The 72,089-nt window shown below is 33.2% G+C and overlaps 1 pseudogene; it reads left to right on the top strand.

Annotated features, from left to right (window-relative positions):
* Nucleotides 1-23,456: 23,456 nt before the first annotated feature.
* Nucleotides 23,457-41,146, top strand: LOC149537459 (L-type lectin-domain containing receptor kinase IX.1-like; annotated as a pseudogene).
* The last annotated feature ends 30,943 nt before the right edge of the window (nucleotides 41,147-72,089 follow it).

Genomic DNA, 72,089 nt, shown 5'->3' with positions numbered 1-72,089 from the left:
TTTGTAATTATCAAAATAGATAGCTCAAATACAGTGAGCCTACCCACTAGACCTTCAAGAGTTAGATCATTCCTTGGCAAACATCTTAGATCTTGTATTGCGGAAATGCTAATTGCATAGATGGGTAGAATTGCTCTCAAAATATTTTTAGTATAGTATCATCATCTATTATATGAATAGCTCCTCTTACTCCATTAACAACATCATTTATCCTAGAGCAATATTGAGCAGTATTCTCACCTTCTTGCATTCTCATATTATTGAGCTTATCTCTAAGACTTTCAACTTTGGCTCTTAGTTCTACATTCTTGTCACCTCCATAGAGAGTGTTTAGAGCATCCCACATTTTCTTTACACTATCATAGTCCTTGATATCATCAAACTTGACATAGCTTAGGGCAGAGGCAATCTCCACCATTGTCTAGTTGTGTTATTTATTCTTTTTCAGATCTTCTATAGTTAGGGCTCCAAAAGGATCAACATGCTCAATAGTAATGGTATATTGTGCATGATCTCCTAGGTGTAGCTTCATTAGACATTTCCATGTAGTAAAGTTATCTCTATTAAGCTTTGGTACCTCCCTATTTGACATCTTGATCCTTTCTCTTGTAGTAGCTTTAAAATAATCTTGTTAAATAGATGGCTATGATACCAATTGTTGGAATTATTTAGAATAACTTAGGTGGGGAGGGGGGGGGGCGGGTGGTTTGGGGAGTGGGGTGAATCAGTTATCCAAGGTCTAGATACAAATAAAAATTTTCACAACTTAGTGAACCCATATGCATAAAACATTTTCATCATGCATGCATCCATTAGATTATGCAAACACTTAAACTTGGCTGGAATGTGCTGAACTCTTAGGGTAGTTGGTGTAACATCATATTGGCTTAATATCTCAAAGGTTTCTTTTCTTGTCAATTCCCTTGGACATAGACTCACCCCTAGGGGTCCAAGATCCAGAACAATGTTGTTAATACCTGGAAGATCCTAAGAAAAGGGTGTCATTGCATTTTAGGGAATGATAATTTTATTGACTTATGGGAGGACCAATGGATTCAAGATAACCCCCTCATGAAAACTAAGTTCTTACCTCTATGGGAGGCATGTACTAAATTTTATGGCCCCTAGACCCCAAACTTTATCACCCCTAACAAATAATGGATTACCTTCCACAACCTTGAACCTAGTGATTTGGGCCTTGCTAATGAGTTGTAGGACCTCCTGTGTAACTACATGATTCCTTTCACCCCTATGGAGGACTCCTTAGTCTAGAAAATTGCACTATTGGGGGAGTTCACAGTTAAATCTTCTTACCTCTATGATATAGGGTGGAAGTGGATCAATCCAACTAGTGAAAAGCCTATCACCCTTGGATACTACGTAAGATTAACTTCTTTTGCTAGAAGTCCTTGCATGGGTCAATCCTCACTATTTATAACCTCCAGCATAGAGGGTGCAAACTCACTAATTGCTACATTTTATGTCTCCATGAAGTTCAATCTATTACACACTTTCTTATTTACTAGCCCTTTACCATTAAGGTTTGGAGGGAGGTTCTTACTTTATGGGAGATTCAATGGTGTATGGATAGAGATATGAAACAATTCATTCACTAGGACAACCTCGTTGACCTCCCATACCTCAAAAAATTATGGTTGATTCTCCCCCCATATGTTCCATGGAATATTTGGAAGGAGAGGAACAACAAGACTTTTAGGGACCAAGCCACTACCATCCAAGGGGTGATCCAACTAACTATCAAGATTCTAAAAGAATACAATGGGATCTAGAATTGGAAGCCCCCCTTGAACCCCCCAGAAGAGCTTGATATGAAATGTGCTTTGGCTTGGAATGTTGGCTCAATAGTGGCTCAATTCAAAAATTCAAAAGTCTTGGCTAGAAAAAAGATGATGTGGCATCTCCCCCTGACTCCTAGATCAAGCTAAACATTGATGTTTGAGTTGTGATGAGTAGCACCACGGCGATGTTGGAAATAATCAAGACTAGCTAGATTACTAAGAGGGAAGGGGTGAATTAGTAACCTCAAAAATTTTGTCAAATTCAACACTTAATAAAATAATTTATTCACCATTCATTGATCTAATCTACTACATGAATGAGAAACTAAAAGATAAACATTCATGGCATATGAACACAATATTTGGTGACCCAAAAACCTTCAAAATAGAAAGTAAAATTGGGGTGAGGATTATACCCACAAAACTTCAATACTGTAGTATAAAGTTGGCCTGTTAAAGCTTAGAATGATGACTTCTGATGATTTTCCCTGTAAGGAATAATTAGGATTGCTAGGTCCACCTTGTTAGAGGTTGTACAAACATAAAATGAACTATGCACTTGGTTAAGAGATTTAAAGAAAAACTATTAAGTCTACCCTGTTAAAGGATTTGATTCTAATTCACCTGTTAGGATGAAACAATAGATCTGACTTACAACTAAATTTTTGATTAAGATCCTTGAAGTATAGATCACCTCTTTGTGATAGATAAAACTTGACTGCTCTTGATTTGACCTTGTTCTATACCTTTCTCTACTATTGATTCAGATTTGCATTCACTCTTCTCAAAAAATTACTTCATATATAATTGAGTATGATACAATACATTACATATATACCATCCCAATTCTCACAATTACAAGATTGGCTAAATCACAAGATAACTCCAATATTATTCAGTTGGCCCAAAGGTAAAAACTTGGGTTTTGAAAGCTAACTATGTGAACTTTTGGTGCTTGGCATCCACTAAATTACTTAGCATCATCATGCATTTGACAAAAGTAGAGGCTTGGTCCATTCTAATCACTCAACATAGCTTTGAACTTGGTGAACATTGGAGACTCAGTAGATATAGTGTCACTTGGTAGAAACTGAATACTGTGTTTACCTTTCTTACACTTGGTAAACACTACTCACCCCATCACTCAGTTAACACTAGCTTCACATCACAAGAACTAATGGCTCAATAGACACTACGAAAGCTCGGTAACCACTGACTACTCAGTTTGAACTAATGGTCTTCACACTGCCTTGAATTTGCTTGGTAACCACTGGAGTGCTCGGTATGAACTATGAGACTTGGTAACCACTGAATTTCTTGGCAAGCACTAGAGACTAAATGATGAAATCAGTAACCATACAAAATCTGAATAAGTGTTGTCACTAATAAAAAACATGACTTAGTGCTAACAATCTCCCCCTTTGTCATTAGTGACAAAAACACTTATTAGCCAAAACTTATGTACAGTGTCATGCTGATTTTGATTTTTCAAAATTTGTCTTTGTAATTATGCTGTATATATCTCCCCCATACAATGTACATATCATATTAGGCATAATATCATACTGAGTATATATACAAATATCTCTCCTTCTTAATTTCTCCTTCTTTATTAGTATGCACAAGTCTCTTCCCCCTATTATTCTATACATATGTCTCTCCCCCTTTTTGATAGTAATGCCAAACATTTATATAAAACATACTTATACAGAGACACTAAAATGTGAGAGAAACTCATAATGTACCTTAAGAATAAGAGCTAATGTCATATCCCAATTTTCTTGCAAAATTTTGCAGGTTTGAAGTGCAACTTGTACTTCTACTAAGAGTTCAATGATATGATCTACAATTGAAAATTTGTTATCATGGATCAATGTTTTTGAATAAGCAATGTGCTTCTGCATTGTATCCATGATAGGAAGGATCATGTTCTAGATGTCTATTAGTGTAGACAGGATCCTTGCTTCCTCTCTCAATAGTTCTGCCTACATGTCTGATAGGAATTTGACCCTTATGTGATGTACAAAGCTTGAACTGGGGTCAAGCTACAACGTTTGAGCACTGGCCTTCAGATCCTCATCAATTTTACTTAATTTTACCTTTATTTCCTTTGTATACTCAGTAACATCACATAACTTAGAAAAAAGAGATGTTACATTTGTGAAAGAATTTTCAAGATTAGCCAAAATTGTAGAAAGTTCTACCTGCTTAATAGTTATTTGCTGACCAATGTGGTCAAGCACTTTACTGTCAAACTTTTTCGCTTCCTTCTCTATCAACTTATCTTGGCTAGTAGAATCCTCATTGAATTTATTTACTACTTCTAACTATAAGAAAATATGTTGAGAGGAATCAACATCGAAACCTATAGCCTCTGTCAAAATATTCTTAGCACACTCAACGATTCTGAATTCTATTTCCTTTTTTTCTCTTAACTGCTTTTGATTGGCCTTCTGTTCAAGAAGTTGGCTGAACAATCTCATTTGTTCAATAGTAGCATTATCAAAATCTAGCTTAGTTATTTCAATTTCTTTGTCCAAATCTATATCTTCATCAATTTTTTTCCCACTAATCAGAAGTTTAAGTGGTGTCTTCGGTTCAACTTCTAACATTACTATTTTGGACTTAGAAATAGAAACAATGATAGAAATAATAGGGCTTGGAGTAGAAACTTGAATGGTGCCTACTGATGGAACGCTAACTAGAGCACTACAAAAATCCAAAATTGATGTAATTACATGTGGAATACTAATAGAAGTACATAAAATTGGAGCACTTATAGGAGCATACAAAACTGAAGTATACAAGATTGTAGAACTGGATGTCCTAGACTCAAGAGTTGAAGCAAAGGAGGGTTGTAGCTCAGTATATGAGGTGGTAGACACTTCCATTTGTGATACCTAGAGCTGAGAGGGAGAAAAGAGTGATTGGGAAGATGATGCATCTGTTGTGGTTACAATCACACTTGTTGAAGTTGTCTCCATGCCTGATGATGTTGTAGATTTTTGTGGAGAGTGAGGAAGGGAGGCTATGACTTCTATAGCTATCCTAACTGGATAACTTTCTTCTTCTCCTTCTTCTTCACTATCTTCCTCCTCGGCTTCATCCTCTTTTCCTTCTTCATCATCCTTCATCAATTCCTGATAATCTTCAGCAACTATAGTGACACAAGGTGTATTGTCTTTTTCATTATCCTCATTCTTGTCACTATCATCATCATCATTGATTTCCATTGGATTCTCACTTTGTTTATGCATATGATAAACTTTTTCCACATGGATGTAGCATCCTCGACTACATGCTCAATATATTTTATCAAAATTAAATAAGTATGAAATTTTATTGTTATCTTATCTTCATTCTTCTTCATTGCTTCCTTTACCTTTGCATTGGTAAGACTCGATAACAATTGTCTCAAAGATTGTTCATATATGTCCTTTGTAGTTTGGATAGCTGATTCTCATCTAGGCTTTAACCTTGCTAAAAATTCATTGGAAATCTGAGAAGTAATTTGATCAAGGGAATATTTCCATTTTCCCATCTTTATCAAAACCAACTCCTCAATCTACATCTTTTCTGCATCTTTTCTAGTTTCAAATTTCAATGCTTTGAAATTTGTAATACCAGCACCTTATTCCATTTGCTTCAATAGTTCCTAGAAGGTGAGAGGGGGCTTACTAAATACAACTTCACTAGCTCCTTTCTTCTTGGATCTTCTAGTAAACATAGTTGTAGAGGCCTTGGGTGGCTTGGTGATCATCACCTTTCCTTTCTTTCTCACATGCTCTTCTTCTTTTTCTCATTCTTTTTCTTCATTCTTAGATGCCTCTTCCTCTTCACCTTTTCCCTTGGTAAGCATAAGAGGGGCACTTGCTATTTCTAGTTTGGATAACCTCCTCTTAGCTTTATTTGCTGCCTATGGAAGTTTAATCCCAAGCTCTATTCTAGCTTTTTCTTCATCATATGTTCTAAAGATAGGTACCTTTGGATCTATAGGCTCATTCACCAGGGCTTCAATTATCTCCTTTGTTTCATCAATATTAACCTCATATGGAAGAGGTTTCACCCATACTATTCTAGGCCTAACTACCTGAATGTACACTCTATCACAATCAACCATGAAATAGACATCATCCTTGTAGTCTTCAACCAATTTTTGAGGAATTTGAAACTATTGTTCATCTTTTCCTTGAATGCTTCAAAATAGTTATCCATTATACTGTCAAAATTATCACCCACTTTTGCAATAAACTCATTAATCTAATACAAAATTGGAGTGTCCTTTCTCCATACCAGTGATCCTTTTGAAGGGAAGAACTTTTGAACATAAAAGAACAAATGAGTTAACAAAGAACCGAATTTACATGGATTATTCTTTGAGGTTCTGATGCTTTCCATGTTCTTATTCAATTGTTTCCACATTAAATTTGCTAACTCAAATTCCAAATTCATCTTAACAAATTTTTATGCTAGGTCCATAGCCTCACACGGCACACTATTCGGTCAACTAGAGCTATATATCTTATGCACAATAATATGAATGCCAAACTTGAGTTCCACATTAGATACATTGCTGATTTTCAGTCCTCTACCATCCCACTTAGCTAGGGTTTTCTTATGAAGCTCATCCTGACCTAGGGTTTTTGTAACTTTAACCTTATTGAGCATAGGGAGACCTATAATTCTATGAATCATCTTCTTCATTATCAAGACTGGCTACTCTAACCAAAACTGACCATTATGGACTTGGCTCAAGATATATCTAATCCATTTTATCTGAAAGTTTATTGGTAGCTGTAAGATATGGGTTAAGCATTTCTCCTTTAGATGTTTATGCTTGGGCTTAAGAGTTCCATCTACACACAACTCACTTAGGGCACTATCCATTTCTAGGGTTTTGATTTCTTTCACAACACATTTGAAATGAGTATGAATATCATTAATAATGAGTACCTTTGGTGGAATTTTCAAGTGAGCTCCATTAGTGTCAAGTGATTTTGCAATTGCTGGCACTAATTTGAAATTTGGGGCTTTCCATTCAATGCCTTGCACTAACATCTTCGAACCTTTGTTCACCTTGCTGCTGCTACTGGTGGATGCCATGATCACTCAGTAAATTGAGAAAATTCCTCAAAAAACTTTGCTACAAATTATGCTCAAGATCTCTTGAATGCTTTGTAAATTGCTTGCTTTGGATATACTAAATTCATGGTGGAAATGAAGTTGAAATTCTTCCTTTTGATGAAAATTTTCCATTAATGCTCAATATGATGAGAGCCATAATGACATAGTACGTGATAGACTGTCATCCACTATCTGTGTAGATTACTCAGTAGAAACTTGTAACTTGGTGATCAAACAAAATATTTTTACTCCCAACCTCGCTTGGTATGACCTAACATCTTTTAGTAAATACTGATGCTAAACTTTGTGATCCCTTTATACCTAGAATACTAATTTGGATCTTTTTCTTACTTCCATTCGAACTGCTTGAGATGTGACCTTGAAAATAAAGTTCCAGTTTGACCTTAAGAACTTAATTAGGAATGGTGCAGTCACCTACTTCTTGAGTGACATGATCATCATCACTTGAACTAGCTTGTTCAATAGATTTGGGAACCCACTACTATCTCATCTGCTTCCTGATGTTATCAACCTTTTCTTTCTTTTCATCTTTAAATCTACCTATATTCATGCAATTCTTAGCTATATGACCAAGTTCAGTACATTTGTAGCATCTTATTGTAGTATCATTTCTTCTCAAGTGATGCCTAGCACAATTTATGCCAATCTATTTATATTCTCCATAGTAATGACATCTACACCAAGTATTGTAGTCCCAACCAAATATTTCCTACACAAATTGTTTAGCTAGATTGAATGGTTTAGATCTACATTTAGATGCCTTGTGACCTTGTTTCTTGCATTTTTGACATTTTCCTTCAAACTTTGGTTTCTCCTTGCATTCATTAGCTTTATGACCATGCTGACTGCAATTGTAGCATTTTCCATTGAATTTTGCCTTTCCATTACTCCAACATTTGTTTGATGTATGACCTATCTTACCATAGTGATTGCAAGTAGGTTTTTTATTCCTTTGAGCACCTTGTTTGGAGGATTCACCTTCTTCTTTGTATCCAAGTCATGCTTTACCTTTTTGCCTATAAAAATTCTACTCATTTTGCTAATTAAATTGATCCATGTCTACTTGGCATTTCAAGATTCTTTCATTGAGTTGCTTCTCAGAATTTAGATCAACTTTCAACCTTTCATTGATTTTCCTTTCAATGCTTAAATCATTCCTTAACCTTTCATTTTTAGATCTTAGACTCATGATTTTGTCATTTGCATTGGAGAGCTGATTGATGAGACTTCCTTGCTGAAGGGATTGATTTTTAGTTTCATTGTTCCTAGTCTCCAAGTCTTCATTTGCCTTATTTCTCTATTCCAAAATTTCACATAATCTTATTGACTAGTTTTCTTATTCTCTTTTCAATTTTCTTACCTCTTCTTACAGGGAGCCATTCTTTTCTAGGAGTTCTTTAATTGCCCCATTTGCTTCATCTAAACTACTTGAAGGGAAAAAAATCTTGAATCGTCTCTTCAACATACTAGTGGTCATTCATTTGTTCTACAATTTCCTTCCTTCTTTTTAGGGATTGGGAAAGATCCTCTTTTGCTTCCTCGAGTTGAGCTATGGCCATCTCTAGATCTAGCTTCTCATTGTCAATAGCTTTGTCAAGTTTGAATATCTCCATTATCCTTGATCTTTTCTCAACCTATCAAACTTTATCTTGAGAACCACAAAGCTCTGATACCAATTATTGGAAATAATCAAGACTAGCTAGGTTACTGAGAGGGGAGGGGTGAATTAGTAACCTTAAAACTTTTGACAAATTGAGCACTTAATAACATAATCCATTCACCATTAATTAATCTAATCTACTGCATGCATGAGAAATTGAAAGATAAACATCCATGGCACATGAACACAATATTTGGTGACCCGAAAACCTTCTAAATAGAAAGTAAAACTAGGGTGGGGATGATACCCACAAAACTTCACAATGATCACTTCTGATGATTTGCCCTGTTAGGAGCAATTATGACTACTAGGTCTACCTTGTTAAAGGTTTTAAAGACATATAATGAAGTATGCACTAGTTTAAGTGATTTAAAGAAAAGACTATTAAGTCTACCCTATTAAAGAATTTGATTCTAATTCACCTATTAGGATGAAATAGTAGATCTAACTTACAACTGAATTGTTGATTAAGATCCTTGAAGTACAAATCACATCTTTGTGATAGATAAAACTTGACTACTAATTTGACCTTGTTGTATACCTTTCTCCACTGCTGATTCACATTCACATTCATTCTTCTGAAAACATTACTTCATATATAATTGAGTATGATACAGTAAATTACATATATACCATCCCAATTCTCATAATTACAAGGTCAGCTAAATCACAAGATAACACCAATATTACTAAGTCAGGCCAAATGTAGAAACTCGGGTTCTGAAAGCTAACTAGGTGAACTTTTGATACTCAGTGTCCACTACATTACTCAGCATTGTCATGCATTCAGTAGAAGTAGAGGCTTGTTCCATACTAATCACTCAACATAGCTTCAAACTTGGTGAACATTGGAGACTCGGTAGATATAGTGTCACTAGATAGAAACTTAATACTACGTTTACCTTGCTTGCAGTCACTAAACACTACTCATCCCATCACTTGGTTAACACTGGCTTCACATCACAAGAACTAATGACTTGGTAGGCAATGGGAAAGCTCGGTAACCACTAACTGCTCAGTCTGAATTGCTAGTCTTCACACTACCTTAAATTCACTTGGTAACCACTAGAGTGCTCAGTATGAACTATGAGACTTGGTAACCACTAAATTGCTCGACATGCACTTGAGACTAAATGATGAAATCAATAACCATACAAAATCTGAATGAGTGATGTCACTAATAAAAAACATTACTTAATGCCAACAGGTGAGAGGTATCCTCTATAATAGTATGGGAAATATGGTTGTTGCTCACACAGGTAACTATGGAAGGGGCTCTAACAATGAAGTTGAAGTACTAGCCCTATTTTGGGGGCTGAGAATTGTGAGAGCATAGGGAGTCAATAAGTTGGCAATTGAGGGAGACTCAATGTTAATCATTAAGGCTACTAAGGGTGAAGGCAGAAGCAACTAGTCGATGAAAGTTATAATCAATGATATTTGAAGGTTAAGAGAAGATTTCCAAGAGATCTATGTTGCTCATATATATTGTGAAGGAAATGTCATGGCAGATGGGGTGGCTAAATTTGGAAACAATATCATGTGCCTTGTGGAATGGGATGATGTTAGATTGTTGCTATCATCAATTCAAGTTGTGATGGAAAGGGAGTGTACCTTTATAAATACCATATGAATAATCAAAACAGGTGGCAAGCCTTCTTTTCTCCATTTGGGTATGTGAACAAGACATTTCATAAAGGGATTTTTTTTGCATGATTGCTTACTAATTTTTATTGTGGTTTTGGTTGTCGTGAGCATTAATAAGTGCGATAAAAGAACATAGAGGGTGGATTCAGCAAGATGTAGTGAATGATCTAGTAATGAAAAAAATGAGATGTTAATGAATTCTTGCACAAGATACAAAACACTCACATGTGTCATGAAGAGTGGTTTTTTGTTTTTCAAGAAACATGACAGACTTATGATGGTCATGCAATGCCTTTTCATTTTATTTTCTAAGCTTCTTCAATTTATATCCAGTAGCCTTAGAACCTACAATAAGGCTATGTTGTCTAAAGAATTAGTGGTTGATCTGGGTGATGACATGGGTAATAGTGATCATATTGAACTGGTGGGTGTGGAAGATAGCAATCATAGAAGTGAGGTGGCCTGTTACTGTATATGGAGGGTATGGTGAAGCACAATGAGATTATATCGATGCAGTTCTTCAAGACTTGAAAGTATAGGAAGGTGACTATCAATGGCATGATTTTTGATATTTTGGAGGAAACCAATATGAGGGCTAGTGAATTTTCTATAGAAGGAAAGAACTCACGGAGGCAGGCCAAGGTTAATAAGGAAGCTAGCCTAGAAAAAATCTTTAAAGGCAAGGAGGAACTAGAGAGAATGCATGGAGGGTTTTTATGGGCGATCCTTTCTAAGCCCTGGGACATCATATGCTATGCTATCATGTGGTTTATCACCTTGGAGTACCATTTTCAAGTGCTATACTACTACCATTTCCCATCCTAAATCATTTTAGGAACCTGGACCACATCTCCTTCCCATTCTATTATTGCATTCACTAGAAGATTGTATTTTTAAGGCCAGGAGGGGAAAACATTCTACCTCATCCACTAGGGGCTAATAGATAAATTTTTTATCTAGTATATTACCCTAAACCTACTTCTTTTGGTTAACCCTCTTGCCTCTATCACCCCCAAGCCTCCCTTGACCCTGTCCCTAGCCACCAGAAGTTCAAGAAAACCCCTACCCTAGATGTCAAAATTAACCCAAAGCTTAAAATTATCCTAATAGAGTCAAATTTAAACACTAGGAAGGATAAGAAAAGTGTTAGGAGGTCCAACAAACATCTCCAAATGGAAATATTCAAGTTCCCCCCCATGCATGATTCCAACTCTGACTCCTCTGAAAATGATGCCAAACTTGCTAAAAAGAAGAGAATGCCTTGAGACAAAAACCTACCACTAGCCTTATAAGCCCCTCCCATGTCTTTGACACCCTTGACATTACCTTGACTAGAAGTAGGGGGAATTATATTACTTCCTTAGTGAAAGAAACCCCCAAAGGCATTGGGAAGAAATGCAAGCATATTGATAGCAAGGTGAGACTAGAAAGGGTGGAGAAATTCATGAGGGACCTTGTTGATAACCAAACAGTTATCTGCCAAAGGTTCGAAACCCTAGTGGAGTTATTCACCAAGGTCATGCACTCTATGGCCACCGCCCTCTATTTTTTTTAGGTGAACAAAGAGGAGAAGGACCTGGGCAAAGTCACTAAGACCACTAGATCCAATTATGGGTTCCTGGATTGGTTAATGACCATCTTGGAAAAATCGATTAAAGTGGAGGTGTAGGATGTGGACAAGGATGTACCTAAGAAGGATGATAGCCATGGGCTAGAAGATGATAGCTATCCCTGCTTCTTTTGTTTATTGTTGTTGTGTTTATGATTACACCTATGAACTTGATGTTTATGTCGATTAAGGGGACTTATAGTAGTAATTTTAATAAGGGCTACTATTTTATTATACAGTCTGTTATGCATATTAGTTTAAAGATTGATAGTACTATTAAGTTGACTATGGACATATATTTTTTTTGAAGTTTAATGTTGGTATTGGTTAGTTGACTGGGAGGTTACCTCCATTTGATTTATCATCCTTTTTGTACTTTGGGTTCAGCCCCCCATCTTTTTGGCTACTATCAATTACTTGAAAAACCATAAACTAAATACATATATAATATGTCTAATCATAAATTGAACCAATCATGTCCATGTTTAACCATAAACTAAATAGATATATCAAATGGACTATGAACTAGAAACATGTATAGCACATTTCTAATCATAAATTGATCCAATCATGTACATATAACCATAAATGAAATACATATATCATAGGGATCATAAACTAGAAATATATATCATATGTGTAATCATAAATTATACCAATCACACGTCTAATAAAATTGAATCATAAATACACATGTGCATAGATCAATACGTATATATAAATGTCAACTCGTAAATGTATATGTCTCGATAAGATCAATGATAAATTAAACATGTAAAAGTGTCCTAGACACTAGAGAGTTATCCATAAACATACAAATAGAGTGACCCTCTGATCAAGACTCATGAGGATCATGTGTCTATGGAATATCAATTGAGCAATGCAAATTAAAATACAACAATTGTTAGACATGTACTTATATATATACATGGGAAATAGTTTAAAATATTTGTACAAATTTAAATGCATTAATGCAAGTGTACATGCATCTAGTATTGAATTAATTTAAATCTCTATTTAAAAATCACCTGAGTACTAGTGGGTGTCACATTCGTCATATTTGTACCCCCACAAGTAGTAGGTGCCACATTGATAACATCTCTCCTCCCACTATGATCAAAGCCCACATAGGAAGAAACGTGCTCTACTACATGTGGCTACAAAAATATAAATCATTTGAAAATATGAGTATATAATTATATACTTGTGAATAGAAATTTGTTATTGTAAAAATAAAACTTAAAAGAGGTATAACTAGGTCTAAGGATCAAGAAAGTCATCAGTGACACATACTAAGGTGTCATCAACAAAAAATCCATCTCCAATAGTCTCAATCCTCCATAATAGTAAGGAGTGCAAGGAGTAACAAGTTGGGATGAAAGTGGTGCAGAGTTAGTAGACTAAAATAACATGCCCATGTATGATCCTATCTCAACTAGTGGGAACACAAATCTAACTCAAATCTCGTAACTATTGATCAATCACATCAATTCCATCAATAGGAATAGAAATATCTCGACCAACTCCTAAGGTCCCCTCAAGTGTAGCTAAAATAGACTATTGTGCATTTGAGTGCCAAGTGCTAGAGTGTTGTGTACAGTGCTCAATGCCAAAGTCCTATGAAAATATTGTGTACTCTAGTGTGCATGACCTAATGGCATGTCACGGGTTGCTTGAAATACAGGCCTCTGTAAAATTGTCTTTGTGACAGTATGTAAAATCATCCCCTATGTATCTGTGATGCACAAATATGTCTATAAAAGATCATATAGAAGATACAAGGCCATCTCCATATGTATGTGCTCTCTAGTGAGGCCACATATATGATTTCATCAGTGGGCAATGTAGTACTTGATGATGCTTCAGAAAATGATCTACAGTAAGTGATTCTACACAAAAGATATCTTCCTAGAGTGTCAAATGTAATCCTCCTAGTTGTAGATGTAATGCGTCCTATCTGATGGACTACTTCCCTTTGAGAAGCAATGGCAACTCTATCTGCAATAGCAATAATCAATGGAATCACTATTGGAGTCTTATATCCAAGCAATGAATGATGATGAGGAACAACATAAGTCAACTCACAATATGCATAATGATGACAAACTTTACCATGTCCTTGACCATAATATCTTAGAATATCCAAATAGTTGACATGGTTCCCAAAACGGTCTCTGTGTACAACTACTAGGAAAAATATAATGGACCTTGGTCATTATTAGGATAACGACCATGTGCTACTAGGAATCAAGGGTATATCATACAAACAATCTATGGCACAACACATCTAGTGACCTGATATGCCTTGACCTTGGTCTTTCCCTCATAAAATGGGAAGATCGCTTGTTTGATAATCTCATTAGAAACCAAGCTCTGAACCTACTCTAAGGATAAATCAACTAAGATCTATTCTCTAAGCTCACAAAAAATCCTATCTACAGACTGTCCTACAAATGTAGTCTTTGATTTAAGTCTATTAGTAAGCTCCTCAAGACTAGTCAAGTTCCACTGACATATACCTCTATGTAGATGATCCTGAGTTCTCTCAATAGCTAACCAAAGTCTAGCATTCTCTATGATCAAAAACTAGAATATAGTCATCATATCAGGAATGCGATGATGGATAGGTGGTACATCAACATGTGGTCATTGTCCCTGATCATGTTCATGTCCCTAACCCTCTCCTTGTCCCTAATCCTAAGGCTGAGGTTGAGGCTGATTATGGGATGATATCTATAGGTACAACATGTGAAAACTAAATCTTCACTTAATATTACAAGAACATAAGGGGTTAATAAGGGGATTGATAGGCCAACACTAGGGAAAATAATAATAAATAATTAATAGTTTATAATGAAGTTCATCTGGTCTATACGTGTCAATCCTAAAGCGTTAGCTTGCAAAAGACATCCAAGCAATATGCTATCAATGGATGATAGTTGTGAGATGAGGATTTATGAATGCAGCTAAAACACTCAAAACTAAATCTACAAGAAATCAAAATGATTGTAGCAATAGGAACTGCCACTTCTTGACAGTATAAAGATTAGAAACAAAACTATCTTCCTAAGATAAAAATAATAATGACAATAATATATAGATAAAATAGTAATGAAATCATTTCTATATTATATTCTAATTATTGATCTAAAAATCACTAATTGATACAAACACAAAACTATGTTGTGATGATAATCTAAGAAAGAAATATGAATTCATACAAAATAGAATAATAGACTATGTTTCACCATGGAGCGGGCCCTTACCCCTGGCTTGCATTGTGGATAGAAAAAAAATTGTTTCTACACTATTCTAATTATGCAGAGCATCCTTTTATTCATTAAATATAATGGTAGCATCTTCCTTCACAATATTCTTCATTTTTACAAGACCGCACACCCCCTACATTATATTGCTAGCTGGTTATATAGATGTAGCTTTAGAAAATGCAATAACTATGATGATATATACTCCACACAAAGAATAGAAAAAATTTGATATGTGCAAATAACAGGTATTTTGTTGTTACTGTATAAATAGATTATTATTGTCCTTAGATTGATTATTTTGCATTCTTGTTTTGGCCAATAACCAATAAGTAATAAGAAGCAATTCAGTTGTAATAGAATGATTAAAACCATAGGTTTTTCAGCATATATCTACATAATTCTCCCTACTGTCATCTTCACATATTCACATAGGTTTTTCATTTCATTTTTGTCCCATTTTTGGTGAATGATATCTGCAGCAAGTATATCTATTTCAAAGTGGATGGAGCTTTGTATTGGTGAAAGAGCTACAAGAAGATGCATAGAGGGTGATAGGAAGAATCATCATGTTAGATAAATATAATTTCATCTATTTATTCACATATTATATCTAACAACTAGATTTAATATTACTCACAAATATTAGATCATATGCAACATAGAAGGATAAAATAGAATATTAAAATGGGTTTTGAAATGAGCATGAGGGCTTATATGAAAGCTAAAAGATGACATAAATTGCTCTCATCAGGGATCCAATATAATAAAAGAACATTTATTTGATAAGGGGTCAAGATAGGTTCTATCATTAATCTAAGGTCATAAAGGGTCATATTAAGTCTTGTATGTTTTTCTGAGGTCTTATGAGGTCATCTATAAGGTCCTATTAAGTCTTATTAGTAATCTAAGGCACATTCATAAGTCATAGTAGGTGTTAATCATAATAAATTAAATGTTGGAGAGATAAATTGAAGAGTGAGTAAGGAGAGACAGTGAGAAGAGAAAAACATAGGAAAGATAAAGTGAGGAGAGAGAAAGTATGAAGAGGGAAAGTGAGAAGAGAGAAGATGATGCAAGAGCATCCAGAGGTGTAAGGGCAATCTTGTTTCAACCAAAAAAATGTACTTAGACTTATTTTCTGTTTCATGTGTTTTCATTTCTGGATACCTATTTGGGTCAAATAAAGGTTCCAACTCTCATAGTTCCATTATCAGTGTTCTAGGATAGAGTATTTGAACACCTTGGGATACATGTAAATGCCAAAAAAATAGGAGTATGTAAATGAGCCATCATTGTGGTGAACTAGAAGGTGTAAATTGGTCAAATGAATGTAATTGAAACTTAGAGCATTTCAGAAAAAGAATCAGGTCAAAAGGCCCCATGGTTTGAAAGTTATTGCAGTTTTTCAATTTTTGGAGACCTCCTAAGATTGCTTCAAATTCAGGTTAGGGGCATTAAATGACCTCAAAAAAAGCCAAAAAATGGGGGATGAGCAAAGCTGGTCCATAGGGCTATAGAGTGCTTTGAGAGCTTTCTAGAAATGTAAACTGTTTGTCAATTGGAGCTACGGTTCAAAAGTTATTCCTCCCAAAAGTTTGGTTACCATTTTTGGATTCTTCTAGATTTGCACCAACTTCTAATGCGGTTTTGGAGCCTTCTACTTGGTCGGTGGATGCCTACTAGCACTTTCTAGAATGTATTCCTAATCCTTAACCCTCTGGGGTCTATTTAAGGACATTTCTGGCATTGTAAAACGCAGTTTAGAGTGGAGTTTGAGAGGAGCTACTGAAAGGAGAAATTATCTCTAGATTTATCTATTGTAAGCCCATAGGGCATGTTTTGAAGTCTATTTTCTCTATACTGAATGTATTAGCTTATTTACATAGTTAATAAAATTTTCCTTTCCTGTTGTGTCCATTCTATGCTTGGGTTGTGTCCCCATCAGAAGAGGTAAGGAGAGAGAAAGTGAGGAGAGAGAAAGTGAGGATAGATAAAGTAACAAGAGGGAGAGAAAGTGAGGAGAGGGAAATAGATGAGGGAGTGAGGAGAGATAAAGTGAGAAGAGACAAAAGGGATAGAAAGAGAGTAAGGAGATAGAAAGTAAGTAGAGAGAAAGTGAGAACAGAGCAACAACAAGTAGAGAGAGAGTGAGGAGAGAGAAAGTAAGGAGAAAAAGTGAAAAGAGAAAGTAAGGAGAGAGAAAGTGAGAGGAGAGAGACAAAGTACAGAGAGAGAAAGTGAGAAGAGAGAAAAAGGAAGGAGCAAAAAAGTAAGGAGAAAAGTGAGGAGGGAGAGAGAGAGAGAGAGAGAGAGAGAGAGAGAGATGAAATGAGGAGAGATAAAGTAACAAGAGAAAGTGAGAAGAGAAAGTAAAGGGAGAAAAAGTGAGAAGAGAGAAAAAGTAAGGAGAGGAAAAGTGAGGAGAGAGAAAGTAGAGAGAGAGAGAGAGAGAGAGAGAATTAAAGAGAGAAAGTAAGATGAGGGAGAGAGAGAAAGTGTGAGGATAGAGAAAGAAATGGGAGAGTGAGGAGAGATAAAGTGAGAAGAGAGAATGTAAGAAGAGGAAGAGAAAGTAAGGATAGAGAAAAAGTACAAGGAGAGAGAAAGTGTGATAAGAGAAAGAGTTTGGAGAGAGAAAGTGAGAGGATAGAGAAAGTGATGAGAGAGAAAGAAAGAAGAGGGAGAGAAAGTGAGGAGAGAGATATAGAGAGAGATGAGAGAGTGAGGAGAGATAAAGTGAGAAGAGAGAAAGGAGAGAAAATGAGAAGAGAGAGATAGTGAGATGAGAGGGTGAGGAGAGAGAAATTGAGAAGAAAGAGAAAGTAAGGAGAGAGAGAGAGAGAAAGTGAGAGGAGAGAGTGAGAGTGAGAGAGTGAGTGAGGAGAGAGAAAGTGAGATGATAGAGAAAGTAAGAAGAGGGTGAGAGGGTGAGAGAGAGAGGGGGAGAGAGAGAGAGATGAGAGAGTGAGGAGAGAGAAATATATGAGAGAGAGTAAGGAAAGGGAAAGTGAGAAGAGAGAGAGGTTAGAGAGAGAAAGTGTGAGAGGAGAGAGAGAGAGAGAGAGAGAGAGAGAGAGAGAGAGAGAGAGATTTTGTAGAGATTGAAGGTAAGTTATTTTTTTATTCATCTAGAGTTTTAAATCATTTTTAGTTTTCTACATCTAGTACTATTTTTGGTTTTCTACATCTAATCCTATTTTTAGTTTTCTACATCTAATCATATTCATTGTTTTTACTATTTACCTACCTAGCATTAGGGATAGCTTTAAGAAACCCCTCTTTGCAAAAAACTATAAAAATTTGGTGAATCCAACTTTATTTTAGGGAAAAAAATTATTTTCTATTGGCAAATTTTTTTTCCTTGAATTAGAAAAAATTTAATCTTATTTGCAATTTTTTTCGATCCTATCAATTTTTTTCTATAAAATGTTGGTGAATCTTTCATTACTGAATAAAATTAAAGCTAATAAGCCATAGGTGCACAAGTACACATACCTAGAAACTATTATTTTATTATTATTATATGAAGGCTAATTAATTTTCAGACTTGGAGGTTAAATGAGCCTAATTTAATATCATACCATATAACAAATAAAACCCTATTTTTCTAGTTGTTGGATGATACTTAATCACTGGCACAAATCTCATTTCTAGATTTTTTTGAAGTACACCAAGTTTTAGGGAAAGTTCCTAAAATATAGACATGTTTCATATATGTGCTTAAACTCTAACCTAACTTAAATTTATACCACATAATGGTGAATATTAAAATGAACAAAGATAAGCCTTGGAAATTGTAGAAGAAAATATTAATGTATCGTGTGAAAAGATTAAATTTTATTGGTGAAGACATCACTAAAATTAAAATAATTTGTATCAATATTGGGGATTGGTTGAATCATGAGACCCAATTTTCATAAAGTGTGGGTGATATGACCACCTCGAAAGTACAAATTTTTTTCCCCAAATATTGGGTTCCCAGTGAGTGAGATTCACCAATTGGTGAATATTCACCACTAAAGTTATCCTTGCCTAGCATTTTATATTTCTAAACATATTATTTCTTCCATTGACTACATTGTTAACAATTTTTATCAATATTTTCTAACATATAAATTAAAATACAACATATAAACATTAAACTAATTAATGTATACTAAAAATAATAAAATACCCATTAAAAAAAAACTAAATATTCATCAAAAATAAGTAAAACATTCATCAAAAACTACTAATCATTCATCAAAATCAACTAAATATTCATTAAAAACAACTAAATAATAATTAAAAATATAAAAATGAACATACTTAGCATGTTGAATGCTTGAAGAAGGTTAAAAATGGTAGACAAAAATGATGATGCAACTAAAGATGTCACGAAGTTCACTCTAAGCCCTGCTACAAAACTATCATCATAAAAATGAATTCAAAAATGGTAAAATGACTCTTATAAAGCTGGTTTTGGCGACCTTCTAGGGTTTCAAGAGGCTTTAGAAAAGCCTACAAGGATTCACACAAAGCCCTTATGGCTTCGCATAAAGCCCAATAGGCCCACTAGACCATTGGGGCTTTGCGTGAAGCTTGACCCACATGGCTTCACATTTAGCCATGTGGACACTTTGAGTGAAGTCCTGGCTTCATACAAAGCCCCCTAAAAGATAAATTCCTATTTTTCATCAACTTTGTTCATGATGAAAATTGGGAACCAATTGAATGGCCCAACCCAGTAGTCAATCTTAGGTTCATACCAAATTTCTAGATTCAAAACTCCATACATTGAATCTAGAAACCTAGACAATACAACTCACATAGAACTTTATGTCCATCATTATCCTTCTACAAACTCCATCATCAAAACGCTATTGAACTTTCTCAGTCATTGATCTTGTAAAAAAATTTTACACATGCCTTAGATCATCTCAAACTTTCCAAATTTCCATCAAAAGTTGGCCTCAAATGTCAATTTTCTTAACTTGTTATTCTAGCTATTCCTTGATAAAAATAATGTTCACTCGGGTAGTATAGAACTCATTCAACACTGAATCAATCATGCAACACTATTGTTTTCTTTTTCTTTTTCAAAAACTTAGGAAATACTTGACTTACTCGGTAAATATAATCTTCCTTCAATAACCTTGTCACTTTGTTAAGTTTTACATTCTTCAATACATTGTAACAATACACAATTGTAAAACAATCTAACCAATATTACATTATCAGCATCCAACTCATTCAAATACGCATTGAATACCTTACATAACACTTCTATCTTCATGACACTTTCTTTAAATCCTCTTCATCAATCAAATGATATCATAATCTACTGAGTTCGAATAATATCTATCCAACTAAGACTTTAACATCAATGACAATATAACAATTGATATGACTTTTTTACATATATTCATAGCATTATCAGATAAAAATATCACACTATCAATTACATTGTCAGTTGGGGCTAACAGGTATTTCAATGGAGAGAAGATTGCGAGGCTGAAATTTCTTTGTATAATTATTGTGGAAATCGTGTAATCTATTACCAAGTTCTCACTCATGAAGCTCAATAAATGTGTGGTTGTAGGTTTTCAAACTTTGGGTTTCCTTGGTATGTCTATTTTATTCATTATTGATTTTATGAAATTTTTCTTCTATTTTTTATTTTTCTAATAACTATAGAGTATTAGCTACTACAGATTATATAAGTAACTACTCTACTTGTTTCTATTTTATGAGATTTGTGAAGCATTAATTTGTAGCTAGATTATAGAAATTAAAAAGATATTTTCAATCAACTCCATAGATTTAATTCAAACTATTTTTCATCTATATTTTATTATTTTTTCTATCATCCTCACATTCCCTATTTAAGAAAACATTCACAAGTAAAATAAAAAGTAATTATAAAACTTATTGTCATTGACAAGTTTTACCTTAAGATGATATGGAAAGTTGTAGAGAAGTAAGATCAGAGATAAATTAAAATGACACACATTTAAGTGCACAAGAAATCTATAGTTAATGCCAAACAATGCAAATTCACATTTTTCAAGTAGGATTCTAATTAGTTTAGTTCAATCTCAAGCCTCAATCTATGATTTAAAGAACATTTAACTTAAAAATTGGGTCTATGACTTTAATAATATGATAACACAATTGAACATGTCTTATTCATGGTTTTGTCTAAAATTTGACTAGGTTTGATCTTTTGATTATTTTTGTTCAAACGATGGACCATAAAAATAATATATTTTACATACAAATGAAAGAATATAAAAATGTTAATTATAAGAGATAAACCTTGAATCTATATATAACATCCCTAAATTAATAGAATGTGAATTAATTTAATCAATTAAGTTGGTGGTTCCAAAATTTAAATAATATTTCAAAGGATTTCTTTAGTAAATTAATTTAATTATAAAATAAATAGAGACCAAAATTGTAAAATAATAAATAAATTTATTTCAACCCATTGTAACTCAGTAGAATATTCTTGGAGGCATTTATAAGGTGTTTCCTAGAACCATACAAAACCATCGTGGTTTTATATTTCTCATGTATTTGCGATTCATATTGAAATTGAGTCTTGTGTTCAGTTCTAGAGGTGGAAGACCCTCCCTAGTATATACTTATAGTTTTGATAGTTAACCACCATCCTAGTCTATAATTGGAAATAATGCCTTAAATATTTCATTATGTGCATCAAATTTGTGAAGTCTTTTTGCGAGGAAAAAATTGTGCATCTAGATACATTATAAGAATATAAATCTCCAATCGATAGCAATTCATTTATGTGGTTTTCATATACCCTAATCTATGATCTATTGTGTTACTTTGGATTATAATAATAGTCATTCATATTTATAAATCGATCAAGTATACTATTCAAGCATCAATTACCAAGTGTTTCAAAGGTTGAGTGTTGAAGGGCATCAAGTATTGAAGCATGCCAAATTATAGTGTGGAGTGTTCGATGTGTAAAGTGTAGTTGTGCGGTGTGTGGTGTGTCATGTTCACATGCAGAGTGCACAACATAGTTGAAGTGTACATGATACAATGGAAGTGTGCACAGTATGGTGGTAGTCTGCAAGAGGGGTCATTAGCATATGTAGGGGAAACTTATATGGAAGAGTGTGGGTTTTATATGGTAGGGAAGCCTTGTCTATCAACACATTACACTATATAATTAACATTTAAATGTGTTAAATATTAATCTTAACATATTTGGGTATCTATGAAAAGAAAGACATGTTTTAGAATATTCAAAAAAAATAAATGATTTGAGTTAATTACAAATTATAAGAGAATCAAGGCTACAATTGGTATTCAATGGTAGATATTAGCTTGTCACTCTAAGAATTACTTTTTATATGTAGGTTTGAAGGGTAAAAGAAAAATATATATCTGCAAAATTTTTAAATATAAAAATGGCATTCTCTTTTGGATGATATACCCTAATCTATGATCCATTGTGCATATACCTTTTTCTACAATCTATTGTTCTACTATTTAATATAATAATAGTCATTCATATTTTTGAATAGATCAAGTATACCATTTAGTCGTTAATTAATTACCAAGCCTTGAAGGGTGTTGGGCATTGAACAGTGCCAAGTTGTAGCATGGCACTCGCAACATAAAAGTGCAGTCATGTGGTATGTGGTGTGCAGTGTGTGGCGTCCATAGTGCAATGTGCATGACATGGTGGAAGTGTGCACAATATGATGGAAGCATGCGTAATATGGTGGAAGTGTGCACAATATGATGGAAGCATGCATAATATGGTGGAAGTGTGCATGAAGTTATATTAGCGTACTAAGGGGACACTGGTATAGAAGAGTGCATGTGTTGTATGGTAGGGAAGCCTAATCTGTCATTCATGCAATACACTATATAATGTGCTGGTTAAGTGGCTCGCACTATATATAATTAACATTTCAATTATGTTAAATACTAGTCTTTAAACATATATTTATCTATGAAAATAAACACGTCTTAGATATGTAAAAGAAATAATCATCTTAATTATAAATTAATTAATTAAAAGTGAAAGAGGACTTCAATTATAAATTAAAAGTGAGAGAAGAGATCAATTGGTATCAAGAGGTAAATATTATTGTCTTACTTAACTTGCCACTCCAAAAGTTTACTTCATATTTACAGGTTTGAAAGGTAAACGCTAAATATTTAATTGTCAAACTTTTATAATATAAAAATAACGACTCTTTGCTGGATGATATATAAAACTGGCCTTGTTTAATCGCTCAAGAAGAACAAAAGAGGAGAAATAATTTCTGCCAAGTGTTCTGCTTGAAGCATCTGGCAGCATGTCTGCTCTAGCTGCAAAAATCATATGCATCTCTCTCACAATTCAATGGACTCTTGGACTTTTTTCGGAGGCCCATAAAGGTCAGCAATTCAATTTCCCTCTCTCTGATAATAGTTTCATTGAAATAGTTCACTAATCGAGGATAGCATTGAACTTACAAAGAGTATGTACGGTGAAAATTTAAATTGGACCCGGGGTTGGGCCTTCTACAAAGAACCCATTGAAATATGGCGTAAATCTTCTGGGACTCTTGCAAGCTTTCAATCCTATTTTCGCTTCAAAATACACCCTGCAAAAGAAACCAAAAACAATTTTTATGCTGATGGTCTTACGTTCTTCATGGCTCCTTGGCGTGCAGAGCCCCCACTGAACTCATCAGGTATGTGGCTCGGACTGTTCAACAGTACAACCAATGGTAAATCATCGACCCAAACAATTGCTATTGAATTTGATACGTTCAAAAACGATATAATTGATGAATTCTTTAGCGTCAATGCGCATGATCCGGATGATAATCATGTGGGCATTGACATCAATAACATCACTTCTATCAAGAATGTTTCTTTGTCTGAGAGGCTTCACAGCGGACTAACTTGGGAAGTGTGGATTGATTATTCTGGGCAACCTAAGGAGCTGAAAGTGTTTATGGCTAGTAACAGATCAGACTTCACTTCTCCTCGTCCTACAAATGCTACGCTCACTTATCCTCTGAATCTCTCGGATTTTCTGCCTGAAGAGGTCAAAGTTGGTTTCTCTGCTTCAACTGGACTTTCCAACCAGAGGCACAATATCATCGCATGGAATTTTTCAAGCGAAACCAGTTGGAGACATAATAAAGTAGAGCATCTTTCAAAGATAATTGCCCCTCCGGTGGCCGCCTTTATACTTATCCTGTTCGCTGCATTAATGTACAGGCTAAAGCGTAAGAAAGGAGTAAAATCAGTTAGAGACGTGCCAATTTCGGATCCCAACGGCCTTAAGAATGATGAAGTTGCTGAAAAATTCGATGATCAAATAAGTCTCAATGGAAGCCCTCGTGTATACAGGTACAATTGTAAATATTCAATGGATTAACGAGTTTCAGTAAGTTTGAATTTTCTTTTCATGCTATGGAAAATATTTCTTATTTATCAGTTCTAATGAATAATTCATAAGATACAATTCTTATTTATCAGTTCTAATGAATAGTTCATAAGATACAAAACTTACTTAAACTTAATGAACTTTCTAATAAAAACTTTCTAATGAATAGATCATAAGATACAAAACTTGCTTAAACTTAAGAATACAAAACTTGCTTAAACTTAAAGGAACTTGGTTTTTGTTAAAAAAATTATTAGTTTGAATTCTCATAGTAATATTATAATTTATTTTGTCATGCAGAATATCTGCTACTTATCAATTGATGAACTTAAAAGGTTTTCAAATGAATGGTTCTTAAGACACAAAACTTGCTTAAGGTTTTTCAATACTTCTGAACTAATTCTCATAAAACATAGCTTAATAAATCCACGCTCATTAAACATCACACACTAAGGTTTGATTCCCAGGCTAAAAGTGTTAAATAGTAAAAGTTGACTTATTTTTCAAGCTTAATTTCTTCTTTAGTGTGTTATGTTTAAGTATGACCCTATTTTCTAAAACTTATGTATTTGGATGTTCTATAAAATCTTTTAAATTGTTCCCTATTGAGACAGTTTTGAAGAGCTAAGTAGAGCGACTGCTGAGTTTAGTGAAGATTTACTACTTGGAAGGGGAGGATTTGGAAGTGTTTACAAAGGAAATCTAGAGGATGGAGAAATAGTGGCGGTGAAAAGAATCTCAAAGAACTCAGAGGGGCTTAAGCAATACAAATCAGAAATTGCAGTACTTGACAGCTTGTCCCATCCGAATTTGGTTCCTCTTTTGGGATGGTGCCACGAAAATAGTGGCGAACTTCTTTTGGTTTACCAGTACATGTCGAATGGCAGCCTGGACAGGTATTTATAGATATGTAATTTTGAACTTTTAGATTAGATTGTGTTTATTTACATCAACATTTCAGATCACATTCTATGATTGTGTATATATTTTGTTATGATGATATTTTGAATCACATTTTATGATCTATCATTAGGTATTTGTTTATAATATTGAGCTTGTAGAATTTATTGTAGATATCTTTTTTTACATCGAACATTTCTATCACATTCTATGATCCACCATCACGTATTTGTTTGTAAGAGCTTCTAGATTTGATTGTGTGCATCTTTTCTCACATCAATGTTTCAAATCATGCTCTATGATCCATCATCAGATATTTGTTTCCTGGACGAGCTCAGATTCGAGATCTGAGTTGGAGTGAGAGATTTAGAATAGTGAGCGGCTTAGCTTCGGCTCTTCACCATCTCCACGTGGAATCAAGCCCACGCGTTCTCCACAGAGACATCAAATCCAGCAACATAATGTTGGACTGCAACTTTGTGGCACGCCTTGGGGACTATGGTTTGGCACGGTTGATGGAGCACGATAACACCTCATATTACACAGACCCTAGTGGAACCCATGGTTATATCGCACCGGAGTGCGCTGAAACACACAGGGCCAGCTCCGAATCAGATGTCTTCAGCTTTGGTGTTGTGGCTCTGGAAATTGCTTGTGGAAAGCGTGCGTTGGACAGAGAGCTTGTGGCCTCTAACATGGGTTTGGTCGGGTGGGTTCGCAGGATGAACGAAGCGGGACACATTCTTGAGGCAGCTGACCCAATGCTTGATAAGGAAAATGATGGTAAGCAAATTGAACGCTTGATGCTCGTTGGATTGTGGTGCTCTGTTCATGACTATAGAAAGAGACCAAGAATACAGCGAGCTCTTCAAGCCCTCAACTTTGAAGTCCAAGTGCCCAAGCTTCCCCTCAAACTATCTGGAGAGACTTATCGGCCACTTAAAAAGAGGTTCAAGTTTATCAGTTCTGCCTTCTGTATTTAATGATAATGGTAGGGAGTGTGTTAAGGTTTAGCTTTACAAGAAATAAAACAGAAACAATAAAAAATCAAGTGGATTTTTAGATAGGATAGAGTGTGATCTTCACTTTGGTTTGGAAATGGAGGACCAGACATAATAGAATTTGTTCAAAATCTGCACTTTTATAGTAGCCTCTAATTTTCCTAAGCATAGAATTTGTTGGAAATCTTCAGTTTTACCTCTTTTCTTTTTCATTCACATAATGTAAAGTTAAGTGTAGAAATATAAATAGATTATTAAATTTGATTTGTCACTAAATGCTATAGATTGACTTAAAAGTAATAGAGCTTTCTTTCACTTAATCCCTGAACTCATCAAAACATTTTTTTTTAAATTGTGGATATAATGTTAAGTGTAGAAATTTACTTAAATTATTAAATTTGATTTATCAGTAAATGCTATCGGTTCATGACTTGAAAGTAATAGATCTTTCTTTCAGTTATTCCTTCAACTCATTAAAACTTTTTTTTTAAATTGTGCATATTATGTTAAATGTAGAAATATACTTAGATTATTAAATTTGATTTATCAGTAAATGCTATTTATTCGTGACTTGAAAGTAATAGATCTTTCTTTCAGTTATTCCTTCAAGTCATCAAAATATTTTGTTTTAATCGTACATATAATGTTAAGTGTAGAAATATAATTAGATTATTAAATTTAATTTATTAGTAAATGCTATTGGTTGGTGACTTGAAAGTAATAGATCTTTCTTTTAGTTATTCCTTCAACTCATGAAAACAATTTTTTAATTGTGCATGTGTGTGTGTGTGCGTGTGTACACATACACACATATTTACATAGATACACAAGTAGGTGCATGTGCACGTGTGCACACATACATATGAATAGAAGAAGAAAATTGTCAATTCATAATATTGCCTTTGATTATATTAAAGGCATGTAGAGCAACTCTAGCTATAGCTACAAAGAAAAAAATACTCGCATACTTTTTCAAATCCATTTAAAACATTCTTGAAATGCTTTGGTTAACATATTGATCTTTGGTATAATACAACTCAAGCCCTCGAAAAACCAATTTTTTTTTTTTTTACTTTCAAAATAAATGGTTTATGCTCTTAACAAGAAAACAAAAAGGGCATCTAATGAACAACTATCACTATAAAGTATTAATGAATTGGATGTAAACTCATATTCTAAAACATATAACTTATACCTATGTTTTCATTTTGACAACCATGAAAACTGAACACAACACACAACCATAAGAGGGATAGAATGAGCAAAAGCATAAAAAGAAAAGAACAAAACCAATAGTGTCACACTAAACACCTTATAACTAAAAATTAAAACATAGTTAACAAATTGAATTAATTCATTATGTTTCATCTTTTATTCATCCATTCAACATGAGAAATAATGAAAAGTAAATCAGTGAACAAAAACCATGATTCCTACCTTTCTATTATCAAAATTAAGGTTGGGACATGTGCTCTTTGGGAGAATTTGTTTAAATTTGGATGCTTCAGAGCCATGAAAGAATCATTTTTTGGAGGATTCCATAGGTTCCATAGAGCTAGCTAGGATGTAGGGGCCTTGGTTGAAAGTTTGGGAAATTAGGTGTATCAATTCCTCATGAGGTTTCTCATATCCTTTCTCCATAATTAGAGAATGCTTTAAACTCTATTCCTATGTCAGTTGGTTCTCTTTCTAAGAAATATTTGTTTCTAATAAAGAGTCTTATGGATCTCCAAAGGAGCGTAGCGGTGAGGAATAGGTTCCCAAGAAATAACAGGGGATGGCCAACAATCCAAAAAATAGGTCAAGGTTGTTTGCAAATCCAAAAGGTAAGAACCTTTTTCCTCATTCCAAGGATTTGATTAGGGTGAGTTGTTGGGATGGAGAATATTGTATTTATGTCCTTGACCCCATCCTAGATCACTTGATGACATTAATGGAATTGACTTTGATAGGGAAATTTCTTGGTCCTCTCAAATATAGAAACTATGTGTCACTTTGTTAAAAAGAAATGACATCTAAAAAACCATGTGGAAATAGAAACCCTTCCAAGGAGCTTTATATCCTTTGATTTTTCCAATAAAGAAGACTATAATTATGTTCTATATGGTGGATCATGGGTGTTTGGAAAGATGACTCTTTCCTTCTAGAAATGGTTGTCTAAGTTAAACTATGATGATTCTTTCTTCTCAATTGTTATAGCTTGGATTAGGTTTCTAGCTCTTCCTCTAGAGTTCTGGAACTTGGATGTCCTAAAAGGGTTGGTGAGTTTCTTTGGGGAACTCCTCTAAATTAACCTAAATACTTCATCTAACTCTAGACTATTTTATGCTAGGGTCTATGTGAACATTGGGAAACTAGAGAATCTTTCCTCAACTATTGAGATTAAATCAAATCATGGGGTTTTAAGGAAGGAAGTATAGTTTGAACCCCTCCTTTTCTCTTATTTTTTATGTAACAAAACTATTCATTGGGTGAAAAGCTACATCATGAAGAAGAAGAAGAAAGTGGCTAAGCAGGGAGTCCCTTCTTCTTCAGCTCCTCCCTCCTTTGTTCCCTTTTCCAATCACATTTGGATAGAACAACTATTGACAAAACAAAAAGAATATTTTATGCTTTGGTAGAATCCTAGACACAAGGAGAAAGTCTTATTCCTTCACATCTTATATATCCACAGCTAGTTATGATGGTTTTCCCAATTTCCCATCTAGTCACTGGGAAAATGGACCAACTAGCTCTTTCTCTTAAGGAACCAAATTAGGAGTAGGGTTTACTTTAGCGGAAAATCTAACTCATCAAAGACCCTAAGTTTGGAAAGAAAAAAAAAAAGTGCACTTTTGGGGTGGCAATGTTGCCCGCACTTTATGAAACTAGGGTAGCATGCTTCATCCAATCGACATTAATGATACATAATTACTTTTATTTTAGCGATGATTTCATCAATAGAATTTAATCTGTTGACATGAAAAACTAAATATTATCACCTACAATTTGCAAGGTTTGCCTCAATTGATGGTCATATTCGCCAATATGTGGTAGAAATTAAAGTTCAGTTATAGGTTAAATGCATATATTTTATAGTTATCTCTTTTGTGGAGAGTTTCCATGGAAATTTTTATCAATTCTCACTTTGGGCTAAAAAAAGATTTTATTATGGACACATGTCTTTATTTTGGGAACTGTCTCTAAATCTTGGTGTCCTTCAAAAGTTTTACCCAAAATTGGATTTGGGCTATTGATTAAGAACCATCTGATGGTTATAAAAATATATTTTCTATATTTTATATGATATAATATTAAATTAGGACAAGTTAATAAAATATTAAATGTTATTTGAGTTGTCAGGGTGCTACCCTTAAAAACTCCCATGGGGACCTGTCCCTCAACCCTGCCCTGTATGGCAATAGGGAGCGCACTAGATTCACCAACATTTTATAGAATTTCAATACAATTGAAAATAATTGCTAATAGAATTTGAAAAATTATATTTAAAGAAAAAAATCACCAATAAAAATTAAATTTCTCCCCTAAAATAATGTTAGATTCGCCAAAGTTTTATAATCTTTTACAAAGGGAGGTTTCTCAAAGTTATTCTTGATTAGGAGGTTCCTTTGGCTAATAATCCTTTCTTTGAGATTCAGGTTTTGATGGGCTGAAGGGTCTGGGAAGTTCTAATAGTAGATGTTGAAGGAGGAGACATTAGGAAGATTGGTCTTAAGGAAGTCCAGAGTTCTATCCACATGGTGTTGCTAGGTAAGTACTTTAAGGTAAGGGGGATGACTGAGTGAGTTGCTATGTCTTTTTGAAAGGGGTTAGAGAAGCTTTCCTTAGATTTCTAGGAGCCTCTACCTTCATTCATTCTATAAACCCATTTGTTTCTATTTTTGAGAAAATCCTTCAATTGGTAGATAGAGCTCAAAGTCAATGGGTAGACGTTAATAAGATGAGAAAGAAATTCTTGGCCTCCAATTTCAATATGGTCTCTAAGATAAAGGCCAAACTTGATGTGGGAGGGAAGAAGCCAGTCTTGGGAAGGAAAAACAAAAAAGAAACTAGATAAATAGAAAGTAAAGCTAATATTATGGATGGAAAATAATAGATCATCTAAGAGAGCTTCACTATATGTTCTAAATGAAGATTGTGTCCTAGAACATAAGCGGATTGAATGCTCCTCACAAGCAAGACGTTATGAGAAATATGGTTGAAGATCATACACCAGGTATAAATCTGGTCCAAGAAATAAGGATGCCAAGTGAAAATGTGGAACTACTCTCTTTTTTCAAAAATGGTAAAGTGTTTGGTTCTAGTTCCCAAGGAGAATCAGGAGGAGTAGCTTTCTTTTGTAACAAGGCTATTGATTAAGGTGAGTTGATCTTTTCTGAGAACAACCTTTTGTGTATTTTGTTTCTTCATATTAGGAATAAATTATCTTAGATTCTCTCCAAAAATTATGCCCCCAACACAAATGTGGTAAGATTGGGTTTTTTTGGAGAGATTGGATGCCTTTAGACACCCTACTCCTATGGAAACTTGGCTCATTTTGGGGGGACTTCAATAATACCATAAGAGATTTAGAGAAGGTTAGATGAGTTTTGATCCAAATCCATTTATAGGATAGGTTGGATCTAATGAGCTTCATTAGCTCTCAATCTCTAGTGGATGTTTATCTTCAATTGCTAAATTTTATGTGATCTAACAATAGAACAAAGGAAAACATGATTCAAGTTAAGTTGGATAGGACTCTTCTCTTGGTTAACTAGCTAAACTTGTTCTATTTCACCCTAGTGACCCTTCCTACAATAGGTTTAGTTCATTTTTCCTATTTCTCTAGCATCAAAAGCCTCAACTATTAAGATGAATTCCCCTTTTGAATTTGAAAAAATATGGTTGGAACATCCTAATTTAAGAGGAAAAATCCAAGAGTGGTAGGATATCTAGATAGATGGGTCTGCTATGTTTATGTTGGTAAAAAAAATGAGTTTTAATAAAGGTAAGGTGAAAGTTATTTGTGAGTTAGAAGTGTATACAAGATTCAAGGGATTTTCAAGGATTGGGGAATAAAGAAAAGGTTTCCTTGTTGAAATACCATGACATTATTACTATAGAGAAGAATTTTTGGAAAAAGAGATCTATAACATTGTGGTTGAACTTAGGGGGTAGAAATTCTAAATTCTTTTGTATTACTATATCTAAACACAAGGTTGTTAGAAGATTCTCTAGAATTATTTCTAACTCTAGAATGAAAATTTCTAATAAAAAGATCTTGGGAGAGTTTCTTTTCTTTTTCTCTTCCCTTCTTTCCAAAGACCTAAAACCTTCTTCAAAGGATGTAGTGTGCTCTCACAAGTAATTTATCATTGACAAGGGTATTATGGGAGAATGAACTATAAAGGATACTATTGGGTGTAAATAAATTCTTCATTTGTATGCTTTTTGCATAGGTCAACTTATTAAGTGTAAAAAAACTATGTTTTCATCTTAAATACTATGGGTAAATGACAAGGAAGAATAGTTGGAATCTTGGATTCCCAAATTAAGATGTTGCATGTGACCTATCTTCATTTGCCTCTTGAAACTAAACCCCTTGATTCCTTCAGGGCTTCCCTGGTGGATGGGTTTCAAAGAAATTTTTCTAGATGGGAAGGTTCACTTCTTACCCAAGATGGAACATTAAAAATTTTATAAAGTCAAATCGTCAAAGTCTTCCAATTTATGCCTTAAAAGTTTGTTCAAAATTCTTGGATAGTTTCAAGAATATATAGAAAGAATCCAAAAATAATTATTAGCATGAGAGTGGAAGAAAATAAAATAAGGGGACACATTTAAAATATTTAATTTTAATTAATATCAAGAATTTGCACTAGGATTGTAACACACAAGCGAGAATCGTTCTTAGCAAGAGGAGCACCAGCACCCTTAAACACCTTTTCAATGGGTCTCTTTAACTCCCTTCAAAAATTCAATTAGTGGTGATCAGTTAAGGATCCATTCTAAAAATAGAGAGTGGAGTTATCATATTCCAAACTTTGAGAGATGGAACCAAGATGAGACATTAGTAGAATGGAGCTAAGTAAGATGGTCTCTAGAGTTAAACAAATACAAAAATAAGAAAACAAAAATCAAGCCCAACTTTTTGAAATTGTATTCAGCCTTATAAATTCACCAAAGGAATTAGTGATTCCTTCAATCACCTCATCATCCTATAATTCAAAGGAAGATCAAGGATATGGACCCATGTAGGAACTGCAACATTAAGATGGGCCACTAGGTAAAACCTAGGGTACTATTTATAGAGCTAGATAGGATCTTTCCTATAGGAACATGGACCCAAGGCCAAAATATGGAGACGGTCTTCCTTAAGAGGAAGATAGAATCCAAAGAAACATTTAGGAAAGGAAGAGATAGTAACAAAAAAACCCTTTAGGCCCCAAGAGTTAAAAATAAACTTTTAGGCTAGTACAATATCTAGTTAACAACCTTCAAACTTTCTAACTAGCGCACTCTATATTTTAGAAAGGGAGTGGTCTAGAGAAAGGTCCACAACATTAACACAAGTTCCTTTTGCATATTTAACAACTACCACTCCACCTCTTGAAAAGAAGGAATCCTTAAAAAATAGATTTTCCCAAGACTTCATAGACATATCTTTTTGAAAAGAGGAGAGAAGACCTATTTATCTTGCAGATAGCCTCCACCTTTTAGGGACCTATCACACTAAAGTTTACATCTAAGATTTCTAAGAAAAGGAATGAGATGGTCCCACATTAGACATCATGGATGCAACCCCTATGAAAATCTAAAATACCATCATCTCCAAGCTTTCCAAGGTCAAGAGATTCCACCAAACTCCTTCTATTATCAAGCTTTAACCCTACTAGGGAATCCTCACTAGTACTTGCAGGAACCATATTTAAGCTTTCTTTAAAGATGTAATCGATGATTTGATATTCCTTACATATCTTTATGAATATATAGAGGTATATTATGCAAATGTTATTTATAAAGATATATTATTTAAATAAAATAGGGCTCAAAATTTATTCAAATAACTACATATATAACATAGGAATTAAACAACCGTACCAAGATCCACTAAGTGGTAGAAATACTAAGACAAACAAAGAGATAATTATCTTATCCATATATTCCAAACTTTGGATATGAATAGAAGCCTAGATTTGACAAACATTCTACTACTCTATTTTATTCCCTATAGATATGATTAAAACTAACAAAATCCAATGAAGTGCATGATTTAATAATGTAGTTAACAACCATAACTAATTTCTAACTTACATCTTCATAATGTTATAAGTCAATTGATGCATAACCACCTATCAATCAAATTTACAAATAGGTGATGCAGGAGCATCTGAAGATCAAGTTTGTTGACTTAGATTTGGGTTTTGGTCGAGATTTACATTTGAGGGTCATAACTTTTGATTCGGATGTGTGTTTTGGCTGAAATTTTTGAAAAGGTTGCATGAGGAAGAAATATCATCTTAGCCTTTGAAATTAGATTTTTGTGTTTTTGTTTCAGTTTTTTAGAAAGTTATTTTTGTAATAAATCTGAAATCATATTCTTGATTTTGTAAATTAGTTGGCAATTCATCTTGCCTTGGTTGGGAATTTTCTTGGGAAAAATCAAGATTCGTAGAATGAGTTTTCAAAATTACCAAAAATAGAAAAATTTGTTTTCCCAAAAATCTACCAAATTTGGTAAATTTTGAAATTGTAATAAGCAGTTTTATTTCTTTCATTGGAGGAGCAAAGTGGAGTTGGAAAAGTTTAATGAAGAATTTGGCATTCTGAAACTTCTGTGTTGTGTAATTTGGGTAAGTGCAAGAAGTTGGATCTCACTTTTGGGCAAAAAGTGGAAGTGTTTTTCCTAGTTAAAAAATTTCTTGTCAATTAATGTCAAAATTTGAGGCATTTAGAGATTGAATATAAAAAAAGTGTAGGAATCAAAATTGTAGTGCTCAGAATCTACTTTTTGAATATGTAATTTATTTTTGTACCCATATGATAGATTTTTTTTGGGTATGGATCTTTAATAATGATTTTTTCAAAATGTTTATTTTAGGACCATACTACACTTGTGTATAGACATTAAAATTTGACACAAATAAATAATTTTTGTAAATCCTTTTAGAAGAAGTTACCTAACACACCAAAGATTGATGCGAATATTTTTTTTGAATTTTTATTGAATAATTTGTTTATTATTAATTTTTAATTGGCTATAAAGGTAAATTTTAAAACCTCTTATGTACGAACAATATAATTTGATCAAAATTTCACTTTTTTCAAAAATTATTTTCTTTAACTTCAAAAGAATTGTATCTAGATTGATGACATATAAATTAATTTAAGAAAAACCATAAAATAAAAAAGTTATTAAAGTTTTAGTGAGCCTCGCTATTTTACATTTAGATACCACATTTGATTATAAAATAATGCAAGAATGTTAAATAAAATCATAACACTATAAAACTTATATTTCTTAAATTAGGACATTGAGAACTCTAATAGGTTTTTGTTTTGTTAAAAAATTGATCGGGAAGACCCTCTAAAAATCATGGCAAGACTTGAATTTGTTAGTTCAATGCCTTAGCCAAATCTTTAGAGATCAAGGCATAGGCTTGGTCTCACCAAGCCTTTCCCGAACTAAAATACGAGGTTAGACAAAAAAATACCGCCCCATGTTGTAATAAATGGACACCCATTTTTTAAAATTCAAAAAATGGGTGCCAGTTTTGGAAAAGTAAAATCAACATTTTAAATCCCAAAAAAAATTTTTAAAAAATTATGGTTTTTTTAGCAATGGGTGCACGTTTCTTCAAAAAAAAAAAAATTTAATTTTTTTTTTAAGTGAGCACCCATTTTTTGAAACTAAAATATGGGTACCTGACTTTTAAAGAAGTGGGTGCCCATCTCTTAAAATTTGGATTGGGTATCTGAGCCTAATACAGGTGCCCATTTCTAAAAGAGCATGATCTCAATCCATGAACTTCTATAGATTTGAGACCCAACTTCTTACTTCCACCCATTTTATGAGTTATTATTTTGAAGAGTTTGGGTTACATCAATAGGCATGCTCCATCCAACAACACAAGCGCACTCCACACCATAAAAAATATAAATGTCCTTTGTTGAATTGTTATGCAGTTTTGGAAGAGTTTTACCATATGCATTATTGCCTTCAACCTCCAAAAATAAAATTAGTTACTAGATAGAAGCTATTCTTGTTTCAAAAATCAAGCCAGATATCATCTTCTAAACTTTCCTTACCTTTATGTCTTTTGAAGGTAGAATATTTTTTCTAAACTTCAACACTGCTACGAGCACTTTGTAGCATGTAGGAAAAGATTGTATCAATTGCCAAAAAGAGTTCTTACGTGGAGTGGCATTAAGCTTCACAACAAGATCATATTAGTGATATTCCCATCAAAATAAAATTTATATAATTATTAAATAAAAAATTAATAAATAAGAATAATATAAATATTGATATAATTATAATATAATATTTTAATTATATAATATTTTGTATTATAATTTTTATATTAAAGTATGAGAATGAATAAATAATAGAATTTTTACTATAAAAAATTATTTATATTATATTATTAAAATAAAAAATGTGTTATAAATCAAATATGTTATATCAAAATATAAATTAATGAGAAAACTATATATATATATATATATATTTGAAATTAATAAATATTTTATAGATTAGGAGTACATATAATTAATAAATCAAAATTCACAACCCCTTGCCTCAAAATGACACAATAGATTGAAATAGAAATATAAAAACTTATTATATTTTTATTAAGATACGGAATACAAAGGATATATGAAATTAATCTACAAAGCATATTGGAGAAATGCACAATAAATTAAAATTCCCACAGATGACTTTACAATATTCCTTACCAAAGTGTTGAATAAGACAGGGTATAGAAGGAAGCAAAAGTTAAGAAGGTAAAAGAGAAAAACTAGGAACAAATGTTAAATAAGATTAATTTTCAATTTTTAATTGTATACATGTGGAAAACTATCTTATAATAGGATTGTTGGTAAATGTATTAAGTCTACTACTTTGGTTTAGTTGTTTTAAATATAGCTTTAGTTGTATCTAGGAGGTCTACTTTGATTATAACACCTTGGACAACAATAATTTATTTGATTTGAGATTGAGAAACAAAAAGGTAACTTATACACAATAATCTTAAGTTTTAAGGTTCAATGTTATAATGAAATATATATATCATACATCTATTTTTGAAATTCAAAGTAGCCAAAAATGGGGGCCAACCAAGAAAAAATAATGTTGCAGAGCAACTATAAGTCAAATATAGAACATTTAAACCTAACCCTGCTTTTAGTTTTAAAACCCCCACATTAGAATGTCTCAAAATATAACCAGCATTAAGCAACTAAGAAAAATCTTAAACATCATATATACATAGCCCATAATAAAAAAGAGTCGAAAGAAGCACCATGAATAGAGCCCAAATGGGCCAAATTCCATAATAAACAACATAATGAAAACTAGGAGTTCGCATATTCTTATGAGTTTTCATGTACACAACACAATATTTTGCACTCCATTTGAGCACATTTTGTCCACTATATCTCTTTATGAGATACACCTTTTGTAGTGCCCCACCCAGAGATCCTTGGAAAAAGGATTCAATACAAGAATAGATAATTTTTTTTAAAAATAAGTATGGGTGTGCATGAAACTTAACATATGAGGATCACAAAAATCACAATGGAAGACTTAAGCATAATCTTGGCAACCAATGAATCTCCAAACGCCACTACCCAACTGACACACACAAACAGAGAAGTCAAAAACAAAAGATGACAATGGAATGAAGAATCTAAGATTTGTCAAGGCTTGAAAAGTTAAGGAAACTCAAATGGTACTTCAAACACCAAAAAATGATCCCTAAAAACTAGTGGAGATTTTCTCTATTTTTCGTGCAAGGACAATAGTAGATAGAATTCTCGCATGAGGAAGTACATCACGCCACATGAGAAACTACCTTTAGCATGAGGAAATGCACCAAATGGCATGAGAAAGTACTTGGCTTAGTAGCCAAAACACACAAAACTAGTGTGGGGTTTTGCACAAGGAAGTGCTAAGAGCTGCATGAGAAAACCTAGCACACCATGCAAACTTTCACACTTTTGCAGGAGAAAGTGAATTTTTTTGCAAGCATCCAAAACAGAAATCCATAAAACATAAAGTTAAAAAGCTAAGAAATGAATTTCCTCTGCACCAGGGAGTACTGGATCCACCAATCAAGGCATAGACACTCAAATGCTAAACAGTAAGATGGAAAAATACAACAACAATATAAAACAAAGTAGTAAAAGAACATACTAAAAGTAATATCGCAATGAACTAAAACTACCAAAATAAGTGTACAGTTCTTGTCAACCATAATAGCATCATAAGACCTCGAAGGCCTTAGCCATCCCCTGTGCGTAACATCCCAAACTGCAAACTAGATGGTCGGAGTTGTCTTATAAGGACATCACTACTAAAACATAATAACATGATAAGAAAGGAAATCTAACATGCTAAACCAAATGCAATAGATACTCCAACTAAGAAACTAACCTCATCTAATCATATGTTGAACATCATAATAAGAAAATGCGTCAATAAACTAACATCATAAAAAATGGATAAACAAGCATTCTAATGAAAGCATAAATCACAAGAAAGCATGCTCTAGAACCCAAAGTACTAAGTAAAAATATCGAGCAACGATTGCACTAGGACAGTAAACCATCTCTCTACAGTAGTCCCTAGTAGTGGTATAGGTAGCTATGCCTCCCAACCATGTGAAATCCATATGTCTATTCTCATCATGCTGATGGAGATAGCAATCCAACCACACACACACATAAAGCACAATTTCCATGGCTAACACTCCCATAGATAGTAATGATGATTGAAACCAAGAACATTAGACAATGCAAATACTACAAGTCTTGGTCAGACACTCAACAAGCTACTATGTAGGGGTTGACATTGTGGAGAGTCACTTGGCATCAGAAATCCCAAGCTAGTATTGGCAGCTCAAACTTCCCAACAAAAGGAGCACATCCTAAATCTTTTTATTATCTTAGTTTTATTACCACCCAATAGTTTTATTTAGTTATCACTTACTTAAAACTTCTTCTTCCAACCCATGGAAGTAGCCACTTGGCTGTGAGATAGAAGCCCCTCCATATGCTACCCTATCCTACCCATGCTCATCCAATGATAAGTTCTTATAAGCATGCATATTCCAAACACAACCCCAAATGATCATAATCTTTGGCAAGTCCATGGAAGATCGGACCTCCAATTTAACCAACAAATGCATGCATACATGCTTGTGTGTGGTGCACCACCATCATGAAGATCATAATACAAGAACTGGATGAGAACACAAGAAAAATATCACTCAACTGAAAACAAGCTTAGGAGAATAGATGTGGTATTCATCCCAATGCAACATACAAGTGAAACAATGGTCTGACTAACATCCAAATTGGATGATCCAAGTCTACGACCAACATCATGCCAAGAAAACTTAAGAAAACAAGGTGGCATGCAAACCGAGGTAGAAACCCCAAAACTGGAAAAATTTGAAATTAAAACCCATTTGGTCTTTGGAAACAAAAGCCTCGAAAATCTAATAAAATTTGAGTTCGGACACCATATGCAAAAATAGCTAACATAACAATGCAAAAACCCAAACCCTCATCCCAAAAACTGAGAAAATGTCCATACCCAACCAACTAGGCAGAACCAACAAATAGAAATGGAGGGGAATAGTAGTTCTCAACCTCTAAACAAACAACTACCATAAACAAAACTAGAAATGGAGCTAAAACATGAAAACAGGAAAACCCTACTTGATAGCCAAAAGGACTAAAATGGAAAACACCTAGGTAAAATAAATAATGGATAGATACGATAAAAAATGATAATAAAGCAAGGTCTCCTTGAGTTAGATCCAATGAGTCCATCCTCATGAATATTCCATGCTCATAGCTCTCACAATGGATATAAGGCCAATCCTTCCGAAAATGATTTCAGAAAAGTTTCTCAATTTTCCAATTTTCAAACATGAGAAGTGAGGAATTAAATTCCTCTTTCAATACTTATTGACTTTTCGAGTAAATAATAAATTAGGGAAAATAGCTAGTTAAACTATCTAGACTCTAAATCAACTCAAACAAAAATAGGCCATTCCTAGCAATACTAATTCATCTACGACAAAGCTGCCATAAATTAAATTCAATAAAATTTAAAGCCAGAAAACCCAAAATCACAGAAATTACCATAACTTCTTTTACAACAATGAAAACCTTTAAATGCACAGACACAGTCACAAGTCTAGTCACAAAATGCAAATGCATTCAAATTTAATAATCACTAAAAAGTTTAATTTAAACAATTAAATAAGAATGTATCGACCATACAAGGACTACATTGGTAAAATATGAATAGTTGAATCACTAACTCCATGTGCCATTACCAGGGATATAAATCCTACATACTAAGACACATGATCAAGTGCAATTGCATATACTAACATAGCCAAAGCAATAAATTCATTAAATAACTACTTTAACCATTTATTCAATTATGTTGAAATAATTCATTTACATCACTCACATTCACATAAAACATAATGAAACAAGAATGAAGTAAATATCCATAGCACAAAATCCATCACATAATAGAATTAGAGATATGTCCAAAATACCAAATAACCAAATATCATCATAGATCTACAATCACCTCAAAATGACATCAACATGGAATTATGATAAATTAAACAACATAGTAGCGAAACATCCATGATACTGAAATCAACCTGTATAACATCCAACCCTTAGGTCATCTCAAATGAAGCATAACAAGAGTATCAAGTTTCTCGCAAGTCAAAATATAACAAGCTTTAGACTGCAAACATGAGAGGCACTACATCCTTCCCTACTAGCATAAGATTACTCTTAGAAGCTGGCAAAAAGATAGGGATACAATCCTCTCAATTGTGTAGCATCTTCCCAAGTCGCAAAGGTCTCATCACTTGGGTCCCAATGGATCAGTTTTATGATTATGTATATCTCTTTTTACATTAACATTTCGGATCAGTTCTATGATTAGTATATCTTTTTCTATATCAACATTTCAGATAACACTTTATGATCCATCGTCAAGTATTTGTCTGTAATTTTGAACTTTAGATTTGATTGTGCATATCTTTTTTGACATCTACCTTCTAATCACAGTCTATGTTCCATCATCAAATATTTATTCGACGGACGAACCCACATTCGAAATCTGAGTTGGATCGAAAGATTCAGAATAGCAAGCGGCTTGGCTTCGGCTCTTCACCATCTCCACGTGGAATCAAGCCCACGCGTTCTGCACAGAGACATCAAATTCAGCAACATAATGTTGGACTGCAACTTTGTGGCACGCCTTGGAGACTATGTTTTGGCCCGCTTGATGGAGCACGAAAACAGCTCATACTACACAAACCCTGGTGGAACCCGGGGTTATATCGCACCGGAGTGCTTTGAAACACACAGGGCCAGCTCTGAATCGGATGTTTTCAGCTTTGGCGTCGTCGCTCTGGAAATTGCTTGTGGAAGGCGTGCGTTGGATACTGGAAAATGATGGTAAGCAAATTGAACGCTTGATGCTCGTTGGATTGTGGTGTCCTGTTCATGACTATAGGAAGAGACCAAGAATACAGCGAGTTCTTCAAGCCCTCAACTTTGAAGTTGATGTGCCCAAGCTTTCCCGCAGAATATGTAGAGAGACTTATTCAGAGGAAGGCTTAGTTTCATTATAAGACTAAAAGTGTTAAATAATCAAAGTTGACACATCACATATTAAGGTTTCATTATAAGACTAAAGTGTTAAATAATCAAAGTTGACTTCTTTATGAAACTTAATTTTTCTATTAGTCTGCCATATTTAAGGGTGGCCTTCCCTTATTGACTTCTATAAAAGAGGTTGAACCTTATCATTTCTGCCAGCTGTATATTATGATAGGGAGTGTGTTAAGGTTTCAAGTCTGTTGTTTAAGTTTATAAGACATAAAACTAGAATAGTAAAACATGAAGGGGATTTGTAGATAGGATAGATTTTGATCTATTGTTTTTCTTTGGAAATGGAGGAGCCGATGTAATAGAATTTGTTAGAAATCTGCACTATTATCATAGCCTTTACTTTTTCCAAGCATAGAATTTGTTGGAAATCTTCACTTTTGTCTCATTTTTTTCCATTCACATAATGTTAAGTGTAGAAATATAATTAGATTATTAAATTTCATTTATCAGTAAATGCTATTGATTGATGATATCAAAGTAATAGATCTTTCTTTCAGGCATTCCTTCAATTCATAAAAACATTTTTATTAATTCCTTATATAAATATTATATATGTGTGTATATTAAGAATTGATTATGCTTATCAAATCACAACATGATGAACACAATGATTAGCTCCCAAGATTGATTTGGAGTCTACAACTCATTTGGAATTTAGCAATCTCTAATCTTCACTCCTTTGATAATGGTTCCAACAATCTCCCCCTTTGTGATTGATGGAAACCACAACACTATTTATACAACTTAACTCCTTAGCAAAAACTTCACAATGTCTAAAGCAAATTCTTTGACAACTACATACTTAGAAAATAATATCATGTTTTATTAACTTACTTTTCTTTATCTTCAACATCTCCCTATTACATAGTTGACTCTTTCTGGTGCACTATAGCTTTTCTTTCTCATTTGTTACTTCTACCTTTCTCTATGTCTCACCACTCTGTACACCTTTTTTGTGCAAGTTCTCTTCTTAGTTTTCCCCCTTGCTCTATTCACTTGTTGGTCATCTTCCTTTCTCTTTTGATAATGCTCAATCACTTCCCCCTTTTCTCTTTCTATAGGTACCATAATTTAGTTATCCCACTTTGATAATAATGCCAAAGGTGTATACCTATCACCTTTATCTATGTGACTACTCCCCATATGGAGTATTCCCTTACTGATCATCAATCTAGTGTAAGTTGTAATCTTTAAGGATCATTGATTAATTTCTGAAATTTTTCTTTACTCTAGTCATAATAGGCATATGACCCCTGACTTTCCTCTAAGATACTCAAATGTATCCTTTTGAAGAGGTTTTGTAAAGATATCTACCAATGGTTCTTTTATTGGAACATATTCCAATCCAAACTATTTATATTCTTCAATACCCTTCATGTATATGAAGATTCTCTTTATAGAAGTCATGTGTGACTCTTTAGGATTGAAAAAGACTATTTCCACTATCCCCACTATCTGTGAAGTATTTGATCTACTGTGTACTAAATACTATATTTAAAATAATTTGTTTTTCCTAATTTTAGGAAGAAGCCATAACTTTTTGGTAGTATAAATATTTGCAAGATGTCTAAATGTGGAAAAAATGTCCAAGTTTAGAAAAATAATCTAAATATAGGATTCTTCTCTTAAAGTTAAAAACGGATACATTGATAGGATGATAACTTCCAAGAAAAAACTAGGGAAGAAGGGAATGCAAAAGTTTAGTAAGGAAAGTGGAGGCAATTATTCTTATAGATGGAAATTATTATACTTTTCACTATGATTTTTTAGATTATTTCAAATGTATAATTTTTTTAGAAAAAAATAGTGATTCAAAGAGGGTAGTGTTATTTGGATAGAGAGAAGATTTTGAGGCTGAATTTTATTTATATAATTATTATAGAAATCATTTAATTTATTATATAAGTTCTTACTCCAAAACAATCTCTCTTTATCCTTCTTATCATGCTGAGATTGAGTCTTCTTATCATGCATCTTAGACTGAAAGAAAAATAATTTCTAACATAGATTTAAGATCTAATTTTGTCACCAATATTGTTAATGGGAATATCACTTCTATATTTCCTTGCTATTTTTTTAATTTATTTTTTACATTCATGGTTACTTCCATCAGATAGATGTAGACATTCTGAAGAACTTCATCGTTGATGTGATAAAATTGTACAGGCCGAAAATATTAATTGTTTCTTTGGAATGTATGATTCCTAGAGATTGTGTGTGCTTAACGAGATACAATGCGAATAGCTATGGGCTACTCCAAAATTGTGGCAATCCTTGTCTTTTGAATGGGAAAAGTCGTCATAATAAAATATACATCAATTATTATATATGAATTACAAAAACTTTCTAGTTTCTCTATAGATTAATTTAATCCTTGAAAGGTAAATGCAAATTAATTAATTGTCGAGCATTTCTAATATAAAAACAAGTGTCACATGGTGGCTAGCATTTGTCCATTACTTGAATTATAATATTAAATATAGTTAGGTTTAGTAGGAATGGTTTTTATAAAAGGATAAAAATAAAAAATTAATAATAAAAAATAATTTTTTTTAATTATGAAAATTTAAATTTAAAATTTAATTATATGAATTCTAATATTAAATATAATTAGGTATAGTAGGACTATTGAAAGATAAAAAATTAAAAATTGAATATTTCAAATATGACATACTAATACTAATAATAGAAATAGTCTACTGCTACTAATAATAATAAGAGTATCATCCATTTATCTAAATAATATTTTTTAAATCTAAATTAACACTATTTAGATAAAATTTGAAAGTAGGTAAGCATGTATTATTTCTTTAAAATTATCCTTCACCATAAACCAACATACCAACACAGATATATTTTTTAATTACATATATATTAACTGTCGGATATTAATAAACTTGCTTTACTTTTTTTATATGTATCGATGTGCCATTACTCATGATTCAATATTTCACAATGTTATTAAGATTTATATTATTAAATGTTGATCATTTATAAATATTAATTATTATTATTATCATTATATATATATATTATTATTATTAATTAATAATTAATATATTTATTAAATAAAATTTTATTATTAATTTTTTTTAATAATTAATCATTTTATAATATTTTAATTTAATAATATAAATCTAATTTAATCGGATTTAAATGAAGGATAGATAAATGTGGATGAATTGTATTTGTTTACATTGAATTTTCTATGTGTCTTAATGGAACATGATAGGGGTCTTTTTCAAATATTGTATACTCTTAGAAACATTTTATAATATAGATTTAATGGGTTATGGGGAAAATACTTTTATCTATCAAACAAATACATGGGTTAGGTAACATGTACAAATTCTTCCACTCAAAATCTAAATTTGAAATTGAAAACTAAAACCCTACACCTAATTCAACTAAGCAATTTTAAACAAATCCAAACTTGTGCTTGTATTTTGTGTTTTCTCTATGCTATCTGTTTTGGGTTTTTGGGTCGACTAGTTTGTTGACCAGTTATAGGACATCTACTAGAGGCTTGGGGGTTATGATTTGTGATGTCATGATGATGTCTTTTGATCTTGATCTTTATAAACCCAACCAAAGTTATGAGATGGTATGCTGATTGATATTATTTTTAGTCTTCTTGTGTAAGCTATGATATATGTAACCATTTATGAGTTACCAATCAGTTGTATTTGGATTACTTCCTAGTCACTTGAAGGAATTGAATTGTTTATCTAATCTTGATGATGTCATGTTGTGACATGTTTTGACTCGACCATTTTGGAGTCTTCAATCAGTATTATTTGCTTGATATGCCATTTTGGTTGCTTGTTGAGAACCAATGAATATTGTGATTATCAATGATACCTTCAATTGCCAATAGAGAACTGTACTGGTCATGATTATCAATGGATGCTTTTCAGTTGCTCATGGAGATTTGATGCTCTTATTGTGGATTATCTTTTGGTATTTTTCCAGTCACTTGTATAGGAATGTGGTGATTTTGTGATTTATGATTCCATGAGCTTAGGGTAAGTTATCTACTTGTAGTGTTGGGAAGTGGCTTACAGTGGGGGTCGGGGCCCTAAGTGGTTGCCAGGGTAACTCAATGTAAGTTGTTTTAATAAGTGAAAACATTACACCTAATACTGACTTAAATGAACCTAATAAGATAATTGCTTGTTCTCACCTATGCCTCAAGTGCTAGTACAAACTAGGATGGGAGTAGAGAGAATGCTTGGTGTTAGGATAAACCACAGACAGAAATAAAAACTACATGCAAATATAACCAATAACAGAAAATAATAGAACACATAGAAATGAACACAAGGCACCAAGATTTAACGTGGTTCACCCAATCCCTGGGCTACGTCCACCAAACAGAAAGTCCGATCTTATTACAATCCAGTGATTACAACCTGATTACAATCTGTAATCCCTTACAGCTCAATACCGCCGCAAGAACCAATTTCGTATCACCACATATATAAAAAATACCCAACCCTAAGCCCTTTTTATACAAGTATTAAACCGCTTTAGGGTTATAAAATGTCGGCCATATGTCAGCCATAATATGTCGGCTACCATGTCGGCTACTTCCCAAAAAAAAAAATTTCCCCACTATTTATGAAGTATGTACAGTACTTTCCTGATCAGTCACCACAATCTAACAATCTCCCACTTGGGGATTGATCGAGCTCCACACTAAACAACAATCTCCCACTTGGAGACTGATCCTGTAGCAATACAACTACCACATGGGGCTCCCACTGGATCAAACCACCCTGGACTCTGCTGTTCTTTTATTCACATTTAGTCTAAAAGACCAACTGAAGCTGAAGAGGAGTTCAACTTCTCCCTTGTTACAACCTTTGTCAACATATCTGCTGGATTTTCATTGGTATGTATCTTCTCCAGCTTTAACTGTCCATCCTCCAAAACTGACCGAATGAAATGGTACCACAACTGTATGTGTTTGGTCTTAGAATGCAGAGCTGAATTCTTAGCAAGATGAATGGCACTCTGACTATCTGTGAACAAATAATTATCCTTCTGAGGATGTCCCAATTCTTCCAAGAAGAACTGAAGCCATATCATCTCTTTGGCTGCCTCTGTAGCAGCAACATACTCTGCCTCTGTAGTGGAGAGAGCATTAATCTTCTGTAGCCTAGAAACCCAGCTCATAGCTACCCCACCAACAGTAAAGACATAACTTGTAGTACTCCGCCTGGTATCAATATCCCCAGCCAAATCTGAGTCAACATAGCCCTATAAATCAGTAGTAGAGCCCCCAAAGTGTAAACACTTATTGGATGTTCCTCTCAAATATCTGAGAATCCACTTGACAGCATTCCAATGCTCAAATCTTGGATGACTCATATACCTGCTAACGACTCCCACTGCATGTGCAATATCTGGCCTAGTGCATACCATAGCATACATCAAACTTCCTACAGCTGAAGCACAGGGTACCTTGGACATCTTATCCTCCTCTTCCTGTGTCTTGGGACACATCTCCTTAGTCAATTTCAAATGACCAGGTAAAGGTGTGCTGACAGCTTTAGCATTCTCCATAGAGAAACGTTGCAACACCTTCTCAACATAATCAGCTTGAGATAGCGTCAATGTTCTGTTCTTCCTATCTTTGCAAATCTTCATACCAAGGATTTGTTTTGCTACCCCCAAATCCTTCATAGCAAATGCATGTGCTAATTGGCATTTCAGCCCCTTAATATGATCCATGTTAGACCTAGCTATAAGCATATCATCAACATATAAACATAAAATAATGTAGCTATCATCATCCAACCTCTTAAAATAAACATAGTAATCTGAATGACACCTATTATATCCATGCTCATGCATAAAACTGTCAAATTTCAGATACCATTGCCGAGGTGCTTGCTTCAAGCCATATAAACTTTTCTTCAATTTGCACACTAAGTTCTTACCTTTGACCTCAAAACCCTGTGGCTGAGCCATATATATTTCTTCATCCAAATCACCATGAAGAAAGACTATTTTAACATCCATCTGCTCTAAATGCAAATCTTCAGTAGCCACAAGACTTAAAACAGTACGAATAGAAGTCATTTTAACAACAGGAGAAAATATCTCATCAAAATCAATTCCCTTTTTCTGTGCAAATCCTTTTACAACTAACCTGGCCTTAAATCTTTTCTTACCTCCTTCCTCTTCTTTCAACCTGTAAACCCATTTATTCTGTAAAGCCTTTTTACCTGCAGGCAACTTGCACAAATCCCATGTCTTATTTTTTAGCAAAGAGTCCATTTCATCTTTCATTGTAGACTCCCACTGAATCTTAGTATCCACCTACACAGCTTCATCATAACTTTTAGGTTCACCAACATCAGTAAGTAAAATAGAATACAAAGAGGGAGAAAACCTTTGTGGAGGTCTAATTGGCCTTGTTGACCGTCTAACATTCACTGGTGTGTGTGGTATTTGTTGTTGCAGTTGTTGCACATCATGAGGAATGGCTGGAACATCAGCTTTTGGAGTATCATCCAGCACGACATAATCATCTTCTTTCTTCTCATGTTCCTGCAACAGATCTTTGTACAACACTTTTTCATTGAATATGACATCCCGGCTTCTTATAATTTTATGATTTTCAAAATCTCAAAGCCTGTAGCCAAATTCATTAATGCCATATCCAAAAAAGACACATTTCTTTGATTTAGCTTCTAGCATGGTTCTATTTTCAGAGTCTATATGAGCAAAAGCTTCACAACCGAAGGTTTTGAGAAAAGAATAAATCACCTTCTTACCAGTCCATGCTTCCTTTGGAATACCACAGCCCAAAGGAGTAGAGGGACCTCTATTAATCAAATATACTGCAGTATTGACAGCCTCTGCCCACATGTGTAAGGGCAACCCAGCATGCAACCTCATGCTCCTTGCGCACTCCATTATAGTCCCGTTCATGCGTTCAGCCACTCCATTTTCCTGTGTCCTTGGAAAAGTTTTTTGTCTACGAATACCATTAGTGGAGCAATAATCTTCAAATTCATGACTGCAATACTCACCACCATTATCAGATCTAAGACATTTTAATTTCTTACCAGTCTCATTTTCAACCAAGCATTTCCATTTCTTAAAAGTTTGAAATACATCAGATTTCTGTCTAAGGAAATAAACCCATACTTTTCTAGTTGCGCCATCAATAAATGTAACATAATAATGAGAGCCACCAAGGGAAGATACCTGGGCTGGTCCCCATACATCTGTATGCACAAGCTCTAATTTCTCCTTTTTGTTTTCCTTCCCTGTCTTTACAAACCTCACTCTCTTTTGTTTTCCATACACACAACTTTCACAGAAATCCATATTCACACATTTTAGACCTGGTAAAACTTTCCTTGAATGAAGTACTTTCATACCTTTCTCACTCATGTGCCCAAGTCTATTATGCCATAGCGCTGTATCAGAATCTACAGCAGCTATTTGTTCTCCCTGCTCAACTGCAGTAATTGTTCCTGAATATTCATTTTTCTCTGAAACAATCAAAGTAGAAGGAACAATATGACCTGTACAAAGATATAAGGTGCCTACTTTCACACCTTTTGCTACTACAAGGGAACCTTTTGAAACCTTCCAATTTTTATCATTAAAAGTAACTACACAACCCTCATCACCGAGTTGCCCAGCTAAAATTAAATTTCTACTTAGTTTTGGAACATGTCTTACCTCATGTAGTAGCCAATGATTCCCATTCTGCAACTTAATCTTAATTTTTCCCTTTCCAACAATCTGATAGGGTTCATTATCCCCCAAATAAACAAGCCCAAAATCCCCTTGGACATAATCAATGAAATAACCTCTATGAGGCGTAGCATGAAAAGAAGCACCAAAATCTAAAACCCATGAATCATCAACACTCTCTAAAGATAGAAGCAAAGCATCCTCTTTGGATTTGTTACTTACCACATTTTCCTCTTTGTCTCCATCTGATTTATCTCCTTCATTTTCCTTTCGAGTCCAACAATCTTTCTTTTTGTGCCCTGGTTTCCCACAGTACCAGCAATCATTTGGTCCTCTCGATTGAGACCTCCTCCCCTTTGACTTTCCTCTTGATTTCTCATGATTTTCAGAGTTACTTCCTCTTTCAGTCGTTCTGCCCTTGCTTTGTGCATTTAAAACACTTCCTGATGTAGATCCACTTGAGGATTTTCTATGAGTTTCCTCACTTAAAATAACACCGATCACATCATCATATTTTAGGGTACTAGATCCAGGAAAAGAATTACTCACCGCCATTACCAAGCCATTCCAGCTTTCAGGCAAAGAACACAAAATCAAGAGAGCCCTAATTTCTTCATCAAAATTGATACCCACAGAAGATAATTGACTAGAAATAGTATTAAACTCATTTAAATGATCTGCAATAGATCCACCTTCTGCCATTTTCATATTAAATAAACGCTTCATGAGAAATACCTTATTTGAAGTGGAGGGCTTTTTATACAGTGTCACTAGGGTTTTCATCAAATCTTCTGTCGTCTTTGCTTTTGTAATATTAAATGCCGCCGATGGTGCCAAGCATAACTGAATGCTTCCGAGTGCCTTTCTATCCAAAAGATCCCATTCAACCTTTGACATAGTTCCCTGATTCTTGGCTTTTCCTTCCAACGGCTTCCATAAATCTTTCTGATATCAATAGTCTTCCATTTGCATCTTCCATAACTGGAAGTTTTGCCCATTAAACCTATCAACCCTCAGCTTACCCTCATCTACCATTGCTCCCACTCATCCGTGAGACTCCCAATTAATCGTGAGACTTTCCTGCAGAGGATAATTGAAAGACAACCTTGCTCTGATACCACTTGTTAGGATAAACCACAGACAGAAATTAAAACTACATGCAAATATAACCAATAACAGAAAATAATAGAACACACAGAAATGAACACAAGGCACCAAGATTTAACGTGGTTCACCCAATCCCTGGGCTACGTCCACTAAACAGCAAGTTCGATCTTATTACAATCCAGTGATTACAACCTGATTACAATCCGTAATCCCTTACAACTCAATATCGCCGCAAGAACCAATTTCGTATCACCACATATATAAAAAATACCCAACCCTAAGCCCTTTTTATACAAGTATTAAACCACTTTAGGGTTATAACATGTCGGCCATAATTTATCGGCTACCATGTCGGCTACTTCCCAAAAAAAAAAAATTTCTCCACTATTTATGAAGTATGTACAGTACTTTCCTGATCAGTCACCACAATCTAACACTTGGTTGCGACCTTGCATTCCGTAGTATGCCTTGTCAGTATGAGAGGATACTAGTGGCTACATAGGGATCACTAGGGGGCTGGGGTCTATTGAGAGACTACCAGGGTAACTCTAGCATGATCCGTGCGATGACACTTTCTTGCTTACATAGTAGGTTTCCTAGATGTCTTTGTGTGCCTCTAGGATTAGATGTCATTTTGTGATTGGAACCTTTGAGTTAGTATACTTTTAGGATTCCTAGACTTAGAGAGTGTTTGTGTTATGTGATTGATAACTTGTTTGGGACTTGGGATTGTCCCCTCAGCGTGATGGGAGTGGGCCATTGAGGTTCCACGCGGTCGGGTGGTAGTGCTTCTTCACTCTTACCATTTGAGATCTGTCTGAGACACCGTGGCTGATGCATTCTTTGTTGGCATCTATCTTCATTTTGTTCATGGATTATGATGGTGGACATGTATCCTTATATTGATGATTAGCATATGTTAGATGCTGCTATTTACTTGTCTTATGCTTTACTTTGCATGATTAGATTTCCTATGCACATGTTGTAGTATGTTAGATTTCTTTCTGCATATGATGTAGTATGTTTTAGGAGTAACATTCCTACTATGATAATATCGATGATCTCTTCAGTGATTTGGAATCTTACACACAGAGGGATGGCTAGGACCCACGATGGTCTAGTGATGCTATTTACGGTTGGGAGGAATTGTGCACTTAGATAATTATGTGTTATGATTTATGGTTATCTTTTACAATAGATGTTTATATCTTCTATGATGATGTATCATGTATGACATGCGGTTTCATTTACTTTATTGCACTTACATCATGGATTAAAATAGGATGATGTACTTTATTTAGTGCATGTATATTCTTTTAAGCCTTTCATACCTTGTGGCATGTACAATGGATAATTGAGCATTCTGAAAAATGTAATTTATTAATGGACATTTGGAACAAAGTACATTGTTTAAGAACGTTAGACTTATCATTATTATTTCATGGGGATGTGATGTTAGATGGAATCGTTAATAGTTAATTTAGATGTGATTCAATGTTAAGGGATCCTTAAGGAATGTAACCTAATTTGTATACTTTCAGTTGAATGTTTGTTATTGCTTCCATTAATATGTGTATGATATGAATGGTTTTACTTTCATGTTTCAAAAAAAAAAATGCTACCAAACTTAGTGAATCTTTAGATTAATTCTTTGGATCCCTTGGCAGGGCGTTACACGTATTGACAAGGCATACTACAGAATGCGAGGTCACAACCAAGCATTCTCTCTACTCCTATCCTAGTTTGTATTAGCACTTAAGGCATGGGTGAGAACATACAATTATCTTATTAGGTTAATTTAAAATCTCCATTTAGTGTAATGTTTTCACTTATTATAACAACTCACAACAAGTTACCCAAGTAGCCGCTTAGGGCCCCAGCTCCCATTGTAAGCCACTTCCCGACACTACAAGTAGATAACCTACCCTAGGCTCATAAAATCACAAATCAATAATCATAGTAAAATCACCTCAGTCCTATACAAGCGATTGGAAAGCATCAAGATAATCCACAATAATCACATTAGTTCTCAACGAGAAACTGGAAAGCATCAAATGTTAAATCATAATATCCATTGGTTCTCAATGAGCAACTAGAAAGCATCAAAGATAAATCACAATATCCATCAGTTCTCAATGAGAAATCAAAAAGTATCCCAATAATACTGATCAATGAACTAAAATGGTTAAGTCAAACATGTCACAACATGACATCATCAAGAACATAGCAAACACTTTAGTCCCATCAAGACAATCGAAAAGTAACTCAAGTATAACTGATCGAGGACTCAAAATTGGTTAAGTCAAGTATCTCATAAACATACACCTTAGCTTCACATAAGAAGACTAGAAAACAATAACAAATAGAAGATACATCCAATCATAGAGCATACTAATCACATTACCATGGTTGAGATGAAAAGATCGAGATCCAGTTAGCATGACATCACAATCACATAACTGTTGAGCCTCTGGTAACATACTAAAACTGGTCAACATCTAATCAACCCCAAAACCCCCAAAGCATAGGTAGTACATAGAAAACATTATAGTCTAATAGTTTGGCTAAAGTTGAAAGCATACTGCTAAGTTAATGTAAGGTTCTTTTAGTTTTCATTTTCAAAGTACATTATAGGTAAAAGATTCTCAGTTAACCCTCATACATTAACCCATCCTCTTCAAATAAAATATAAAAAGAATTACCCTCCCATAATATTTAAATCAATTTTCTAAAATATTTTAGGAAAAATTATTTATTTAAATCATTATTGTTTTCTAATAAACCAATTTACAATTTTTACTAAACCCAATTTTATTGATACAATAATTGAATAATTTAAAATCTTCAATTTATAACATTCCTCATTAATTAACCTTAATTAAACTAAACTTAATTAAGTTAATTATTAATTCTAAATATAAAACTATAATAATATTATTTAATTATTTATTAAATTAATAAATAATAAATAAATTTATTCACAAAAAACTAATAATAATTAATAATTAACAATTAATATAATTTAATAATAACATTTTTAATAATTAATAATACAATTATTAATAAATATTAATATAAATTTAATACAATTGAAATTTTATTAAAAATTATAATTATAAAATATAAGTAAGCACACCCCATATATAACATGGGTGGACTACTATTACAGGCCCGCGGGTTACCAAAGGCAGCTACGGTATGCATTCGTAGCCGTAGTGGCTTTAAAGAGTGGCCGGTGGGTATCAAACACCGCCCCCCACACCCCCGCCCACACCAATTTTTTTTTATTTTAATAAATTTATTATTATTATATTTTTTTATTTAAAAAATATTAAATATGTTTAATATAATTGCCCCCTAGATAAACACATTTAAAAATTTAATTGTGTGTGTGTGTGTGTTTCAAATGATTGCAATTTTAGTCTGGCAGAAATAATAAGTTGAACCATTCGAATTTTCAATCTAGGATCTTCATCTCCAAAATCAACCCTTTCCAAATTTAAATTTCTCAATCCCATTTTAATTCAAATCCAAATCTCAATTTAATGCTAATTTCTTTCAATTGTAGAATAAAATTTTCTAAATAGCTTTTCAATCTGGATTTATAGATGAAATCGAATAGAAAAAGATTCAGAATGAAGGGTGGCAAGATTCATACAACAAAATTTGGGAAAACAATTTTCAACAAGCACAAAGTAGATAGAACATATTGAATTACATAATTCATCTAATGGTCAAAACATAAGACCCTACCTGAGCCTGATGCTAATGTGCAACCACTCAAAAATTGTGAGAGAATTCGCTTTTATCCAAAATCTTCTCTTTGAAAACTTTCCCCAAAAATTCCCTTCCAAAATTTGCTTCCAAAAATTTGCGTCCAAATTCATTCCCCTTGAAAATGAACCCTCTAGTGATAAAGAGTTCTCTCCTTAAATTGAGGCACTAATTATGCATTTCCTAGGAGAACTCTGTGCTCACCCAACTTGAACTCTATATTAACTTTTCTTAGTATTTTCTCATGCACGTTAAATTGAATTATTAAATTACTTTATCTGAATTTTACTTGACTTCTATTTTAATTGATTTATTAAATTTTATCCCATGCGCACTTATGCAATTGAAATATCTTCATTAAATTCACTTGTTTAATCTTTCTAATTGATTTCTCATATTTTAATCTCATTCACACATCATGCAAACTTACAAATTTTAATAAATTAATATATTTTCACTTTTAAATTTATTTTTGAAACTTAATTGATAAGATATTTACTAACTTAAATAATAATAATATTTAGCATTTATTTAAAAATAAACTCCAAATATATTATTATTAAATTAAATAAATATTATCACGTTCCAAACTTATACTTATAACTTTTATCTCCAAATTTAATTCTTTTATTTAATTAATTTTCTAATTAATTAAATATAATAAAATATTAAAATATCATAATAATTTTCTATTAAATTAAATCATTAATTTAATCTTTTAATTAGACTTAATTAATAGAAAATTCACCAAAGATTCATAAAAATAAAACACGAAAACCCATCATAGCAAAACACATACAAAATCAAACTAAAGGGTTATAATCACAAATTAATGTCATTCGACACATTCAAAGGTATATGACTCAGATATTTGTCATAATTTTAGATTAGGACAAATGGCTTAAAGGTTTATGATTTGGACTTAAAAATTTATCTCCCCTCTCTTACCATTGAGATAATGCGATAGGGTACACTCATCCTAGCAATTCAAGGAAGTCAATACCTAGTACCTGCAACCTACATAAAATCCATGCATGTACAAACACAATATTCTAAGCTAAACAAGCAATGGTAGGAAATGGTGCATCATGTAGATCCCGACTAGCAAGTGACTACGACTCCCTTCCTTAACGACATAAAAAATGCCATACATAAATAAAACAAACACACACACCATACACATGTAGTATGGGGTAAGTATCCATAAGAAAACACATATGATAATAAACCATCTAACTAATCATCATTAATAACTAAAAGCATTGTAATAATCATCATGCATACATGAAATATAGAGTACCAAGTAATCTCATCATTTAATCAACTGAAAGTACAATGATATCTAATTATCTCAAGATAATGCTACTAATCATCAAACATAGAACTGGCCTAAAAGAGTTCAACAATGATAGCAAAATGTAACTTAGGGATAGGCACTACAATCAATCTAGTGTAAGTTGTAATCTTTAAGGATCATGGATGAATTTCTAAAAAACATCATTACTCTAGGCATAATAGGTGTATGACCCCCAGCTTCCTCTAAGATACTCAAGCCTATCCTTTTGAAGAGGTTTTGTAAAGATATCTACCAATGGTTCTTTTATTGGAACATATTCCAATCCAAACTATTTATCTTGTACTTTCTGTCTCAAGAAGTGATACTTAATGGAAATGTGTCTTTTCTTTGAGTACATTATCGATTTATTAGTTATGTTGATGGAACATGTATTATAACAATTCATTACCAATTAGTTCTTTAACCATTTCCGAAATACCTTCAAATATCTATTTAATCCATACAACATGTGTGCAATTTATCATTGTAGCTACAAATTCAACTTTTGAAGTTGGTGGAAAAACTCAATTTTTCTTTTGGTTGGCTCATGCTACCAATATTCTTCCAAGAAAGAATGCATGACTAGTTGTTCTCTTTCTATCATATACATCTATTGCCTAGTCAACATCTGTAAAGATACTAAATTCAAATATTCCTTTCTAAGTGTACCATAATTCATATTCTTCAGTACCCTTCATGTATATGAAGATTCTCTTTATAGAAGTCATGCGTGACTCTTTAGGATTGAAAAAGGCTATTGCCACTATCCCCTCTATTTGTGAAGTATTTGGTCTATTAAGTACTAAATACTATATTTAAAATAATTTATTTTTTCCTAATTTCAGGAAGAAGCCATAACTTTTTGGTAGTATAAATATTTGCAAGATGTCTAAATATGGAAAAATTGTCCAAGTTTAGAAAAAAATCTAAATATAGGATTCTTCTCTTAAAGTTGAAAATTGATACATTGATAGGATGATAACTTCCAAGAAAAACTGGGGAAGAAGGGGAATACAAAATTTTAGTAAGGAAAGTGGAGGCAATTATTCTTATGGATAGAAATTTTTATACTTTTCACTATGACTTTTTACATTATTTCAAATGTATATTGTTTTTAGAAAAGATTAGTGATTCAAAGAGGGTGAGTTTTATTTGGATAAAGAGAGAAGATTTTGAGGCTGAATTTTATTTGTATAATTATTGTGGAAATCATGTAATTTATTATATAAGTTCTTACTCCTAATGCTAAGTGAATGTGTGGTTGTAGGTTCTCCAACTTTTGGTTTCATTGGTATGTCTATGTTACTCATTATTGGTTTCATGAAATTTTTCCTCTATTTTTATTGTTTCTAATAATTTATAATTTTAGCTACTACAAATTGGATGAATAAATATTCTTCTTGTTTCTATTCTATGATATTTGTTGAACATTTAATTTGTAGCTACATTATAGAAATTAAAAAGCTTTTTTGAATCAACTCTATAGATTTGAATCAAATCAATTTTTATTTTTATTTTATTATTTTTTCTACCATTCCTCTCATTCTCCATTTAAGAAATTTTTTACAAGTAAAATGAAAAGTAATTGTAGAACTTATTGTCAATGGCAAGTTTTACCTTGAAATGACACACATTTAAGTAAAAAAGAAATCAACAATTAATGGGCCAAACAATGCAAGATGTCTACATATGGAAAAAAAATCCAAGTTTAGAAAAATAATCTAAATTTAGAATTCTTCTCTTAAAGTTGAAAACTTATAGATTGATAGGATGATAACTTCCAAGAGAAACTAGGGAAGAAGGGGAACAAAAATTTTAGTAAGGAAATTGGAGGCAATTATTCTTGTAGATAGAAATTGTTATACTTTTGACTATGATTTTTTAGATTATTTCAAATGTAAGATTTTTTTAGAAAAGATTAGTGATTCAAAGAGGGTGAGTATTATTTGAATAGAAAGATAAGATTTTGAGGCTGAATTTTATTTGTATAATTATTGTGGAAATCAAGTAATCTATTATATAGGTTCTTACTCTTGAAGCTAAGTAAATGTGTGGTTGTAGGTTCTCCAACTTTTGGTTTCCTTGGTATGTCTATGTTATTCATTATTGGTTTCTTAAAAATTTTATTTTGTTTCTATTGTTTCTAATAACTCAGAATATGAGCTACTACAAATTAGATAAATAAATATTCTTCTTGTTTTTATTCTATAAGCTTTGTTGAACATTTAATTTGTAGTTAGATTATAGAAATTAAAAAATATTTTTTGAATCAACTCCATAGATTTGAATTAAGTCAATTTATATTTATATTTTATTATTTTTTCTACCATTCCTCACATTCTACATTTAGGATATATTTTACAAGTAAAATGAAAAGTAATTGTAGAGCTTATTGTTAATGAAAAGTTTTACCTTGAAATGATTTGGAAAGTTTTATTGAAGTAAGATAAGATAAATATTGAAATTACACACATTTAAGTCCAAAGAAAATCAACATTTAATGGGCGAAACAGTGCAAAGTCATATTTTTCAAGTAGGAGCCTAATTAGTTTAGTTCAATCTCAAACCTCAATGGATGATTTGATTAACATTAACTTAAAAATCAGGTGTGTGAATTTAATAATTTGATAAAATAAATTAACATAATTTTTTTGTTCAAAGTAATTGACCATATTTTTTTTTAATATAGAAAAGAAAGAGTGTAAAAATGTTAATTATAAGAGACAAACTTTGAATTTATATATAATGTCTTCAAATCAATGGACTATGAATTAATTAAATTAATTGAGTAGGTGGTTTAAAAAATTTAAATACTTATTTAAAAGATTTCTTTAATAAATTAATTTAATTATAAAATTAAAAATAGATAGAAATTATAAAGTTATAAATAGAGTTATTTTGATCTATTGAAACTTACTAGAAAATTCTTGGAGACCTTTATAAGGTGTTGCCTTGAACCATAGGAAACCATCATGGTTTACATTTCTCATGTATTTGTGATTCCTATCAAAATTGAGTCTTATTTGTAGTTTTAGAGGTGGAAGACCCCTTTCAAATGAATGGTTCCTAAGACACAAAACTTGCTTAAGGTTTTGCAATACTTATGAACTAATTCTAATAAAACATAGGTCAATAAATCTGAACATCTTAAACATCACACACTAAGACTTGAATCCTATCTGAAAGTGTTAAATAGTCAAAGTTGACTTATTTTTTGAAACTTAATTTCTTTTTTAGTATGTGATGTTTAAGGATGGCCAATAAATCTATTCAAATCTAAGATATAATTGGATATTTTCTAAAACTTATTTGATTGGATGCTCTATAAAATCTTTGAAATCATTCCCTATTGAGACAGTTTTGAAGAGCTAAGTAGAGCAACTGCTGAGTTTAGCGAAGATTTACTACTTGGACGGGGAGGATTCAAAGTGTTTACAGAGGAAATCTAGAGGATGGAGAAACAATGGCTGCAACACTTGACAGCTTTTCCCATCCCAATTGGGTTCCTCTTTTAGGATGGTGCATGCCACAAAAAAGTGGAGAACTACTTTTGGTTTATCAGTACATATCGAATGGTAGTCTTGACAGCTACTTATATATAATTTTGAGCTTCTAGATTTGATTGTGTATATTTATATCAACATTTCGGATCACATTCTATGATTGTGTATATCTTTTTTTATATGGATGTTTTGGATCACACTTTATGAGCTATCATATGGTATTTGTTTGTAATTCTGAGCTTCTAGATTTTATTGTTTATATCTCTTTTTACATCACATTTCTGATCACATTCTATGATCCATAATTAGATATTTGTTTGTAAGAGTTTCTATGTGTGTATCTTTTTTACATCAACGTTTTGAATCATATTCTATGATCATCGTCAGATATTTGCTAGACAATCATCAGATATTTGCTAGACAAGCTCAGATTAGAAATCTGAGTTAGAGCGAGAGATTCAGAATAGTGAGCAGCTTGGCTTCGGCTCTTCACCGTCTCCACGTGGAATCAAGCCCACGCGTTCTGCACAGAGACATCAAATCCAGCAACATAATGTCGGACTGCAACTTTGTGGCACGCCTTGGAGACTATGTTTTGGCCCGCTTGATGAAGCACGAAAACAGCTCATACTACACAAACCCTGGTGGAACCCTAGGTTATATCGCACCGGAGTGCTTTGAAACACACAGGGCCGGCTCTGAATCGGATGTTTTCAGCTTTGGCGTCGTCGCTGTGGGAATTGCTTGTGGAAGGCGTGCGTTGGACAGAGAACTTGGTGCCTCTAATATGGGTTTGGTCGGCTGGGTTCGCAGTATGAACGAAGCGGGACATATACTTGATGCGGCTGACCAAGTGTTTTTTAAGGAAAATGATGGTAAGCAAATTGAACGTTTGATGCTCGTTGGATTGTGGTGCTCTGTTGATGACTATAGGAAGAGACTTCTTGAAGCCCTCAACTTTGAAGTTCAAGTGCCCAAGCTTCCCCGCAGAATATGTGGAGAGACTTATTGGCGACTTCGAAAGAGGTTCATGTTTATCAGTTCTGCCAGCTGTATTTAATGATAATGTTAGGTAGTGTGTTAAGGTTTAGGTTTACAAGAAATAAAATTGAAACAGTAAAAAACCAAGTGGATTTGTAGATAGGATAGAGTTTGATGTTCACTTTGCTTTGCAAATGGAGGAGCCCGCAGAATAGATGTTGTTCAAAATCTCCATAGTCTTTACTTATTCCAAGCATAGAATTTGTTGGAAATCTTCACTTTTACTTCAATTTTTCCGATTCACATAATGGTAAGTGTAGAATATAATTAGATTATTAAATTTAATTTACCAATAAATGCTATTGGTTTGTGACTTGAAAGTAATAGATCTTTCTTTCATTATTCCTTCAACTCATCAAAACATTTTTTTTAATTGTATATATATATATATATATATATATATATTGTGCATATATATTTATGTGTTGTGTGTGTGCATGCGCGCGCGCGCGCACACACACACATGTGTTTGTGCGTGTACACACACATAAGAATACAAGAAGGTAATTATCAAATTATAGTATTATTTTTCATTATATTAAAGGCACTTAGAGCAACTCTAGCTATAGCAACAAAGGGAAAAAATATTGCCATACTTTTTCTCATCAATTTCAAATATTCTTGAAATGCTTTGGTTAACATATTGGTCTTTTAAATAATACAACTCAAGCCCTTGATAAACCTCTCTATTAATAGCATTTGAACAAATTGTCAAACAAATTGATTTCTAAGTTGTATTGTACAAATCCCTAAAATAGATATATAATGAATATATGTTTTGGACTTTCAAAATAAAAAGGGTATGCTCTTAACCAGAAAGGAAAAAAAAGGTATCTAATGAACACCCATCACTATAAAGTATTCACAAATTGGATATAAACTCATATGCTAAAACATAGAACTTATATCTATGTTTTCATTTTGATAACCATGAAAACTACACGCAACATACAACTAGATTGTTGCATCCCAAAATTTTGACAGGATTAGAATAAGTTATAGCCATTGAGATGATTTGTTAAAACTCTCATTTTCTTGATCATGTGAAGAGAGGAAGATATAAGTAACCATTTATTTCATGTAGAAGTGGTTGCTATGATGGAATTGATTATCAGTTATCGTGTTTACTTGTTTATGGGAAATGGTAGTTAACTGTTGCTAAAATTATTCTGTGATATATTATATATTGATTTAAATGGTAGGAATTGTTATTATTATGAAATGTTGCACTGGTGGTTGCAGGAGTAGACAAAGGGGGGAAAGCATTACTAAATAGGATTTAAGGAATGGGGCACTATTCTAATCCATTTGTTTAATCACCAAGTATGACCTCTAACTACCTTGGTAAGGCTTTAGTGACTTCACAACAGAGTGCACACATTGGACATACATGAGATACTTGGACAAACGTATAAAATATAGATATAACTAATCATTACCAAAAATCTTGTTAACAACTATTACCTTTGTTGTTATGTGATGTCGTCTCTATTGTCTTTTATCATCACCTATATATATATATATATATATATAAGTACATGTGCCTATATCAAGAGGTTATGTCATTAAAAAAAACCATATTTATCCAAACTAAACATGTATATAGATATACATATTTTAATAGGTGCGACCTTAGATGCAACAATAGCATGATGGACTCATTTAAAGATTATATATATATAAATTTTTTCAATGGAACTCTTTAATAATTTAAACTTATAATTCTCCATGATAGGTGGCAATATACACTTAGTAGCACCTTTTCTTTTAAATTTAGTGACCTTTTAATTGATGGTCTTTGAATGAATTGCCACCTTGAGTCATAGCTCGTTTGAGCCCAAGGGAGATTATAAATATTTCACGTCTGATTGTAGACGACATTATATTCTCTTTCTCTTCTCATTCTATTTCTCTACTCTAAGCACAATACCTCTTGATTTAAGTGTGGGTCTTCCCATTCCATACACAGAAAGAGTCGACTCTAAGTTGTATAGTAGAGGCATCATTCGAATACCACAAAGGTTTTCATTTAGCTTATGTTCATTATTTGCATATCCATTCTTTATGAATTTGAAATAATGCAACATATTTTAAGTTTGGTATCCATGCACTCAAATCATATGATTACAATCAATGCAATAATTTTTAGATGGATTATCTATGCATCAGACCTTTATGATTTATCCATTAGTTCTATCATGAATGTCTATGTTCTCAACTCATGTTCTTGTTGACCTTTCTATTCTTTAATGACATATAGAATGAGAAATTTTCACTGAGATCAAAGTTCATTCATCTTTGTGTTTACATTTATGATCTTGTCTTTTACTTTACCATGTGTGGTACTAAAATATAAGATCGACACATTTCCAAAATGAATCATCTCCTTACACAAGTTTGTTACTTGCGGTGTACATGCCAATGGACATGAATCCATGAATAACCAAGGTGCTCTATATCAAAATGAGAATCACTCTCTCCAAGGACTCACCCTAGCTGGAATAGCTAATGAAAGTGGGTGAAGAGGAAAAGAATTCCCTACAAGGGAAAGAATAGAAATTAGAACTTCCATTAATGGATTTATTATAAATATTATAATAAATTCCAAGAAAATATCATAAATTAAGCTCATGTTTGTCTAGTATGCACCCTATTGTCAAGTCAAGTAGTGGTGATTAGGTATTGGAAACCCATTTTTTTCCTTGGCCAAGGTCATTTAGAGGCATGCTTACCTTTTATTGATCACAAGATGTCGGTGGTGCTAGTTAATAAGGTATGTTTTCTTATTACTGAGCAAAAATTCTAAACAGTAGTATACTCATATGGATGGACTATGGTGCCCCAAGCCTAACCTCAAGGTAGGGATGGCCTATTGAAAAAGAAGATTGTTGAAGTATAGAAATGAGGGAGATTGTTGAAACCTATCATGAGAAAAATCATTATTTTTTCACTGATGTCAAACCTACTACTTTCTATTAAGACAATTGCTAATTTGGTTTAAATGCTATCATTTGTTTGATTGATGAAGAGGGTTTGAAAAGAAAGGATAACAAGAGTACCTAGAAAAAGGTTGAGCTATATAGCATATAAAAGGAGCACTAAGACCAAGTAAGACTTTGATGATATAGTGCATTTTTATCTACTTAAGGCTACAATGAAAGGATACTTGAGAAAAGACAAGAAGTCTAAGAAAAGAAATATGTCTGCCAAGCCTAACCAAGCAAATAGTGGAAGCTAAACAATTTAGTTCAAGCCGAGTAGAAAGTTAATTGCAACCAAGAAAATTTAGTATGAGTCGAACAAGAAAAATCTTAGTATATGCCAAGTGTTAGGGGATGACAATAATTACCAAGTAAGTGAAGACTTAGTTCATGCTGAGAAACCTAGCATTGACCAAGCATTACAAGATAGTTATTGCCGAGCAAGCAACATGTTATTTTCGAGTGATAGTAAAATGAGTTTGATCAAAGATTTGACGAATCTAACCTAATAAAGTTGATTTCTTGAATTATGTGAAGCATGTTGAAGATAAGTATGATGATCTAGTGGAACAGAATTTAAGATAAACCATTTGAAGACAAATTTGGAGAGGATTGTAAGAGAAGTTTGTAGAAGGAACAAAATGGAAAAGAGGGAGGATTCAATGAATCTAACCTAACCCTAAGATGGATGATTGTGATGAAGTGGAAAAAGATCAAAATTCTCTATATAAGGAGATACAAGGTCATCAGAATCAAGAATGTGAAGTGTGTGAGAGAAAAGAGGAGTCTAAAGGAATTGCTTCATATGGTGGCTGAAGGAATGAAACTCTACTTGGCATACTAAGCATTAATGCTTAAAGAGGCGAAGGCTTGAAGGGTGAACAAGAAATTAGAGACAAAGGGAAATGATGACCAAACATAATAGAGAGATGAATGAGAGATCTATAATCTACAAGTGAGTTAGTCTATTATGAAATCAAGTCTTACTATTACTTTCTAGCAATTGTATCAGTCCGGATAAATCCTTTGGATTAAGGTTGACCTAACAATCATAAGTAAATCCTTTTACCAAGTGACATTCTAATGGAATGTTTTAAAGTCCTCTAACAAGACTCACTTTTAATAGGGTGATTGAAATACTTTGATCAAGTTCATTAACAATGTGTATTGTAATATTTAATAAGGTTGGCTCCTCCCAAGGCTTACTTTACATGAGTGAAAATTGGTAGCATGTTACTAGTGGTTTTTCCCAAATTAGGTTTCCACATTAAATCATTGTGTCAAATTGTGTGATTGAATTTGTGGGATTTCATGTTTACATTTCTCCAATGTTCATTTGACCTAGGATAGTAATATATGAAGGTTTGAGATATTGGATGATCTAATCAATGCTTGCACATGAATTTTTTGAGTATTGAAAAGTTTTCTTTATACATTTGGACCTTGGATAATTGATTCACCCACCCTCTTAGTTATTCTAAATTATTCCAATAGTTGGTATCAGAGCGCTTGGTGCTTGTGAAGGAAAAAGTTTGAAGGTAATTGAAGGTAAAGATCAAGATGTACAGAAAGGAGGTGCCCAAGTTAAAGAAGGAAAATTTTCCTGAATGGAAAATTTTGATGAAGTTGTATCTAGGTGGGCTTGGAGATTATGCATAGTCAACTATCACCATTGAACATGTTGGAGTAGTTGGAGCTCGAACTGCTAAACAACTAAAATAGAAGAAAGAACATAATTAGGCAAAATAGCCTCTACCCTAAGCTATTTAGAGTTTGAAGACATCAAAACATGCACTACTTCTAAAAAAATATGGGATACCATATAAAAGATCTATGGAGAAGACAAGAATGTATTGAGAGCCAAAGTAGAAGGTCCAAGAAGAAAATTTGACAAAATGAGAATGCAAGAAGGTGAAATCATAGTCCATTATTGTGCAAGAATCAAAGATGTTGTAAATGGAATCAGAGGAGCAAATGGAATTATTAAGGATGAGATTGTGATCAAATAAGTCTTAAGAACCCTACTACCTATATATGCTATTAGAGTCTCTACTATACAAGACCTGTGGTGTACCCCAGGTAGTGATTTGACCCTTAAAGAATTGGTTGGTAGACTCACTACTTTTGAACTTTCAAATTTTGATAATTTTAAATCTAACAATGTTGATTCCACTTTCAAATCTAAACCGACACGCAAAGAACCTAAAGGAAAGAAAACGATGAAGCATGTTTCTAGTGACAGTGAAACAAATGATGAAGATCTAGAAGAACTAGAAGCATTGTTGGCTAGGAGATTTCACAGAGGCAAAGAAAAATACAAAGGTAAGTTACCCATAATATATTTTAATTGTAATGAAGTTGGTAATATTGTAACAAGATGTCCTAAGAAGAAAAAAAGAAATGAAGACAAATCCAAAAATATGAAAGATGAGAGTAACAAAGGCTATAAAAAAAAGGGGAAGAATGTTTGTTACATTGTTGAAGAAGAATATAATTATGAATTAGGTGATCATGATGATGAAGTTTTATATGATGCTATGAAAAATGATTTAGATGAAGATGAGGCAATTGCATTGGTATCTTATGTAACCAGAAGTGATAGATGGATCATTGACAATGGATGTTCTCATTACATGACTGATGACAAAAGTAAGTTCATTACCTTTGAGAATTATAATGGAAATAGTATTAGATTTGGTAATGATGCACCCTATGTAGTGAAAGATAAAGGATCAATAATATTGACAAATAACTATCTATACCTTGAATTGAGTACCAATCAAGAAAGGTACAAACTTCACACCTTTTGAATCATGGTATGGATACTCACCCAATGTCAAATATTTTAAAGTATTTAGAAGCAAGTGTTACATTCTAAAGAACAATAGAAATGGTAAACTTGATGCAAGAAGTGAAGAAGGTATATTCCTAGGATATTCCACAAGAAGTAAACCTTATAAGTTTTTAAATATTAACACTAACAAAGTTTTGGAAAGTAAAAATGTAAAAATTGATGAATTTCTGATCTTAGATTGGTTTTGACAAGTGAGTGTCAACACACTTAATTTATTTACTTAGTTGATGCTGAACAAGTAACATATGCTAAGCAAAACATAGACCATGTCAAGTCATAGTGAGTGTCGAGTTACTCATGTGTTGAGTCACTCAAGTACCAAGTAGATAGTATATATCGAGTCATTTAGGAGCTAAGTGAATAGTGGATGCTAAGCAATACAAGTGCAAAGTCACAACAAAAAGATTAGTTTATGCTATGTATCAGAGACTTCAGGTGCCAAGTGAGATATTTTTGACATTTTTTTTGTAATGGCACAAACAACTATTTAAAATATTTTTGAGCTGAATTAAGGATGAATTAAAATATTTTGGAGATAATGAAAAATCTTAAGTTGGATTCCCAATGCAACTACATGTAGCCAATCAGAAAATGGGAAGGTTTAACTGGAAAAATGGATGAATCTTAGCCATAGATTCATACCTAACCCTAAGTCACCCTAGTCTTCTTAAAGAGGAAAAACTCTAAACTCTCTAGTGTATGTGTATGTTGTTGAAGGAGCAAATAAAGAAGTTTTCACGCACAAACAAGAGCATTCATGGTGGCTTAGAATTTATGAAGTGAAACAACATTTGCAAAATCAGTTAGAGTAGAACAAAGGAAAGAGAAGAAAGTACAAAAAAGAGACATTTGATCACGAAGGATTAAGAAGAAATTGTTTTAAAGAGGTGATATATTATCAAGCAATCAAGTGCTAATCGCAAGATCAATGCTAAGACATTCCAATAGGTGATTTCAATCAAAATTGCTTAACACAGTAGTCCTAATAGGCTATATTGAAATCCTTTAATAGGGTGCTTACTTAATTGCAAGTTAAAGTCCTTTAGCAAGGCACACTTCTAATAGGGTGTTGAAATCCCTTAACAAGGTGAGACCTAATAGTCTTTGTAAGCCTTTAACAGGGTAGACCTATCACAGGGTAGATCATGACTCATGATCAAAGCATTGTAACCTTAATTGGATACACTTTATTACTATAGTAGTGAAAATTTGTGAATGTCATCTCCATTCCAATTTTACCTTCTCACTTGAAGGGTTTCTGGGTAATCATATCTAGTGTTATGTGTGTGAATGCTTGAATGTTTACATGATTTAGATGTATATGCTTTATATGTTATTTTAGTTTATCTATTGAATGCATGAGATGGATGTATGGTAAAAATTTTATGGGTCTAAGTTTAAACTATCGATTCACCACCCCCCACACCCCCACCTTAGAAGCTTACCTTTCCTATTGTAATTCCTAAAATTGGTATTGAAGCTTTGTTCTTTGAAAGAGAAGCTTTACAGCTTTGAGGAAAGATCTTGAAATGGAAGTCTAAAAGTTAGGAAAGACTATTAAGAATTAGGAGATTGAAATACATCTCATTCTACATCAACTAAATGAAGAAAGAGAAGCCTTAAAGAAATCCTTGAAGAGAAGAAAGAAAATTGTCATTGAGGAGAATGACATACAATAAGACACTACTAAGCTATTAGAAAATGGAGACTCCAATGAATTTGATGCAACAGTTGCAGATCTAATGGAAAAGAATAGAGTCCAAGTTGAGGAATTAAAAAATCTCAAGTTAGAGAAAGAATCACAAGCCAAAATACTATGTGAGGTGACTGAACAGAAGAAGAAAGACATGGAAGACAAAGCTATGATTGAAGAAGACAAAAGAGTTTTGGAAAATAGACTTGAAGAGAAAATATCAGAGCTAACCAAGATTTTCAACATGTAATTGGACACTCTAAGTCAAATGATGAATGCAAACTATGAGCAGAATGTCAAGGACATTGAGATAACAACATTGAAGTTGCAGAATGAACAATTGCAGAGTGACTTGAAAAGGGAAAAAGAATTGGTTGAAAGTTTCAACAAACCAATTGAAGCCATTAATACTTTGAGAAACTAATGAGATCCCCTAGATCTAATAATGACACATTAGGACTAGGATACACAAGTACTAAAGAAGGAGAATCATCGAAAAGTGTTGAAGCAAGGAGCAACAAAGAGTAAGATTACAAATTAGAATATCAAGCATAAGAGTGTGGTTCACTATCATAAGTGAAACAGACAAGGTCATTAGGCACATGAATGTAGAACCAAGACCATGCACACACAAAGATTTGAAGGATATTGCTACAACTATCAAAAGTATGGACATAGAGTTTTTGAATGTAGATCCAAATCTATGTTGTCATCAAAAAAACAAAAAAAGGTAAGGAACAATGACAAATATTATAATTGGGATTATAGTACAAGATATAACTGTCATTATTGTCAAGAATATGGACATGTTCTTGAGAATTATATTAGGAGACACTTCAAAGGCATAACTACAAAAGGTGGTTGAGTCAAACCACATGTTTTAGCTATTTGAAGAATAGTCACATTAGTAGGTATTGTCCAACAAAGTCAAATGCACCAAGTTATGAATTTGATAAAGGGAAAGGCAAGGTAGATGTTCAAAATATTAGAAATGAAATGAACATGACATTGCAAAGGAAATATTATTGTAGCACATCAAATGGAGAAGGGGTCACTTAACCCAATGGGTTAGGTGATCACACCTCATCAAACTAGGCAATCAAGAGGTATGTGGGACTAATACTTAAAGGTTATATTGTACATCATTTCCAAAAGGAGTTAGTAGTGAAAAGATTACATTAGCATGAATAAAGATGCAAGATGTTATTAGAAATCCAAGATAAATCTTTGAGTCTTTCATGTTACTTTTGAGCATGATATATTTCCTATGCGTGCCAAGTAAAATGCCAAAAGATGTTGAGCTCACAAACTAGCTAGTTGATGCTGAGCTCATAATGATTGCCAAGTGTTCAAAATTTTAATGAATGTTGAGTGAGCCTGAAATTCCTTGATGCTAATCTTATAGTTGTGTAAGCACTCAGCATTTATTGCAAGGTTTTCAAAAGGTATTTGATCAATTTTAGCTCATTTTTTCATCATTTCAAATTTGAGAAAGAGCAAGCAGAGCAGAAGGAAATTTGAAAATCTATTCAAAGAAATTGTAGAATATTTTAGTAGTGATCTCACACTAGTTTATTATAATTCATAAAGTATTTATCAAGATCCGAGTTATGTAGTTTTCATTTTCATAAACCCTAGTTTTACATTATGGCATCTAGTTAGAAGAATGTAGAATAGAAGGAAGTTTTGAATGTTTAATTAGTGAGTAATGAAGTTAAGCAACCCATTTTCAAAACTATTCCTGATATTCCATACAAACAAGACCCTTCAAGTGCATTGTTAATGATTCCACTAAATGCGATAATGGTGGAAGATCCAAGAAAGTTCTATAACTATAAAATTGGTAGCATTGGTGATCTAGAGATTAGGAAAGCATATGACAGATTATGTGATAATGGTGTTTTTAAGGAAGAGTTCAAAATCATTGAGAGAAAGGGATTAACATGAGTCCTAGATTTTCCAAATGTATTTAAGATAAAATGGATCAGGATAGTGCTTAGCCGAATTCATGATGGTTCATTATGGCTGGACAATGGACCTATCAAAATTACTAAGAGGATAATCCATAGGGTTACTAGTTACCCAACCCTAGATTAGCCAAAGACACTAAGAAGTGAATTAAAGGAAGTGATTGAGAAGAATGTTGGAGCTATCTAGAAAAAGAGAGGCATGACAATAGACATAGTCACTAATCCATTGATAGACTTTTTTGTAAGGGTTACATCACACAAGTTTTACAAATCTAGTAGATTAAATAGTGTGCCTTGTATAGCTATAGATGTGGGATATAAAATTGTTAAGAAAGATCATACATATGATCTAGTAGAGCTACAATTGCAAAAATTGATGGAGAACATTGGAGCAATCAGAAAGACAAAGAGTGCACAATGTAAATTTGGTTCTATTTTGATATGCATATTCTATTATGTGCAAAACAAATTCCCTTCATTTGGGATAGTGGGATGGAAAACCAATAGATCAGTTGCAGTATAGATTGTTGAGTATATTGAGCAATTAGGGGAGAATTCTAAATCTTTGAGGATAATTTATTTTGAAGACTTCAAGAGTTCAATGAAGGAAAGATTGAGAATAGTAGTATCCTTAGTTGAGAAACACTATAATGATGTATGTTTTCTTATGGATGTTGATTATACATTTGTACAAACTACTACACCAAGGGTGAGATGGTTGAGACCCTTAGGATATGAAATCAATGTGGATGAAGCCTTTGCAACTATAATAGCTTTATTGGAAGAAGAGGTAGATAAAAATAGAAAGGTGTTTGGAAATTATGAGATGGAAAAGTCCAAAATTACCATGGAATTGAAGACTACCTCTGCCATAAAGAAAAGGGAGAAGATAGTAAAGAAATTGAAAGCTAAGTTTAGAGAGGGTGCCAATGAGGAAGAAGAAGAAGAAGAAGAGGATGAAGAGGAAGAAGAAACTCAAACACAAGAATCACTTACATTAACTCAAGGTATGGGAGAAGACCAGGAAGAGTAGGAGACTAAGGGTGCCAAGCGATAAGAAGCTTAGGAAGTATCTACTCCTACTAAGCCAAAGAAAAGGAAGGCTAAGACTCATCCAGTAACTAAAGCTAAGAAGGCAGCTAAGCTGAGTCAGTTCAAGCCTACTGCACCTACTACAAGAGCTAGTAGTCATGAAATAGCCTAAAAGGTGAAGGAAGAGACAAAACAAATAGAATAAGGAGGTCAAGAGCAGAAGAGACTGTTGGTTTGAATTTTTACAAAGTAAATTTCTTCTAGTCTTGGTTTAAAAAAATCAAGATTCAATCCATTGCTTGCTTGCTTGATAGGGTTTGGTCCTTTGGCCTTGCAATTTTAATAACCTTTGAAAATCTTGTCAAACCCTATGTCTTGCATTCTTTTTGAATTTATTTGGGTGTGAAGCTTTTCAAATTTCAAATATTCCTTGACCTATTTAAATATTTTGTGCCCCCAAGTTCCTTTTCACTTTTTGTTTCACACCATCTGATCTTTATAAGATCTACAACTATTGCATCATTGTTATACAAAGGCGCAAGTTTTTTAATGATAGTGACATAGCAACTACTATGAAATTGATTGGCAGTTTTGTGAAGTGAAGGTGTGGTGACCAGAAAACTACATTGTTTGAAAAGGTTTTAGTCACGTGCTTCATGTCAAAATTGTTAGAACTGAAAAGGAACCAAATGTAATGAAGTGCAAGTGGCATCACTAGAATCCAATTTTTTCAATGAGTTTCTATGTCACTATTGGAAAATTTTTACATCCTACTGTTAGCAAGATAGTGCCTTAACAAAAAATATAGAAGATGACAACCTTTGAAAAATCCAGTGACCATGAAAGTTCCTAAGTGATATTGTGGACATGAATTTTAATTACTGTGTTAGAGGTATTAATTGTTGTAATCATGTTTGAAAAGTATAGATTTTCTCAGCACCAAATTTCAACTACATTCATGAGGTCACTCTATAATGACTAGAAAAGTAATGGATCTCACTAGTAGCGACATAGCACCTTGCCAGAAATTGAGAAAGATGGGAGATTATGAAACGGATGGGCACTAAAATTTATGTCATTAAAATTGGTCATGTGACTTTATTTCTTTGTTAGAATCATTGATCATGGTAATTGTTACCAATTTTGCCTATTGCCAAAATTTGAACATTGAATGCAAACCCCACCCAACAGTCACCTTCCATTTTTAATAGTGATATAAATGTCATGGAAATACAAAAAATTAAAATGAACAAACCTTCTTTTTTCTTGCAACTTTCTGTGGCATCAAATCTTGCCTAGATCTATGGTGGGTGCTTTCCCGCATTCTCAAGATGCACTACTTTTAAACAATGCGGGTAAGTGCCATCGCGACATGTGGTAGGTGGGTCCATTTTCTCTTATGGGCCATAGAGGGTAGACAAGGTGGTTGGTGAGCTGGCAGTTTGATTGGCACCTGCTTTCCCGCATTTTATCTTTTGTTAGACTTTCTGACAATGTGGGCAAGTGCCCTGGTGACACATGTCTCGATGATGTCATGGAGGATATTCATGCAGGTTCAAAAAGTATGATTTATGTGCATCGTCTGATGCAATCTGATCAAGGGATGGTGCTTGCCCACAATATGAAGTTGCAAGAAGATTGCGTAATGCAAAAAAGTGCCTTGGTGACATCTGTCCCACGATGTCACATGTTCCTATTTGTACCTTCCACCATTA

Source organism: Cupressus sempervirens, chromosome 9, assembly GCF_028749045.1.
Source record: "Cupressus sempervirens isolate cs-2001-9-10 chromosome 9, ASM2874904v1, whole genome shotgun sequence".
Lineage (NCBI taxonomy): Eukaryota > Viridiplantae > Streptophyta > Pinopsida > Cupressales > Cupressaceae > Cupressus > Cupressus sempervirens.
The sequence above is the reverse complement of the archived record's forward strand: the minus strand, read 5'-3'. Positions and strand labels throughout refer to the sequence as shown.